The sequence below is a fragment of the Nyctereutes procyonoides genome, unplaced genomic scaffold (assembly GCF_905146905.1).
Source record: "Nyctereutes procyonoides isolate TBG_1078 unplaced genomic scaffold, NYPRO_anot_genome, whole genome shotgun sequence".
Classification (NCBI taxonomy): Eukaryota; Metazoa; Chordata; class Mammalia; order Carnivora; family Canidae; genus Nyctereutes; species Nyctereutes procyonoides.
Window position 1 is genome coordinate 4123410 of NW_026575044.1, and position 56112 is coordinate 4179521.

The following is a 56112-nucleotide window of genomic DNA, read 5'->3' on the forward strand; positions in this document are numbered from 1 at the left end:
GGAGGTTCTTAGGGAGAAATGAGGGAAAATGAGGGGTCCCAGGGGTATCCATCTCACCACTAGGCCCAGCAGTATGAGGAAGGTGGGAAAGAGCCAACCAGAAGTGGAGAGAACAGAGAAGCATGAAGAGAAAGGGAATGTTCTAACAAGAGGTGGTATATAATGGAGGATGCACCCACAACCTCCCTTGAGCTCCAAAGGTCCCAGTAGAAGGGTTTTATGAGATGGCACCAGAAAAGAAATGTGTAGAGCTGTATGGGGATCTTCATGTGGGGGAAAAAGGATGACTTAAGAGTCTGGTGCTTGGAAGCATGGGGTGGGGGTAGATGATGTAAACAAAAATAACTGGCCCAATGAGATTAGTCTCAAGTCTCAAAACAGGAAGTGGTGAAGCCACTTACGGTTGTTGGGTGTGAGGAAGCCATAGGGTCATAGGCCATGATAAATAACATTTATGTCAACCAGAGATAAGGAGGTTGAGGACTTGACATCTTATAAGAGCACTGAGACATCCCTGGAGGCTTAGGGAGAGGGGTGATGGCAAGGTTGTCTTACCTAGAATTTGCTTGGGGCCAGGAATATTCTAAGTATACTCATAACAACTCTAAAAGGTAGGTGTTACTATCATCACTTTTGGATGAGAAGCACAGAGAGGTTAGGTAATTTGTCCAAGGCCATACAGCGAGTAAGTGGTATAGCCCAGATTTGAATGGAGACTGTCTACGTCAGGGACCATGCTCTTGACCACTAACTCTACCAATATTTGACATCCACTGAACGTTGACGAGGTACCACCTGTGTGCCTACTTCTCTGTGAACTCTCTAAGAGTAGGGATTGCTGTTCTTTTTCTCTCCTGCGCTGGCATAATGCCAGGTATTTAGAAGCTGTTTAATAAATGTTTGAATAGTAAATAAATGGGTATATGAATTGAATGGATAAATAGATAAATGAAATAAACAAATTTAATCTTGCAGAACGGTAGGGATTGGGTTAAAAGTGAATGAAATCATTCCTTTGCCATACCAGATAATTACAGATATACAAGATACTTGTTGTAAAGCTATAAGTAAAACAGGGCAATAAGTAAATGAATAGAACAGAAAATCAGGAATTAGACCTAAATATACATAGGCATTTATTAAATGAAAAATCAGCATTTTGAAATTATTATGGAAACATGAATTTAATAAATGATCTGGGGAAATCAGTTAACCATCTAGAAAAAAAAATGCAGTCTGAATCTGTAACATTGCAACAGGATGCAATTTGGGATGGATCAAAAATTAAAATGTAAAAATGAAATTCAATAAGTCTGAAAAGCAAGGTTATATATATATAAAATATATTTTTTAACATATATAATATATATATGTTAAAAATATATTTATTACTTATTAAGTTATTTCATTTTTTTAAAGATTTTATTTATTTATTCATGAGAGACACAGAGAGAGAGAGAGAGGCAGAGACACAGGCAGAAGGAGAAGTAGGCTCTATGCGGGAGCCCAACATGGGACTTGATCCGGGTCTCCAGGATCAGGCCCTGGACTCAAGGCGGCGCTAAACCGCTGAGCCACCTGGGCTGCCCACATTTATTTATTTGAGAGAGAGACCACAACTGGGAGGGGCAGAGGGAGAAAAAGAATCTCCAGCAGACTCCAAGCTGAGTGCAGAGCCCAGCTCGGGACTCAATCTCATGACCCTGAGATCACGACCTGAGCTGAAACCAAGAGTTGTATGTTTAACCAATTGTACCACTTAAGTGCTCCAGAATGAATATATTTTTATCTAAACGTGTGGAAGGCATTTTATTAATGCAATATAAAGCCCCCAAACATAAAAGATTGATAAATCTGATCAACATAAAAATTTCAGCATGGCAAAAGCCACAGTTGATCAAGATAATAGATGTTTAATAGGATGGACTAAAGTATTTGCAACTCGTATCATAAAGGGCTTTTGAAAATCAAGTTTAAAAACAATTCAAAAATATAGTAGACAAAGAACAGGAATGCTTAATTAATAAAAAAGGAAATATACAGTTGCTTTTAAGCATATAAAGTATCCTCAGCCTCACTTATAAGAGAAATGGGATTTAAATTATACTGCATTACCATGTTTACCTATCACACTGGCAAAAAGCCAAGTTTGATAACATACTGTGTGGTGAGAGTATAGAGAAACAGGCACACTTATGTACTAACACATGTGCAAAATTACACATGTACAAAAATATTCATTGCAGCTTTTGTAACAGCAAAAGATAAGAAGTCATTAATGAAAATAAAAAGAAGCCATTAGTAGGGATATGCCACACCCACACAATGGTGTGTTGCTACATGCACATGTAAATACAATAAAAAGGAGGAAACTCTATAGAATGATGTGGAATGAGCTCGAAGATACAGCCAGTTTAAAAACAAAAAACAAGGTGCAGAACATTATGCTACCATTTCTAGTTTTTTTCTGAGAGGATAAAGAATATATGAATGTATACATGTTTGGTATGGTTCAATAGATGTAAAATCAAAAAAAAAAAAAAATAGATGTAAAATCCTGAGGATGGAATCCCAAGAAACTGGCAATATTGGCTGCCGCTGGGGAAGAAAATTTGAATACATGTCGAGCAGTGGTGTCATGCATGCCATGCATAGAGATTACTGCATATACCCTTTGTATCTTTTGAATTGTAGTGGTATTAAGAAGAATGTCTTTTTGTCCTCAAGTTGGGAAGACCAAATATACATGCACTGTTTTACCACAAGATGAAAAATGTTAGGTGTCCTGAGAGAGGCAGAGATGAAATTATGCTCTGGCGTGGCTAGGAAGACAGAGCTGGTAGGAATTTAGCAGGAGTATGCTTGTATTTTATTTAAATATACCCATGTGGAACTGGAATGAGTATGCTTATTTCTACGTTCAGGTCATGTTGAGCAGCACTTTGGCCTCCAACAAGTTTTTTTTTCTGGTGAAAAGCAGTCCCTGAACACTTGAAGAATTCCACAAGAGCACAGACAGCACGTGGTAAAAGTCAAGGGTCTGATGTTACTGAAGCCTTTTTAAGTGCTCGTCGCCCTGCTTTGTGACCTGTTCTGGCAGTAAAACAATGTGCTTAACATCATTGTGTGCCAGTGGGAGACAGAAGATGTATACTATTTTTAGCAAATTCTAGTAAAAATGGTAGATGCTCTTTGGACTCTGCTGGCAGATTTGCCTCTCAGCTCCTGGGAAGCCAAACTTAGTTAAATTGCCATCCTTGTCTGTCATCTCAAATGGAAAAATGGGCTTTTTAGGTTCCCCAAACTGTGTGATGGGTGAATAAATTCCCAAGGTGGCATCCAACTGGGGCTGACAGAAAGTTTTGGGTTTGTTTTTCTTCTTAAAGCCAAGGAAAGACGCAGAGTCTCAGCTTGGCAGCTGACACAGACACCTAGTTTGCTGATGTACCACATAAAGCACTTCTGCCTTTATCTTCTAAAGTAGAAGTTTCAGGTGACTCCTTAACTCTAGCCCTTTCCATATCAACTAGCAGAAACTGTCTTAAAGATTAAAATATTGTAACTTGAGAGAAAGAAACTTTTTATTTCACTATTTATTGCCTGAGTCATCAAAAAAGTCTCTATTAAAATTTGCTCTGTATTGTCCCTTTAAATGTAATATTTGACACATATATTTCTCTGCTTTCTCACTTTCATTCCCCAGAGGCAACCACTATCCTGACTCTGTGTTTATAATTTCCAGCCTGTGGATTATCTTTTCACAATCTTTGTCGTTTGTTTTTGTTTTAATGAACACAAGTTCTTTAATGTAGTCACACATATCAATAGTTTTTTATAGCAAGCTCTTTCTGTATTATGTGTTCAAAAAATTCTTATGACCTCAAAGTCAGATATTATATGTCTTCTAAAACTTAAAATTTCTTTTCACATTTAAATCCTTGGACCAAGTGGAATACTTTGTTGAAGAAAGTAGGGAAGGGGTCTAATTTTAGTTGTTTTCCCTTTATGCATTTGTCAATTTTTCTAAATAGGCAATTGTCTAAGTGGACGATTTTCTAAATAGTCCCATTGTCTGAAATGTCACTCCTGTCATATATCAGTTCCATAAATGGATGGGTCTTTTGACTCTTTTCCATTAATTTGTCTAACCTTACTGCAGGATCTCACAATCTTAATTATTATTATAATAAGCTCTATAATAAATTGAAGGTCTGGCAGAGCAAGTCCCATCTTCTTTACCACATTATTCTACAGGAGTGTCCTGGCTTTTCTTTGTCTCTATTCTTCCCAAAATTGGCTTATTAAGTCCACAAAAACAAGGTTGGAATTTTAACTGAAACTGCAATCTACAGATGAGTCCAAGGAAAATTGAAATCTTTATGATTTTTTTAATAGCTAGAAAATCTATCTATAGAAAGACAATATTAAAGAGATTTCTGTATAGGTCTTTATTAAGATTTGCCACTAAAGTTGTATAATTTTCCATATATGGGTCTTATAAGTCTTTGTCAGATTTATTATTTAGGTATCTCACAGTTTTTTGCTATTATAAATGCTGTCTTTTCATTCACTCATTCATTCATTCATTCATTTATTCATTCATGGGAGACGCAGAGAGAGAGAGATAGAGAGAGAGAGGCAGAGACACAGGCAGAGGGAGAAGCAGGCTCCACGCAGGGAGCTCGATGTGGGACTTGATCCCAGATCCCGGGATCAGGCCCTGAGCCAAAGGCAGGCGCCCAACAGCTGAGCCACCCAGGTGTCCCTATCTTTTCTTTTTAAAAATATTTTTTCAAAACTATGTTGATGTATAGAAATGATTTGATTTTTTATATTAATCTTATAGCCAGCCAAACTTACTATTTCTGCTCATTATCTGTAGATCTTTTGAGCTTTTATATAGACAACAGTATGTGAATAATGACAATTTATTCCTCTCCAAGTCTTTTCCCCTTCTTATATTGTGTATGCTTAGAAATTGCAGTACAATTTTTTTTTACAGTACAATGTTGAATAGAAATAAAACAGGGCATTTTGTCTTATTCCTGGTTTTAAAGGAGATGCTTTTAAAGTTTCTCTGATAACAATATTTGCTGTAGAATTTTTGTAAATATTATTCATCAGGCTAAGAAAGTTCCAATCCCATTTCTAGTTTGCATTGAAATTTTGACATTAATAGGTGAATTTAGTCAATGTTTCTTTCTTCATCCATTCTAATAATAACATGCTATTCACACTTGAATCCATTGGTATAATAATTGACATTTATAGGGTTTCTAATGTTAAATCACTTTTGCTTTCCTGAATAAACCCAGATTGGACATAGACTATTATTTTTTTTAATATTGGAATGATATATTCCTTGAAAATTTAGAATTCCAAGTTAAACCATGTGGCCCTCACATTTTATTCTTTTTGTAATTTTTTTTAATTTTTAAAACTTAATTAAAATTATTTAATTAATTTAATTCAATTAACTAACCAATAGTGTATTATTAGTTTCAGAAATAGAGTTTAGTGATTCATCTGATGCATATAACACCCATTGCTCATTACATTACATGCCCTCCTTAATGTCAATCACTCAGTTACCACATCCTCCCATCTACCTCCCCTCCAACAACCCTCAGTTTGTTTCTTACAGTTAAGACTCTCTTATGGTTGTGTCTTCCTCTCTGATTTCCTCTTATTTTATTTTTCTCTCCCTTTCCCTATGATATTTTCTTAAATTCCACAGAGGAGTGAGATAATATGATTGACTTATTTCACTTAGCATAATATCCTCTAGTTCCATCCACATCGTTGCAAATGTCAAGATTTCTTTTTTTATGGCTAAGTAGTATTCCATTGTGTATGTGTATATATAATGTATAAAGAAGATGTGTGTATATAGATACGTGTATATGATGTGTGTATAGATACACATCTTCTTTATCCATTCATCTATTGATGGACATCTGGCTCTTTCCATAGTTTGGCTATTATGGACACTGCTGCTATAACCATTGGGGCACAGATGCCCCTTTGGATCACTACATTTGTATCTTCTACATTTGTATCTCTGAAGGTAAATACCCATTTTCAACTTTTTGAGGAAGCTCAATACTGTTTTCCAGAATGGCTGCACCACTTTGGATTGCCACTAACAGTGTATGAGGGTTCCCCTTTCTTCAAATTCTCACCAACATCTGTCATTTCCTGACTTGTTAATTTTAGCCATTCTAACTGGTGTGAGGTGGTATTTCATTGTGGTTCTGATTTGTATTTCCCTGATGCCAAGTGATGTTGAGCATTTTTTCATGTGTCTGTTGGCCATTCGTATGTCTTCTTTGGGGAAATGTCCATGTCTTCTGCCCATTTCTTGATTGAATTATTTGCGTTTTGCTGTTGAGTTTGAGAGGTTCTCCCTGTATATGATAAGATATTTGCAAGTGTCTTCTCCCATTCCATATGTTGCATTTTAGTTTTGTTGACTGTTTCCTTCACTGTGCAAAAAAGCTTTTTATCTTAATGAAATTCCAATAGTTCACTTTTGTTTTTGTTTTCCTTGCCTCTGGATATGTGTCTAGCAAGATATTGCTGAGGCTGAGGTCAAAGATGTGCTGCCTGTGTTCTCCTCTAGGATTTGATGGATTCCTGTCTCACATTTAGGTCTTTCATCCATTTTGGGTTTATTTTTGTGTATGGAAAGAGAGTAGTCCAGTTTCTTTCTTTTGCATGCTGCTGTCCAGTGTTCCCAACACCACTTGTTGAAGAGACTTTTTTTCATTGGATATTCTTTCTTGTTTTGCCCAAGATTAGTTGACCATAGAGTTGAGAGTCTATTTCTGGGTTCCCTCTTCTGCTCCATTGATATATGTGTCTGTTTTTGTGCCAGTAATAATACTGTCTTGATGGTTACAGCTTTGTAATACAGCTTGAAGTCCAGAATTGTGATGCCTCCAGCTCGGGTTTTCAACATTCCTTTGGTTATGTGAGGTCTTTTCTGGTTCCATACAAATTTTAGGATTATTTGTTCCAGCTCTGTGAAAAATGCTGGTGGTATTTTTATAGAGATTGCATTGAATGCATAGATTGCTTTGGGTAGCATAGAAATTTCAACAATATTTGTTCTTTCAGTCATGAATATAGAATGTTTTTTCCATTTCTTTGTGTCTTCCTCAATTTCTTTCCTAAGTGTTCTATAGTATGCAGAGTACAGATCTTTTACCTCTTTGATTAAGTTATTCCTAGGTATCTTATGGTTTTTTGTGCAATTGTTTACATGATCAATTCCCTGATTTCTCTTTCTGCTACTTTACTGTTACTGTATAGAAATGCAACTGAATTCTGTGCATTGATTTTATATCTTTCCACTTTGCTGAATTCCTGTGAGTTACAATTTTTGGGTGGAATCTTTTGATATTTCAACATAGACTATCAAGTCATCTGAAGAGTGAGAGTCTGACTTCTTTGCTGGTCTGGATGCCTTTTATTTTTTTTTTTTGTTATCTGATTGCTGAGACTAGGACTTTCAATACAGTGTTGAACAACAGGGGGAGAGTAGGCATCCCTATTGTGTTCCTGACCTTGGAGAAAAAGTTCTCAGTTTTTCCCCATTGAGGATTATGTTAGCTTTGGTTTTTCATATATGGCTCTTATGATATTGAGGTATGTTGCCTCTATCCCTACACTAAAGACAGTTTTAATCAAGAAATGATGCCATAATTTGTCAAATGATTTTTCTGCATCTTTTGAGAGGATCCTATGGTTCTTGTCCTTTTCTTGATTAATGTGGTGTATCACATTGATTGATTTGTGGATGTTGAATCACCCTCGCAGCCCAGGAATAAGTCCCACGTGGTCATGGTGAATAATCCTTTTAATGTACTGTTGGATCCTATTGGCCAGTATCTTGGTGAGAATTGTTTCACCCATGTTCATTTAGGGATATTGGTCTGTAATTCTTTTTAGTGAGTTCTTTGTCTGGTTTTGGGATCATGGTAATCTCATAGGATGAGTTTGGAAGTTTTCCTTCCATTTCTATTTTTTGAAACAGCTTCAGAAGAATAGGTATTAATTCTTCTTTAAATGTTTGATAGCCTTCCACTGGGAGGCCATCCAGCCATAGATGGAAGATTTCTGATTATTGCCTTCAATTTCTTTGCTGGTTTCTTCTATTTCTTACGTTTCAGTTTTGGTAGTTTATACGTTTCTAGGAATGCATTCATTTCTTCCACATTGTCTAATTTGTTGGCATATAATTGCTCATAATATTCTCTTATAATTATTTGTGTTTCTTTGGTATTGGTTGTGATCTCTTTCATTTATGATTTTATTTATTTGGGTCCCCCCTCTTTCTTTTTTATAGGTCCTGCTAGGGGTTTATCAATCTCATTAATTCTTTCAAAAACCAGTTCCTGCTTTTGCTGATCTATTCTTTTGAATTCTATTTCATTGATTTCTGCTCTTTTATTTCTCTCCTGCTGGATTTATGTTTTATTCTGTTTCCAGCTGCATTAGGTATAAGGTTAGGTTGTATATTTGAGCCTTTTCTTATTTCTTGAGAGAGGCCTGTATTGCTATATACCTCCCTCTTAGGACCGTCTTTGCTGCATCTGAAAGGTTCTGAATAGTTGTGCTTTCATTTTCAATTGTTTCCATGAATTTCTTAAATTCTTTAATTTCTTGGTTGACCCATTTATTCTTTAGTAGGATGCTCTTTAACATCCATGTATTTGTGGTCCTTCCAAATTTTCTCTTGTGATTCAAGTTTTAAAGTATGAAAATATGCAGAAAATAATCCCAATCCTTTGATACCAGTTGAGTCCTGACTTGCAACCCAGTATATGATCTATTCTGGAGAATGTTCCATGTTCACTTGAGGAGAATGTGCATTCTGCCAATTTAGGATGAAATACTCTGAATAGATCTGTGAGGTCCATCTGGTCCAGTGTGTTATTCAAACCCCTTGTTTTCTTGTTGATCAGCCTAGATGGTCTGTCCACTGCTGTGAGTGGTGTGTTAAAGTCCCCTACTATTGTTATATTAACAATGTGTTTCTTTAATTTTGTTATTAATTGGTTTATATACTTGGCTGCTCCAGAGTTAGGGCATAAGTATTTATAATTATTAAATCTTCCTGTTGGATAGACCCTTTTTTTATGATACAATGTCCTTCTTCATCTCTTATTTCCAGTCCTTGGTTTAAAATTTAGTTTGTCTGATATAAGGATTGTTACCCCAGCTTTTTTTTTATGTCCACTAGCATGATAAAAGGTTCTCCGCCCCTTTACTTTCAATCTGGAGGTGTCTTTGGATCTAAAATGAGTCTCTTGTAGATAGCATATCGATGGGTCTTTTTTTTTTTTAATACACTCTGATTCCCCGTGTCTTTTGATTGGAGCATTTAACCCATTTATGTTCAGAATAATTACTTCAGTAATTATTTGAATTACTGAATTAATTGAATTATTGAATTAATATATGAATTTAATACCATTGTATTACCTGTAAAGTCACTGTTTCTGTTTATTGTCTCCGTCTGTTACTTTTGGGCTCTCTCTTCACTCAAAGCGTCCCCTCCTTTAGTATTTCTTGCAGGACTGATTTAATGATCACAAATTCTTTTAGTTTCTATATGTCCTAGAAGCTCTTTATCTCTCCCTCTATTCTGAATGACAGCCTTGCTGGATAAAGGATTCTTGGCTGTGTTATTTTTCTCATTTAGCACCTTGAATAATATGCCCGTCCTTTCCAGCCCGCCAGGTCTCTGTGGACAGGTTTGTATCAGACTTACTTGTCTATCCTTAGGTTAAGGACTTAATGTCCTGAGCTTCTTTCAGGATTTTCTCTTTATCTCTGAATTTTGCAAGCTTCATTATTATAAATCAAGGTGCTGACCTATTTTTATTGATTTTGAAGGTGGGGTTTTCTGTGCCTTCTGGACTTGAATGTCAGTTTCCTTCTCCAGATTAGGGTAGTTCTCTGCTCCAATTTGTTGAAATAGACCTTCTGCCTCTGTCTTTCCTCTTCCTCTGGGACCCCAATTATTCTAATATTGTTTTGCTTTATGGTATTGCTGATCTCTCAAATCCTCTTTGTGATCCAGTATTTATCTTTTTCTCTGTTTCTTTATTCTCCATCATTTGCTTTATATATCACTGACTCTTCTGCCTCATTTGTCCTAGCAGTTGGAGCCTCTATTTGATTGCATCTCAGTAATATCCTTTTTATTTCAGCCTGATTAGATTTTAGTTCTTCTATTTTTCCAGTAAGGGATTCTCTAGTGTCCTCTATGCCTTTTTAAAGCCTAGCTAGTAACTTTATAATCATTATTTTGAATTATACTTCCAACATCTTACTTATATCCATACTGATTAAATCCCGGGCAGTGAGTACTGCCTCTTGTTCATTCTTTTGCAGGTTTTCCGTCTCATCATTATGTCCAGAAAATATGAGAAAATATAACAACAGTAACAACAAAATACACTAGAAAAATACACACTAATCAGAACAGAAATGAGAGAGAGAGAGAGAGAGAGAGAGAGAGAGAGAGAGAGAGAGAACCAAACAAGAAGTAGAATAGCAGATGAATTCTGGGACCAGATGAAACTAAGGTCTCCTCCTCCTCTGCCATCTTGGATTCAAGAAGAAGTAGAATAGAACACATAAATAAAGTAGATAATGGATGTATTCTGATCTGTCAGAATAAACTAAATACCAAAATAGGAAAGAAAAACATATATATATGTACACAAAATTAAAATCGAATAAAAGGAAACAGAAAATGTAAAATATTTACAATGTAAATGTAAAAATAAAAATTAAAAAAGACTTAAAAAATAAGAAAACAGCTGAAAAGGAAAGAAATATATAAAATTGAAAGGCTAAAGAGTAACAAAAAACAACACATGCTATATACTGTTTTCCCCAAGAACTATAGGTTAACCATTCTGGTTTTTTTTATTATGAATTTTTTTCTTTTTAACATTTTTAAAAAATTTGAATTTGATTTGCCAACATATAGTGTAACACCCGGTGCTCATCCCATCAAGTGTCCTCCTCTCTCTGATGGGTAAACTTGGTATTAGCTGGTTCCTGTTGGTCTTCTGGGGGAGGGGCCTGTTACTCTGATTCTCAGGTGTCCTTGCTGTAGTGAAATTGCACCACCCTTGCCAGTGGGCAGGGCTCAGTATAAGCTGCTCCAAATTGCACTATGTGGCTGTTTTGCTGCCTGAAGGCTTTCAGCACTGATGGGGGGGGATGAAAGTGGTGGCACCCCATCTCTAGCCTGGGAGCTGAAAGTCTGTACCCTGCACTCCTCTGTGAGCCCCCAAAGAAAAGCAGTCAATCACTCTTGTCTCTCAGGTTTCCATCTGAACTCTGTGTTCACCCAGGTTGTGACTGTGCATTTTTATCTCACGATGTGACACAGCTTTGAGTCTCCAAACTTTATGGGACTCCTGTGGACCCTGGGGAAGGATGGGGGTCTCTCTGCAGTTTTGTCTCTCACTGGGTTCCTGCTCAGAGAGTGTGGTAGCCTGACCATGTGTGTAGTGGTTTGTGGTTCATGGCAACACCTAGCAGAAAGTGGGTGTCTAGACTTGCTGTTTGCAGCCAGCCTTCCTGCTCTGATGCTTTGTAACCCTGGAAATCCTGAGACCATGCTGTCCTACTTGGGATTCCACCCACTTTGCCCCCGAGCACCTTTCAGGCAGACTTTTAAAAGTTCTCATGTTGTACTCCACTGCTTGTAACACTTTCCGGTACCCAGCTTATGGAGGCTCCCTCCTTCGCAGTTTATCTTCTGATATATCGCCTCAGATTCACTTCTTTACACCTCCCACCCTGCAAAAGTGGCTGCTTTTCTGTTTGTAAATTGCAGTAATTCTTTTCTCAGATCTCTGGTTAATTTCACAGGCATTCAGAATGATTTGATAACTATCTAGCTGAATTCCAGGGGCCAGACAAAATTAGGGTACCGTACTCCTCTACCATCTTAAATCCCCTGAACATTTTATTCTTTTAAAAATGTTTTAAATGATTCAATTTCTCCATTACAGGAGATGTAGGCTTTCTCTGTCTTACGGCACTTCTAGTGAATTATATTTTTCTAGGTATTCGTTTCTAGTTCATCTAAGTTTTCAAATTTATTGGTATGAAATGGTCATGGTATTATTTCATCTCTTTAACTTCCACTGGCCTCTTAATTTTTTTAGCTCATTTACCATTTTTCATCTTAACAATATTTTTCAAAATTTAAATTCAATTTGCCAACATATAACACACTATGCTCATCCCATCTAGTGCCTGTCACCCAGTTACTTCATCCCCTGACCTTCCTCCCTTTCTACAACCCTTTGTTTCCCAGAGTTAGGAGTCTCTCATGGTTTGACTTCCTAATTTTTCCACACTCAGTTTCCCTCCTTTCCCTTACAGTCCCTTTCAAGATTTCTTATATTCCACATATGAGCAAAACCATATGATGATTGTCTTTCTCCGACTGACTTATTTCACTCAGCATAATACCCTCTGGTTCCATCCACGTCGAAGCAAACTGTATTCATCCTTTCTGATTGCTGAGTAATATTCCATTGTGTGTGTGTATCTTCTTTATATGACCTCTTTTATATTCCTAATATTGTATTCCTAATATTGCTTGTGCCTCTTTTTTGCTTGATTCATCTCATCAGAGTTTTTATCTATTTTAATAGTCTTTCAAAGAGCCATGCAGGGCTTTGCTGAATCTATTGTATTTTTTTTTTTTTGAGTGAATGTGGGAAGGGGGTAGGGGCAGAGGAAGAGGAAGCGAGAGAATCTTAAGCAGGCTCCATACCTACCATGGAGTCCAATGCAGGGATCAATTTCATGACCCTGAGATCATGACCTGAGCTCAAAATAAGAATTGGATACTTAACCAACTGAGCTACCCAGGTGCCCCTGTATCTTTGTTTTCTATTTCACTGATGTTGACTCATTTTCTTTCTTCTACTTTTCATGGGTTTATCGTTCATTCTAATTCTTAAATTGAGTATTTAGTTGCTTGTCAGCCTGTCTTTTCTTCCAGTGTATTTAAAGCTATATTTTCCTTTCTCTCAGTACTCCTAATATGTATTTATATTATTGTTCAACTGTTATGCAGAATCAAAACATCAGTTATTATGATTTAGTTCATTATCATTACTATCATTTAGTCACAGGGAAGTTTTTAGATTCCATTAGGACTACCAATTGTATGGGGTTTTTAAAAAGTTATTTTTAGAACTATATTGTTAATTGAATAGTGCAAAAAGAACAGGACTTATCAACTCCTTGAAATTTGAAACTTATTTTGTAGCTTGGTCTATTTTTTGGAAAAAATTCCATGTATATTTGAAATGAATATAGTCAACAAACTACTAATTCAAGTTTGTTATTAATATTTCTATTTTATATATTTATTGATTTCTAGTATGCTTATCAATAAAAGGCTTATATTTAAATCTTTCAGTGTGATAACACACTTGCCTATTTCTCCTTATGCTCTAAAACTTTGCAGTTTTCAAAACTATTAGGTGCATAAAAGGAAAAATCATTGAACCAAGAAATATTAATATTTGGGGACCTCTTGCCTCAGCTGTACAATTCTCTCCCATGGGCGTGATTTTGACCTAAGTGGTTGGACAAAACTTGGTGCTAAGAGAGTAAAGCTGTTCAGCACCAAGGCACGGAAGCTCTGTGTGTCCCCATAGCTGGGGCCAGCTTGTGCCCCCGGAGCCTAAAGCCTGCCAATGCTCCTAGGAGGTGGCATCAGAAAAAGACACCCCAAATTGAACCGGCCTGACACCCCGCCCCTGTCTCAGGGAAACCCTGTGAACCTGAGCCAAAGGGCTGATGTGCACTTGTTTACTATGTATGCAGGAGTAGAAGAATGTCTAATGTACAGTGGAACCTTGTACAGTATAAATAACAGCTTTGAGAAAAAAAAACCATGTTGATAATGAGTAAAGACATGTATGTGTGGGGGCAGGGGCCATACAGATCTCTGCAGCTTCCTTTACATTTTGCTATGAATCTAAAACTCTTCTAACAAATAAACTTTTAAAATCCTTTTAAAAAACTATTTCAGGGGCACCTGGGTGGCTCCGTGGTTGAGCATCTGCCTTTGCCTCAGGTCGTGACCTTGGGGTCCTGGTATCGAATCCTGCATCAGGCTACCTACAGGGAGCCTCTCCCTCTGCCTATGTCTCTGCCTCTCTGTCTTGCTCATGAATAAATAAAATCTAAAAAAAAATTATTTCCATTAGCAATGCCTAAAAATGAAACACTTAGGTATAAGTCTAACAAAATATGTATTAGATCTGTATGAGGAAAACTATAAAACTCTACTGAAAGATATCAAAGAAGAATTAAATTAATGGAGGGATATCCTATGTACTTGGATAGGAAGACTCAATATTGTCAAGATGTCAGTTCTTCCCAACTTCATCTACAGATTTGATATAATCAAAATCCCAGCAAGTTATTTTGTGAATATTAACAATCTGATTTTAAAGTATATATGGGAAGCTGAAAGATCCAGTACAACCAACTGAACATTGAAGAACAATGTCAAAGGACAGACTACTTCAAGACTTTCTATAAAGCGGGACACCTGGGTGGCTCAGTGGCTAATCATCTGCCTTCGGTTCAGGTTGTGATCCCGGGGTCCTGAGATCAAGTCCACATCTGGCTCCCTGTGAGGAGCCTGCTTCTCCCTCTGCCTGTGTCTCTGCCTCTCTATCATGAATAAAGTTTTTTTTTAAAGACTTTCTATAAAGCAACATTAATCAAGATAGTGTGTTACTGAAATAGACAAGAGACCAGTAGATTAGAACAGATCCACCTAAATATAGTTAACTGATTTTTGACAAAAAAGCAGACCTTAACCCTTCACAAAATTTAACTCAAGCTGATCATAAACTTAAATGTAAAACACAAAACTATGAAACTTCTGGAAGACAACAAAGAAAATCTAGATGACTTTGAATATGGAAACAACCTTTTAGATGTAACCCTATAGGTAAAATTCATGAAATAAATCAGTAAGCTGGACATCATTAAAAATTCTGTTCTGCAAAACACAATATAGCAATAATCACGCCTCAGATAAACCTCATTGGCTACGATACTGCCACTGCGCAAAGTTTGCAAAACACAATATAAAGAGACACCTGGGTGGCTCAGTGGTTGAGTGTTTGGTTCACGTTGTGATCCTGGGGTTCTGGGATTGAGTCCCGCATCAGGCTCCCCCACAGGGAGCCTGCTTCTCCCTCTGCCTATGTCTCCGCCTATCTCTGTGTTTCTCATGAATAAATAAAAAATCTTTAAGAAAAAAAACATAATATAAAGAAAATGAAAAGCCAAAGACAGAAAAATATTTGTAAAAGACACATGTGATATATAACTGTTATCCAATTGTATAAAGAACTCTTAAAATTTAATTTAAAAATGAACGACCCAATTAAAAAATGGACAAAAGAACTTAAAAGACACCATTCCCATTTTTAAATTAGGTTGACTTTTTACTGTTGCATCATAAGAGTTATTTATATATTCTGGATTCTAGACCCTTATCAGATAAATGATTTCCAAATACTTTCTCCCATTTCTGTGGGTTGTCTTTTGACTTTGATAGTATCTTTTAATGCACACAGACAACTTTTACTGGACTTTTGATGAAGTCCAATTTCTCTCTTTTGTTGTTGTTGCTTGTATGTTTGCTGTCCTATTAAGAAATCAATGCCTCATCTAAGGTCATGATTTACCCTTGTACTTTCTTCTAAGAGTTGTATAGTTTTAGTTCTTATATTTAAGTTTTTTAACCATTCTGAGCTAATTTTTATATATGGTAGGGTCCAAATTAGTTCTTTTGAATATGAATATCCAATTGTTCCAGCACCATTTGTTGAAAGACTATTATTCTTTTCCCTGTTGAATGGTTTTGGCACAAACAACAAATCAACTGACCATAGATAGTTTATTTCTAGAGTCTCAATTCTATTCCATTGACCCATGTATCTTAGCATTTTTAATAATACATTAATCACTTATTACACCTATGAAACAAAGTTCCTTGCAGGTGGGGGAAATATTTGTATTCACCTTAGTGTTTTTAACACATCACTTAGCAAATCCTCAAAACATGTTTACTGAACAAATAGTTTACTTTTGAGGCTCCCTGCATGGAGCCTGCTTCTCCCTCTGCCTCTCTGTCTCTCATGAATAAATAAAATCTTAAAAAAAAATAGAAAAAAATAGAAAGCTTCTGTGCAGCAAAGGAAATATTCAACAAAACTAGAAGGCAACCTACAGAATAGGAGAAAATATCGGGATTATTCAAACACTTACTGAACATTTTGTACAGAAATTTGGGCACCTCAAAGTTGGCAACTGAGGAAAAAATAGGTCATGAACTCAAACAGCAACAATTAAAGCTCTAAGTGTTGTCAGTTAACACAAAGAAAATGCTCCTGAAAATAGAACAAAAATCACTTTCAACCAGGACATCTAGGAGTGTCCCCCACACTAATAAAGTCTTCTTGAAGGGTAGGTTAATACCTCAAATTTCCTGTAATGAATTTTGAAAAAAAAAATAAGGAGACAGGAGTTTGAATTTCACTAATATGGTTTGGGAGTTTTGATTAGCTTTCAAGAGTAAGAACAGCTACTCTTCTTAAGTAAATTCCTGGGACCTATTCTTTTGGTTTATCTGACACATATACCTCAAAAGTACAACACGACCTATAAAATTTTAAAAATATAAGTTGATTAACACAGGATTAAATTTAGATGGCAGAATAGGACTTAGACACACACCTAAAGCCATGGATGTAAATTATAATTTTAGGCCTTCCCTTCAACTTATTCAAATTACTGTCATGATTTTTTTCCCCCACAGAGGGAGGGAGGGAGGGAGGGAGGAAGAGTCAAAGGGAGAGGCAGAGAAAGAGAATCTTTTTTTTTTTTAATTTTTTTTATTTTTATTTTTATTTTTTTAAATTTTAATTTATTCATGATAGTCACACAGAGACAGAGAGAGAGGGGCAGAGACACAGGCAGAGGGAGAAGCAGGCTCCATGCACCAGGAGCCCGACGTGGGATTCGATCCCGGTCTCCAGGATCGCGCCCTGAGCCAAAGGCAGGCGCCAAACCGCTGCGCCACCCAGGGATCCCAGAGAAAGAGAATCTTAAGCAAGCTCCACACTCCATGCACGAGCCCAGTGTAAGGCTTGATTTCACAATCCTAAGATTTTTGGCTTAGGTCAAAGAGTCAGACACTTAGCTGACCAAGCCACCCCTCTGTCATACTGATTTTGAAGAAACATATGCTTTCAAAGCTTGGATATAAAATTTTTTTAAAATCTGCTAGTAAGGGATCCCTGGGTGGCGCAGCGGTTTGGCGCCTGCCTTTGGCCCAGGGCGCGATCCTGGAGACCCGGGATCGAATCCCACGTCGGGCTCCCGGTGCATGGAGCCTGCTTCTCCCTCTGCCTGTGTCTCTGCGCCTCTCTCTCTGTGACTATCATAAATTAAAAAAAAAAAAAAAAAGTTTAAAAAAAAATCTGCTAGTAAAAAATGCAATATATAAACTTACATTGTGTGAGTTATTTCTTGTTCAAAGATCTGATACCAAAAACAGATGAAAAGAAAAGTAGAAGACAGTGTCATATATGAGAAACAGTCTTTGGAATCAGTTAACAGTTCCTCCAGAATATGACCTAAATCTCTGAGCTGTGTGTGTGTGTGTGTGTGTGTGTGTGTGTGTGTGTGTGTGTGAGAGAGAGAGAGACAGAGACAGAGAAATGAAAGTAATCTTTCTCTGCGTGGTTATAAGGATTTTACAAGATGATATATATGTTCATAAAGTAGATACTCAATAAGGTTCCAACATTTCATAATGGTAAGACAGATTAACTGTTTAAAAAGCCTTTCAAAACAGATATTCAATACCTTTATTGTAGAGGAAAAGATTATCAAAATATTCCCAAAAGCACAACTCTGAAATGCCAGTTTTGTTCTTAAAGGACTTAAAAACTTTAATGGTGTTCACACCATACAGTCAGGAAGTAGAACAACCCCACAAAAAAGCAAAAAGAAAAGCAAAAATGCCAAGATCTTCTCCAACCACAATTATTTTTACTATGAAACAGAATTTCCTTACAAATTAAGTAGTTTTTACAGTGGTGACATTTATCATTGATGTGATCTGTTTAATATGACTGTAGTCAAAAGGGAAGTTGGGCTTGTTATTTTTCCAGAAATTGAAAAAAGTACCATCATTAAGATAAGGAAGAGAAAGATTTGTATCCATCTTTTTGGGACATGTAAGGTGAGAGTGCAGTCTCACAGTTGGAGAATTTGTGGCTATTGCTGGAGGAACTGGAGATGCTCTCTAGTAAGCGGGTAATCCCTCTTCCCCGAACACTGCTGTTTTGGCCAGAAATTTTCACCCCAGATGGATAGTCACCTAAGGATATTGGAAATACAAGAAGAGAATATGTAGCAATTTCATGGCTTTATTATAGAGATCCCTCAATTGACTCTTATCCCACTGTAAGCCTTTCATGAATAGGACAGAGATTCTTAGTAAAGGAAAACATTCTCAGAGTAAAAGCTAAAAGGCTGAACAAGAATATTTTTGTTTTTAGCTCCAGAAACCTTAATTGAAGTTCTTCAGGCACTACTTGAAATTTCACATTCCTAAGCTTTTAAATTTTCCTATCTGCCCCAAAACATCACAAAACTATAAAACTATAGCTGCTACAAGAATATCAGACTTTAGTTTTTAAATGCCCTGAACAAAAGTCTGGAGGATAAGTTAAATTATATTAAAGTGATACAAAAATGTACATATTCTAATTGTTTAAGGTGCTAATAACGCCAAATAAAACTCCTAATTCAACAAGATCCTTGTAGCTTCAAACTAATTTAGAGCATCTTTAAGTACCATACCCTGGATCTGATTAAGCTTTAAGGTCCTATACTGTCTAAAGTACATTCTTAGGAAACAGAAGATACTTACCAGTGGGTGGGTTTGATCTTTGTTCCTGATTAGAAGAACTGAAATGAGAAAATCCTGAACTCTCAACCCTTAGCTTCTATAAGTAACAAAAATACAGGGAAAATAAGTTTTATTTTTTAATTATTGGATCTACTTCAATTTCAGATTATTTTTTATAAAATACTAACACCCATTTTTCCAACATCTAATCAACTTTTGAAGAGTATTGCTGAAAAGTGAAGCAGAAGGTAGTGTTTGGAGGGGAATTACAGGGTTAAGACAGGATTATTTTTAAAGATGAATAATAACATGTATCCTGATAAGAATGATTCAGTACTGAGAGAAATGGTAAAAATGCAGGAAAGAGAAGTAAATTGTTGGAGTCATATCTTTGAGGAGGTAAGAGAATAAGATCTCAAACATAAATTAGTTTGGATTGGTCTTAGCAGGAACACAGACAATTCATGCATTAAAAAGCAGAATGCAGTGGTAGGAATATGTAGAAAATCTGACTGTTTCTATTTTCTCGGTGAAGTAGGAGGCAAGGGTATCAGCTCAAATAAGGATGAGGGAAGAGGTGACTGAATCTGAAGTGAAAGAAGGTGAGAAATAACACTAGGACACTGGGAGAAATGGACAACTGACAGTGTTCCAGTAAGGGCTCACCTGAGATTGGTAATGCTGTTTAATAAAACTAGTCAGTATGGCAGTTTCCTTTCAGCCTCATTTAGCTTCATGAGTATGGGAACAGAGTAAGTGAAGAGCTAGGTTTAATCAGGGTATTTGTCAACCAAGTTTGATAAAAAACTTGATATTGCAAAAGTGAGTGGAAATAATAGAACAAGGAATCTAAGCTTCCTGGGAAGGAAAGAGGTGATGGGTGGTGGAAAGAGAGGGGTACAGAAGGAGACACAAGGCTGTTGCACTGCATATATGTCAGGGGTACCACTAGGGTCTAGGGCAGGATAGTGGGAATGAGTACCTGCTGTACACCAGGAAACAGGACCACTGGGGAACGGAAAGTCAAGGAACTAAGAAGTCAGGCAGTTGGAAGGATTACCCATGGGCAAACTGAAACCAAGAATTCAGACAGGAATATTGTTTGATCTCCTGGCTCAGCGTTGCTCTGGGAATGAGGACAACCAACTCAGGGACCTATTGATTCCAAGATGCAGTTATTAGGCACTACAGTCTTTATGGCATAAGATTTAAAGCCTAAAGATTTTAGGGGCACCTGAGTGGCTCAGAAGTTGAGCGTCTGCCTTCTGCTCAGGGCGTGACCTTGGAGTCCTAGGATCGAATCCCGTATCAGGCTCCTTGCATGGAGCCTGCTTCTCCCGTCTCTGCCTTTGTGTCTCTCATGAATAAATAAAATCTTAAAAAAAGGGGGGGGGCATAATGAGATTAATTCTGGGGTCTTAATACAATGATGACACGGCTAATGAGGCAGGGTTTTTCAACCTAGGCATTACTGACATCTTAGACTGGGTAACACTTGGTTGTGAGAGGCTGTCCTATGCATTGTAGGATGTGTGGCAGGATCTCTGGCCTCTACCCATTCGGTACCAGTAGCACCCCGTTCGTAGCTGACAACCAAAAATGTCTCCCAACATTGCCAAATGTCTCCCAGAGGACACAAAATAGGCCCTAGCTAATAACAACTGAGTTAAAAGGAGAAAGAAGAGTCTTGCTCAGAATATATGGACAGTCTGGGACATTTATTCTTTAAATTGTCATACATTAAGATGGACTTTTTGGTGTGTATATTCTACAAGTTTTAACACATGACGAGATTTGTGAAACCACTACTGCAATCAGGATATAGAGCCATTCTATCACCTCAAAAACTTTCTTCATGCTATCCCTTTACAGTTATACCCTCCCTCCAACTCCAAACCCCTGGGAACCACAGATAGGTTATCATTATTGTTTTTCTTTTCAAGAATGCCACATAATATTTTGAGAATGCTTCTTTTTTGCTAAGTATAATTAATACCTTTGAGAATGATCCTAATTACTGACTGTTATCAATAGTTTATCCTATTTTGGGGGTTCTCTTTTCACTGTTTTCTGAACCTCTTTTAACTAATATTTATTACCTACTATGCTCCAAGGTAGAGTTCTTGGCCATTTCATATTCAGTCGCATTTAATCCACAACTACTAGCCCTTATTACTATTCTTGTTTTATAGGTAAGGAATCAGCACAGAAAGTTCAAATAACTTGCATTAAGTCGCACAGCCCGTATGGAGTAGGTCTGAAATCCAATTCAGGAATTCTAACTCCAGAATCTATACTCTTAGCTGCTATGCTGTTAGTACCATATAGAGGTCTACTAGTAAATAAATTTCAAGGAGGAAATCTCAAGAAATTAATTCCCTTAATTTATTTAGGGAGATTAAATAGCTCTTAATCAAATCCTGAATCAGGTCTTATCCATTTCAAAGTAAATATTTTAAATATTTACATTATTTACATTCAGATATTTAATATTTGGAATGAATTTTGGATATGATTTGTTAAAGACTAACTGCTCATGTTAATTTTCTTATAACTTCATTAAATATAGTGGAAAAATATACCAGGAAGGAGAAAGATTTACGCAACTGGGTCCAAATGGATTAAGGGGTCTTTGACATACCAGGGGTGCCTGGGTGGCTGAGTCAGTTGAGTAACCAACAACTCTGATTTCGGCTCAGGTCACGATCTCAGAGTCCTGAGAAGTCCCCCATATCTAGATCTGTGCTCAGCAGGGTGTCTGCTCCCTCTCCTTCTGCCCCTCCCCCACATGCTCTCTTTCTCTCTCTCTTAAATAAATCTTCGGGGGGGGGGTGTCTGACATTCCATGAAAGACTTTTTAAAAAAAATGTTTTTGAAGAAAGAAAGAACCAAAGTCATGATCTTTAGCTGTTGCTGACCAGAGCCACAGCGAGTACCACATACAGAGTGATCAGTACCTCCTAAAAGTCAGTTCCTTACCTGGTAACGCCCTGCATCCAATACAACAATTTTGGGTGTCACACTATTGCTGGCCTCATAATCTTGAAGTGGTACATGAGTATCTGTGAGCTGGATTCCAAAGAGAGTGGCCAGAGAGTTACTGATACAGTACCTTCAAAAGGAGGTAAGAAAAGCTGGATATCAGAATCTAATTCATTCTAAAATGATTCATATTTTTAAAATTTTTTTTTTAATTTTTTTTTTTTTTATTTATTTATGATAGTCACAGAGAGAGAGGCGCAGAGACATAGGCAGAGGGAGAAGCAGGCTCCAGGCACCGGGAGCCCGACGTGGGATTCGATCCCGGGTCTCCAGGATCGCGCCCTGGGCCAAAGGCAGGCGCCAAACCGCTGCGCCACCCAGGGATCCCCATATTTTTAAAATTTCTAATATAAAGAAAAAGCATGTAAGATATACTGTTCTAAAAAAGAAAAAAAACTTAGAGATTTGGAGAAGAAATGGGTTCAGGGAGCAATACATCTTATAAACTGATCATTACTGGTAAGCAATACTCTGATACCAGATAAAATTTCAGGTTCATTTTAAGGGAATAGGATTGAGAGTAAAGGTTACCAGAATTCTCAAATGTTTAAGTCAGGCAGAGGGCAGCAACAGAAATTATACTACAACTTTAAAAATACTTATTTATCCTCAGAACCAACTAATCAGCCATGTAAAGGGACTACCAGAGCACCGAAAAATCTAAGGCTCCAGGTGCTTTCACTACAAAATAAGAAGAAAAGTGTCTATATTTTTGAGCATCTTAACAATGCTAATGTTAATGGTATTAGCGAATTTCATCTCCTACAAGGAGAACTTTCAGTAAGTGCTTCTGAAGGTTCACCGAAATGGCTCAAGTGATAACTATACCAACAAGTGAGACATGGACAGAATAATAAAAGTAACATGAAGCTTTTTTTGTTTGTTTCTTTTAAAGATTTATTAATTCATGAGAGACAGAGAGAGGCAGAGACACAGGCAGAGGGAGAAGCCCATTGCGGGACTTGATCCCAGGACTGCAGGATCATGACCTGAGCTGAAGGCAGACGCTCAACTGCTGAGCCACCCAGGCGTCCCAACATGAAGTTTTTTTTTTTTTTTTTTTTTAAAGAAAAAAAGAAAAAAAAAACCCAACCATTTGTTTTAGAAAAGAATTATGGAAATAGGTGAACAGTGTTTAACCCCAATTTGCAAAAGCAACAGCGAGCAAAATGGCAAAGAATTCAATGCAGAATACAGCATTATGAAGAAACTCTTTTCTCCGACTTACGCAATTTTCTTGCAAACAGCTAGAGCACAGAAGAGAATATCGTTTTCTTCATGCCACTTGCACCTGTACAAAGAAAGGACTTTAATATCCTTAATGGCAGTAGCACTGCTTACAGGTTTTTATATGCCAGATTTCTAAAATCATTTAAGAAAAACTGACACTATTACTCAAAGATTAAGGTTTCTTAGTTAACAAAAACCAGATTCTTTCAGAAAGACTTGTTTAAATGTTATCTCTTCTGATGTAAATTCATGATGCTATGCAAACCACACATAACTCTACCAGGTAAATTCTACCTTGAAATAAAATGAGTGTTACAGGGACACATTAGTGACTGTGGTTAACATGCACTTGTTCAACATTTGTTTACTAAGTGCATACTATTTACCAAGTATTGATCTTGGCTCTAGACAAACAGTATTGAATGAAACATGTTTAAAAAGAGAGATAGAAAGAAGAAAACACAGAAAGTCTTAATAATTACAAATGGAAATGATGAACAACATACTTTTACAATGGCATACTTTTACCATAAACCTGTATCTTTCCACTGAGCAATGTCTATTGAAACTCAGAACAGTACTAACTGCATAATTCACAGCTTGCCTGAACCCTAGGAAGAATCATTTAAAAGTTACAAACATGCTAAACACTAAATGTAAAAACTTAGTTATCTACACTTAATGAAAGTTACTTAACTGAATAGAAGACTATCTAAATATGAGATTAAGAATTTCTCCCATTGCTTTTCTAAAAAGTCACTCAGTAAATAGGATTCATAAAACTCTTAACTCTAAAATGAAGGCTCAAGTTGAAACTAAGCCTATGTTCTTACATATGCACACAGAATCAAGTAATTTTTAAATTCCTAGTTTTGCTCCTTTTCTGGAACTTAAAACCAAGTTTTAAGTGCCTCATATACACATTTCCATTATAGATCATATTTGAAATAAAAGCAATTGAAAAACCAACAATGTATTCTAGGATTAAAAACAAACCCAAGAACAAGCCTATGGAAATCTGACCCCAGGGGAAAAATGCCTCCAACCTACAGTTACATTGTTTAAAATGACGGTGTTTTCATCTCTTTTTACTTAAGTTTTCCTTTAAATTCCAGTTAGTTAACATACAGTGTAAATATTAGTTTTGGGTATACAATTCAGTAATTAAACACTTACATACATCATCCTATATTCATCAGAAGTGCACTCCCCAATCCCCATCACCTATTTAAGCCCCCCACCCCCACCCCATAACCATCACAGTTGAGAGTCTGTTTTTTGGTTGGCCTCCGTTCCCAACCCCTCCCCGTAATCTTTTGTTTCTTAAATTCCACATATGATGAAATCATATGGTACTGGTCTTTCTCTGACTTATTTCTTCTTGATTTTCTTCCTCAAAATCACCCCACCAATCCCCCTAAAAATATGAGTGTATTTTCTAGTAAAGGAAGATTCACTCTAAGTATCTGTCAAAATTCAGAACCGATTTGTATACTTTGTTAAGCTATTAACATTCACTTTGCAATATCAAATCTAGCCCTAGCTTTAACACCTCTTAGATGGGTTTCTTTGATGAAATTCTAAAGTTATGAGGTCACAAGTGAGTAAATCTATCCAACACTCTCTCATTCACTCAAACGACATGTAGCATAAAGACCTTGAGACTCCTCTTTTCCTATCTCCAAAGGTGGCAATAATCTCCTTTCCTCCTATTTCAGGAGGATTCCTCCTCCTTTTCAAGGATAGCCCAGCCTCTACCTTGCTAAGGAAGCACGATCACCTGGCAGCTACAGAGGCTCTACACTCTAGTCAAACCGAATCAGTAGTCTCTCTTCAACAGTTCATGTACTTTCCGCCCTTTGAGTCACTGTTCAGGTCGTTTTCTTCTCTTGGAAGGTCTTCCTTTCAACTCAAATCTCTGCTCAGAGAAATTCTATGCATCATTCCAGCAGAACCAAATAAAAAATTTACCTCATAAGGTAGTGCATACATTTTTAGCCCTTACACTGATGTAATTTCTTCCTGATGTATCATCTTCTGAAACACCAGTTATCAGAAATTATCACACACAACTCCAGCATCTTTACATGCTTTATTGCTTTTGTCAGCCAGGAGACACCGAGGCCAAAGAAAATCATGTTGCCCTTTCCCATATTTCCCACTGAATCCAGTTTCAGGCCTTATGTACAAGAGCCGCCCAAGGATTTGTTAAATCAAAAACTCAACAAATTGGGCTAAGAAAAAACTATTCTAAAGTGACATCAATATACAAAATTTCACCCCTTAAAAACTACTATTGCTGGGGCTTCTGGCTTAAAATAAACAAATCTATCTCCTCTTGATCCCAATACTATGAAAACAAAAGTCAAAGAATAAAAACAGTAGCAGTCCACAATAAAGGGAAAACAGAAGGAGGCCTCCATGGAAGAGAGTTTAACAAATGTGTGGGATATGGAAAGTAAATGCAGGAGTGGGAACTGAGGAGGAAGTAGTAACTAGACAAAGGAGGTCACAGCCTTCACTCCTCACAGAAACAGCTGCACAGAAGGAGATATGCCTCCCAGAAGTCAAGAGAGACTCTGAATCCATGCAGATATCCCTGGCCAGAAAGCAGAGTAAGACAGGAAGCTGGACTTCTTCTGTAGAAAGAATAGTCGAGTTCCCTGACCTTGTACAAAGAAGTCAACTGCTCTTGGAGAACCTCTGGCATTTAGGATTCTGTCTCAGTGTAACCTCTAGCTCCGTCATCTGCTTCCGCTATAGTAAAGTCCAACTAGTTGATAATACCCACTGAATACAGAGCACTTACTCAGCTATACAGCCTGATTTCTAAATATGGACATAACCAAGGACAATCAGACATTCAAAGAAAACATGCAACATGAAAAGATCAAGACAGGACACAACTCACAACCCCAAAGAATGAGATAATCCAGAAAACCAAAGCAAACATCTCCACTCCATCAACAAGTATCCCAATGAGATCTGTGAAATTATTGTATCTATGATCCTAGTTTTCTTCCTCTTATCTGCAACTCAAACCAACAATGACGGCAGCTATGGCAATACGTGTAACATGATAGTAACTGCAGGCTGAGAGCTACTGAGAGCTCCAAAAGTAGCCTCTGCCCAGTTCTAAAATGTCAGAACTTGTCAGGGCTCTATGCTGGGTCCTCTTCTGTTTATGCCCTCTCTCTGAGTGATCTCGTCAATATGCTGTAAGATCCATTACAGCAGAAGACTAGTCTCTCTTCATTGTATTTTCAGGGCCCAGAACAGTGCCTGGCACACAGTGAATGAGTGCTGGCATTACCCAAACCTCTCCAGAGTGCTAGGCCAGAACCAACAGCTGCCTCCTTGTTATTTCTAGATCTTACCTCACCAGGGCCTCAAAACATTCTAAACTTGCTCTTCTCTCTCTTCCCCATCTACCCTGAAGTATATACTACAAACCTAAGTATGGTCTTTATTTCTTTTCATTCTGTCTTCCTGTATCCAGTCCATCAGCAAGTTCCACTGGTTTTTACCAAGATGAAATCTACTTAATCCTCTCCATTTCTACTGTCACCTCCCTGCAAGCCATTTCTTGCCTGGACCAGAGAAATAGTCTAATAGTTTTAGACTATACTTCCCTTTTTGCCTCCTCTCAATATATCCATTAAAAGCTCAGGCCATCTTTTAGAAACCTAATCATTCTGTGAATTCCGTGCTTGATAAAATTCCTTCCTGAACCCCCCTAAATACAGAGAACTGATGGTTGCCAAGGGTGGGGGGATTCTTTTCTGTAGTGAAGAAGGTGTATGGTGTTTATAATCCTTATATCTTCAACCTCACCTTGTGTGTTCTCCCCTTTGCTCACTATCTTCCAGTCACACTGACAACAATTTCCAGTAAACACCAAGCTTTCACCTCCAGGCTTTTGCACCTCTCTTCCCAGAATGCTTTTCTTTACATTTTTCACATGTTTGCATTACTTTCTTGCTTCAGATCTCAGTTTTAAGGTTACATCCTCAAAAAAAAGTCTTGACTATTCTAGAAAGTAGTCTTTCTATACACTCTTCTAAAAGAGGAACAATATCCTGTTGATTTCCTTAGCACTGATCACAAAATTACCATTTTATTATTTACTGTATTGTTTCACTTTCCCACTAAAATGTTAACTTTATGAAGGCAGAACCCACATTGATCTTGTTCACCACTGTACCTTCAGCGCAGCACAGTGCCTGGGACAGAGAAGATCCTCAATAAATACTGGTTGATTAAATAAAAGCTGCCTTGTTTCATCCATAGGTCATACACAGTAAATTAAAGATAATTATGACAAAAAACCAGGAGAATGGGAGATTTATAAAATTATAAATATTCTAGCCTTCAAAATATAGCCTGCTTAATAAGATTCCAATACTTAGTCTAACTGAACTCAATTTCACCAATATCTACCCATTTCACTTACCCATTTCTCCAAAAGCTAGAGACATTTATCAAAAATTTATTAAAAACTTTAATGTAAAAGCAAAAGTTTAAGATAGTGTTTGAAATGAGCCCCATCTGCTTATATTAACTGATCCCAACAAGAGCTTCTGTTGGCTACTACAACCCAATCTCCCTCCTAAATACTACATATTGGAATCTTACATTAAGCAGCTCAGAAAAAGGTAGATTCATCCTGTTCAAAGCAGCTTATTACAAAGTGCTTACAGTACTGTGTAATAGTTTCATCGTTAACAAAACCCATGGAACAAGCCTCAGTGTCTTATAACAAATCTACCCTTGCTACAGCCTGTACTTATTCAACTGAGCTCAACCCTGTATTTCTTCAATTTTAAAACATGTTTTCTTTTTCCACATTTTAACTGAAGTTGGAATGCATCTTACAATTGAAGGTATTTTACAATTGCTATTGGTCAATCTAGAATTAGTTGTGTTGCCTGAACATGTACAAATTTGCTTGTTCTTGATGATAAGCAATTGCAACTCATTTTAGTCAATAAACCATTTGAAGATTATTTGAGAAAGTACTGGTTTGTGTCTGAATACTTTATGCTGACATCATCTGATAAAATCAAGAAAGAACCAGCATCAAACTCACAGAAAAGGTAGGTGTCAGTGGCAAAGAAGAATTTTAATACACCAGCATAAAAATACATATAACCATTATGTATGTTTCATTTTAATTCATATCATTCACTTTCTTTGTAGAATACTTGCTCAGCCTATTCTTTTTTCTTCTAGTAACCATATACACTTTATCCTTCCCCTAAAATTACTTTTCATTTTTTAATTGAAGTATAATTGACACACAAGTGCTACATTAGTTTCAGATGTACAATATAGTACTTCCATAAGTCTGTACATTACACTATGCTGACAAGGGTAGCTACCACCTGTCACCATACAACACTATTAAAATACCACTGACTATATTCCCTATACTATACTTTTCATCCCCAAAACATATTCATTCCATAACTGGAAGCCTATACCTCCTACTCCCCCCCCCCCTTTACTCATTTTGCCCATTTCTCCACCCTCCCCTCTGGCAACCATCAGTTTAGTTTGTTGTATGTATTTATGAACCTATTTTTGCTTTTTTTTGTTTTTTAGATTTCACATATAAGTAAAATCCTGTATTTGTCTTTCTCTTTGTTCATCCTAACACCCTCTAGGTCCATCCATGCTTTACAAAAGGTAAGCTCTTATTCTTTTTTATGGCTGAATATTATTCTATTTTGTGTGTGTGTGTGTGTGTGTGTGACTCTATACACACACATACAACATCCTTTTTATACATTCATCTATTGATGGACAGTTGGGTTGCTTTCATATTTTGGCTATTGTAAATAATGCAATAAATACACGGGTGCATATATATTTTCCAATTAGTTTTAATTTTCTATGGGTAAATACCCAGAAATGGAATTACTGGATCATATGGTATTTCTATTTTTAATTTTTTGAAGAACTTCAATACTGTTTTTCACAGTGGCTGCACCAATTTACACTCCCATCAAAAATGCACAAGGAAAAAAACCTGTTAATTTCCAACGGAGTAATTTCTCAAGTTCACACCTGACCCTTTATATGGCTTTATAGGGAGAGTAGAGTCCACAAAACACTGGGGGAGAGAAAGAAGGGAAATAGAGATCCTAAGATTAAGTCACAATCATTTCACAATGATAAGATCTATAAATATTCAGAATCTTGATAGAGCAGGGCACTGACTACAGCAAAGGAACTTAAAAGTGCCTGTGAGGTTTCAGGAGGCAGTCTGGAAGGGAGGGAAGGAAAAGAGTTATTTAGAAACTGTGTGGAGGGGAAAAAAAGGCAAAAGGGGAGAAATTGTTTTCTTTTGTCCTGAAAATTCCTAAAGAAAAACGGGAATCCCACAACCACACCCCTGCTACCCTGAAAGCATTCAAAGAAATTAGTTTGGTACACTGACAGAAGAGGGAGCACTTGAACTATGAATCTCCAAACCACCGGCCATGTCCAAGAAATACAAAGGAACAACATACCTTGATGTACAGAAAGCTACAAGGAAACTGAAAATGAGACTGAAAACACTCTTGCTGATAACCCTCTCTTTATCTTCCTTCCCTCCCCAGTCAAAAAATCATGAGAGGAAAACTATAACATAACACTGTGTTGAATTAAATATCTTCAAACAAGAATTTTAAGATATGATAACATGCCCTGAATGAGAAATTTCAAAACTAAGAACACAAATAAGTAAGAGCTGACAAAACTCTGGAAATAAAATTACATCGGAAAAGAAGTAAATTACAAACATATGCTGGACTCCCTTCAGAAAAGAAATTAAATAGAACAGAACCAATAAACTACAACTGAATAAAAATCTCCAGGAATAAGACCTGATTCTGCATACTGAATGGGCTCACCAAACAACTGAGAAATTTGGAAACATAAAATGTAAAATCTCTGGAAGAAGTACAGATTACCAAAACAGATCCTATTAAAGTCAAAAAGCCTAATCAAACCGATTTTCATAGAACAGGGAAAGTTATCAAAGAACTGCCCCACAAAAATTTGCCAGTCCTAGATATGCACAACTTGTAGGAGAAACTTTTAAAGGTCTTGAAAGACCCAAAAGTAGATTTGAGAAATGGAAAGACAAATCTCTTGTCTTTGGATAGAATTCAACATTATAAACATTTCAGTTCTCCCCAAGTTAATTTATAAATATAATGCAATCCAAGGAGTTTCATGGAGCTAGACAGAAGTGAAGTGATACTTCTGAATATACTTTTTTGTTTAAACACATTAAAAAGGTAAGAGAATCAATAAGGATGGGGAAAAACAAATGGAATAAAACAAGCAAATGGACGCAATTATATTTCAAAGGAATATTTTAACCATGCTGAAAAAGGGGGGGGGGGGAACCAACCCAGATAACTTTTGAGCGAAGTATTTTGACTATATGCCTTCAGACTAAAAAACAACTGAAAGCAAATTCTGAACTATTAATTTTTTACAGTAATATCACTCAATTTTTAAACAATTGACTTTTAGTTCATGTATTCTAGGACTGAACAAACAAGTAAGAATATTGAACACCAGGTTTTTTACTCAGAGGAAAAATACAAAAATAGAAAAGTGGAAAACTAGAAAACAGTATGTGTTGAACTGGAATTATAGGTATTCAGTATGAACTCATGGTGAGATAGACATAAAAATGTATGCAGAGGCTGTACATATATGTAGCTCTCTCCACTACAGGGAATAATCAGTGATGCTTTAGAAGGAATGAGCATACCCGTAACCCACATTCTATCTCCTAATCGCTGTCCTCCATTTAAAGGAACCAGGGATCCTTGGAGAAATGGGTAATCCAAAGCTGAAGCAGGGAAAGCACAAAGATAAGCCTGCAACACTAAGTCAGAAAGCAAAGCACTCAAAGAATTATGAAGAAATGTCAAAAGGACAAACCACTGCTTTGAAGGGCTTCCCATTGGCCATAAATCAAACTGAGCATAAAAACTAAGTTGATAGTAACAGATTGCAGCCCATTTGATAAAACAGGAATCCATGATTCTATACTCCTAAATTATTTTTTAAAAATAAAAGCTCTTAGGGCATCTGGGTGGCTCAGTCAGTTGAGCAGCTGACTCTTGGTTTCAGCTTGGGTTATCTTCCCGGAGTCCTGGGATCAAGCCTCATGTCAGGTTGCTGCTAAGATGGAACTCTGTTTGAGGATTCTCTCTCCCTCTCCTTTCCCCCTGACAAATAAATAAATAAATCTTAAAAAAATATATATAAAAGCAAAGCTCTTCCTTACAGAATGTCAACTAATAAACGTAAAAGGAACAGCTGGATTAGAAAACTCACCATTTAGAAACATAATAATTACTGATTCAGGCAAAAGTCATCAGTGGATGTGAAAACCATGAGGCAGACTAAAGTTTGATATTATCTACCAAATCTCAAAATATCTCCCTACAAAATAATTCCAAGGTGAAAACCAGTAACTTTTCAAGGGAGAAATCTGGCAAGGACTATTTTAAGTTATCAAAGTTATCATCAGTGATGGAACTAGATATCATATGCATCCAGATAAGACCTAATTTTTGTGGTATTCCTGTCTAAAATATATTACCTCAAACTAATCATGAAGAAATACAGGCAAACTAAAACTAAAACATTCTATAAAGCAACTGGCCTGTAATCTTAAAAAAAGTTAAGATCATGAAACTCAAAGTCAGTCATTTGCAACTACCTTCTCCCATTCTGAAGGTTGCCTATTAGTTTTTATTTTTTCCTTCACCGTGCAGAAACTTTTTATATGTTGATGATGTCCCAATAGTTTAATTTTTGCTTTTGTTTCCTTTGCCTCAGGAGATACACCTAGTAAGAAGTTGCTATGGCCAATGTCGAAGAGGTTACTGCCTGTGTTCTCCTCTAGGATTTTGATGATTTCAGGTTTCACGTTTAGGTCTTTCATCCATTTTGAATTTATTTTTGTGTATGGTGTAAGAAAGTGGTCCAGTTTCATTCTTTTGCATGTGGCTGTCTAGTTTTCCCAATGCTATTTGTACATATAGAAAGAACTTCTAAAACTGAACATCCAAAAAACAAATAATCCAATTAAAAGGTGAGAAGATATGAATAGACATTTCTCTGAAGAAGGCATACAGATGGCTAACTTGAAAAGATGCTCAAAATCACTCAGAGAAACACAAATTAAAACTACAATGAGACATTACCTCATACCTGTCAGAATGGCTAAAATTAACAGCACAGGAAACAACAGGTGTTGGTGAGGATGTGGGGAAAGGGAACCCTGTTGGTGGAAATGCAAGGTGGTACAGCCACTCTAGAAAACAGTATGGAGGTTCCTAAAGTTAAAAACAGAGCTACCCTTCAATCCAGCAATTACACTACTAGGTACTTACTCAAAAGTTACAAAAATACTAATCCAAAGGCATACATGCAACCTAATGTTTATATAGCATTATCAACAATATCCAAACTATGGAAAGAGCATTTCCCAATGTCTACCAACTGATGAATGGATAAAGAATATGTGGTATACACACACACACACTGGAATATCACTTAGCCATAAAGAGAATGATATCATGCTATTTGCAACATCGTGAATAGACCTAGAGAGTATTATGCTAAGTAAAATAAGTTAGTCAGAGAAAGACAAATACCATATGATTTCACTCCTAACTGGAATTTAAGAAACAGAACAGATGAACACAGGTGGGGAAGAAAAGACACAAATCAGGAGACTCTTAACTACAGAGAACAAACTGAGGATTTCTGGAGGGAGGAAGGTACGGGAATGGGTTAAACAGGTGATGGGCATTAAGGAGTGCATTTGGTGTTGTATGTAAGTGATGAATCATTGTATCCTATACCCGAAACACTATATGTTGACACAAATTTAAATAAAAACTTGATAAAAGACAAAACAGTCAAAGTAAGACTTCAGTCTAACTATTTCAGAGTAAAGGAGTCTAAAGAAACCTGATAACTAAATGCAACAGGTGATCTTGGATTGAATTTAATTTGTGTTAATATACAATAAAATTATCAAAACAAGAAATTGCCATTGGCACAATATTATGTCAAATCAGAAGGCCATATTCATATTTTGCTAGTGTTCCAATAATGTCTTTTATAGTGAAAGAAAAAAAATCTAGTCTAGATTTCTGCCCAGGACCACATGCTCCATTTAGTTATCAGGTTTCTTTAGACTCCTTTAACTGAAATAGTTTCTCAGTCTTACTTTGACTCAAAATTTTCAAGTTTTTATTTAAATTTCTGTACTATTCCTTTTTTCTTCTCTGTACTATTCTTGCAAACTTTTCTGTAAACCTGAAATTATCTCAAAATAAAAAATATTTTCAATTTATTTCACTGCCATACTTCTTATAGGTAAGTAGTATAAAGATTCCATGTAATAAAACATCTGTTTAAATAAATGTATTCTTTCATCAGTACAAAAATTCTAAGTGATAAAGCACCATCTCAGTTACTTGGTAATGTGTTTTGCTTTTAGCTGTAGACAACATGACAATGTATGGGACAATCGATGGAATCGTCTTATTCAAGGAAATAATGATTCCAAGGTTTCATAGGAAAATAGTGCCTGCTGACGAAAAAAAGAAAAGACTAACCCTGTCATATTTTGTCAGTTCACAAATTCAAAACCACTATCACAAAATCACTTATAAATACCTTGTGTTGCTAGAATAATCCCACATGGCCACATCTAGGAGGCTCCGAACCCAGGTTTTAGAGGGCTCCTTAAGAAATTTTTGCTGGTAGATTCCCACTACAAGATCTTCTACAGTGAGAAGTTCTAGATCTTGTCTGATTTCTTCCATTGGTAAACAGAAAAAGGTAAACAATTACTGAATTTAGGTACACAGAACATATATACCAAAATGGAAATAACAGATGTTACAATGCACTTAAACAGTGACCTAGTTTTACTTACCTGATGCCTTTGCCATATGCTTCAAACACCAGTTGACTCTGGCTCTGTCATCAGACTGGAGAAGGGAAAAAATTTACTTGTATTTTCTCCTACACTGAGTTAATTTTAATCAATTGCTGTCCTTTCAAACTGGGGAGGTGGGGGTGGCAGGAAGGGAAAGACTGAAGAGTTTGTGACAACTAAATGAGAACCATAAAAAAGAGCAACATACATTTTAAAAAAGACTACTGCTTTTAATAACCAGTAACATTTATAAAGCGATGCTAAGAGACTCTGTGAAAAGGGAGATCTAGGGTAGGCACATGAAGAAACCAATGTTCAGAAAAAGATAAGGTAATCTGTTCATGGTTACACTAAAATAGTAATGTTAAAATCCAGTTCTTCAACTCCTAGCCTAAAAGAATTAGACAAAATAAAGAATAAAGGCTCTCTAAAGATTACAAAAGAGGATCAAGAGATTGTTACAAAGTTTTTAAAAAACAGTGATCTTACTTAGGACAGGTGTACAGATTAGAGCACCCTTTCTTCAGAGTAAAAAAGGGATTTCAGCAGGAGAAACTAAAAACATGAGATCTGCCAAATTAGAAATAACATTCAGCTTTTGCAGTCTTCAAAATCCCTTCAATACCACAGAAATTATTATACCTAATCACATTCAAAACAATTCAGAATGAACATGTTTTACCACACACAGATAACACACAAGCAAACATTCTTTCTTTGGGTACCTTTCATGGGTCTTTTAGTATCTCAGTACATGCCTTAAAAAAAATTCTTAAAAAAAAATTCTTAAAATGAAATTACCTTGCAGTAGATAAGTGGCCAGTTTCCTGGGTTTGGGTGAATAAACCTATAAAGGTTTTGTAACACAGTTGCTTGGTCATACCCAGATTCGAAGTTTGAAATAGGAATCTTGTGACTAGAATCACCTGAAGGGAATACAAAGGAGTAAGGAGTTCAAAATTTGATCAAAATAAGTATTATGAAATGGGTAAGGAAGAAGGGTTACAGGAACAAGGTACTGGGTAACTCATATTTAAGCACTTGTACCAAGCCTAATTATAGTTAGATACTTTTTATTACCCCATAATCTTATAAGAAGGGCATACACACATATTATAGAAGACACAACTGAGAATCACAAAAGTTAGCAGAGGTCAATAGTTGGCAAACAATGGAGTCAGGACTCAAGCCTGGTTTAAGTGACTGAGCCTATGTGTGTTCACTATTCCCATCTGCCATTCATGAATCTGTTTTATATATAAGGCTGAAGAACTTAATAGCAAGGACTGCTTTTTCAAAGGTTGTAGGATTCAGGTTTCACTTCCAGTAAAAAAAATGGGCCAAGTAATTCAGACCAACTGCTCACAAAAATTTAAACTACCTGAGGATATCAAGAGCACATACAGAGGGACGCCTAGGTGGCTCAGTGGTTGAGCACCTGCCTTTGGCTCAGGATGTGATCCTGGATGCAGGGATCGAGTCCCACATCAGGCTCCCTACAAAGAGCCTGCTTCTCCCTCTGCCTGTGTCTCTGCCTCTCTCTCTGGATCTCTCATGAATAAAGAAATAAAATCTTAAAAAGAAAATCTTTTTCTGTCTAGCAAACATAAATCCTCTCTGGATGAGGGGAACATCATTATTAGCTTTCAATTACTTTAAAATCATTTCTTCAGCATGGCAGGGAAAATGGCGGATGGGAAGGTGGGAGAAGAGAAGCCTGAGAAGCCATGGTAAACTGAAGCCTCCAGAATAATGGAGGAGAAAGTTCCAGTTGCTGCACTGAGAAGTGAGCAGCTGAAGCAGCAGCCTGCAGACCTCCCAAAAAAGTCTACAAAAATATCCAAGTCTGGATTTGCCACAGGTAGTTAGATGACAAAGAAAGCCTCAGCCATATCCATCAAACTCAGATCAAGTAAGCCTTAAAAAAACTGTTCCAATTCTTGTTTCAAAACCCTTTTCAGCAGCAGCAGCTTTTAATGAAGACGACGACAGTAAACCAAAGGAAATGCCTCCAGAAGCAAAGATAAAGATGAAAAATACTGGAAGGAATACACCAACATTAGCAGGACCAAAACTCCTTCAATAAAGTAAAGCATGGTTTCTCTGATAACCAGAAGCTACGGGAGCAAAATATAAAATCTCATCTTGGAAATGTCCATGACCAAGACAAATCATGTGTTTTGAAACTGGAGTGTGGAGTGTCAAGTTAAAAGGAATAGTTTCCTTTTTTAAAGAATGGTTATTAAGATTACCCTTGGAGCCGCCTTTTTTAAGATTGAGTGGCGGAACACAAATAAGTTTGAAATCAGAATTACTTTATGTTATAAATGCAGATTTCAAGACCTTCGCTTAAAAAAAAATCAGAAATGGTACTTTTCTATTTTTTTAAACACAACTATTAGCACATTAAAAGGGAGGTATAAAGTTATTGTCTATTTAAACTGCAAACAATTACTCTTAACTCCCTGAACCTAACTGTCTGGCTCCCGGGAACAGCTTTATGAGAGAGGGAGTATTGTATTGTGAGGAAAAGGTTATGGAACTATATACTGAAAGTATATTAGAGAATCAAAATACAGCTTTTGTCCTCATAGGCATTTGTTTTGTTTCAAGTCATCATAAACAAGGTATTGCACTGCTAGCAGTTGGTACAAATACTTAGCTCCTTAGAAAAAAATTTAAAAATTGTATATAAATTATTGAGTATTCTAAATAGCCCACTTCAACCATTTCAGTGGGTCTACCTATTTATCCGTCTTCAAAGACCATTTGCTACAAAAGTAAGTATTTTGAATGTGCTTCCCTTGGTTTTTGTTATTAGTCAGTTCCTGTAAGCATTTCCATCAAATCCTGAGGCAAATCACAAGGAAGTGGTTTCTTTTCAAATAACAAACTACCAAAAACTTAAATATATAATATTAAATCTTTGGCTATTTTTTTTAAAGGTAGAAACACCGAAAAAGCAACATCGCATGAAAATGAAGAGGAGAATAATGTATTTTCTATAACTCGGTTAAAGCTTAAGTTACTAACTTGTGAAAGTGAATTTGATTTGGACTTAATAAAAAAATTATTTTAGTACAGTAATATAATTCGATGTATATATATGTTAATATATAACATACAGGTTTATAAATATATATATATGTTTATATACATATATAAACAGCCTTTCAAAAGCACAATTCAGGTACCAAAGATAAAAAGAAAGAAAATGCATCTTTACACACATCTTATGGGATCTTTGACCACATATACATTGTTCGATCTATGTATTACAGGGTTTCAAAAGGATTTTTGTGATAGTTAATGTGATAAACACATATTTAAAAGCATAGTCACAGATAAAAGAAATAGTCTAATGATTTCCTTGAAAACAACTACAGTGTTTAATCTGGAGGCAGCTTCAGATGATTTTATTGGTAATCACTACTCGCTGAGCTCTTTTAATAGGTAACAGAGAAGTAACCTGTATATGTTCCCAACACTTTGTTAATTTGCATTCAAGTTTAGAGTAAAACCCCAAACAATGGAAATGTATATAGAACTATTAGTTCATACATGATTTAATTATGTCACGATACATGAACTCAACTTGCTTTGAGTAAGCAAACTTTCCACTTTTGTAATTTTACTGTTTGTTAAAATAACATGCTTCTCTTATGTATGTATTCTTTTCTTGCCTTAAGTGAAATATTAGCCTAAGGTCAAGATGGGAGAGAAACAACTGAAATGAAGGTCTTCATTAAAATACCAATAAATTTGGGGTGCCTGCATGATTCAGTTGGTTAAGTGTCTGACTCTTGATTGCTTTGATCATAATCACAGGGTCCTGGGACTGAAGCCCAAGTTGGTCTCCAAGCTCAGTGGGGAGTCTGCTCAAGATTCTCTCTCTCCCTCTTTCCTCTTCCCTGCCCCACATGCTCTAAAATACATTTTAATAAGTACCAATAAAAAATACCAATAAATTTGCCGTTCTCAAAAAAGATTTTTTTAGTCTACATGAATAACCAGGTACATGAAAAAAGAAGGAAAACCAAACCAAAACTGATACAAGGAGATCCAAAGGTATTTCAGCTACTGAAATTATTCAGCACAGATTTTAAATCATTCTTGTATCTGAGGAGATCAAATTATGAATTTCAGCATAAAGTTATATAAAAGGATAGAGTTCAATTTCTGATAATGACAGTGAGAAACTGAACAAATGAAACACCTGCTTGAAAGCACTGTAGAGGGATCCCTGGGTGGCGCAGCGGTTTGGCGCCTGCCTTTGGCCCAGGGCGCGATCCTGGAGACCGGGATCGAGTCCCACATCGGGCTCCCGGTGCATGGAGCCTGCTTCTCCCTCTGCCTGTGTCTCTGCCTCTCTCTCTCTCAATCTGTGACTATCATAAATAAATAAAAATTAAAAAAAAAAGCACTGTAGAGATAAAACTGCAGTGAGAATCAGGAGTCCAAAGTCTTGGAGAGGAAGGAAATCCTAGAAAGCTTGATTCTGGCATTTGGGTTCATTGGTAATTTGAGCACTTCATCAATTCTAGAATAGGAGGTTTAGAGTGTGAGAAAATTAGTAGTTTTCAACAGACCTAGACTTGTAAGAATTAAAAATATTATACCAGGGGCACCTGGCTGGCTTTGTTGGTGGAGAAAGTGACTCTTGGTTTTTGGGCTGTGAGTTCAAACCCTATGTTGACTGTAGAGATTATCTAAAAATAATTTCAAGATTTTATTTATTTATTCATGAGAGACATGAGAGAGAAAAAGAGAGGCAGAGACACAGGTAGAGGGAGAAGCAGACTCCATGCAGGGAGCCCGACGTGGGACTCAATCCTGGGTCTCCAGGATCACGCCCCAGGCTGAAGGCAACGCTAAACCACTGAGCCACCCAGGCTGCCCATCTAAAAATAATTTTTAAGAAAATTTATTTATTCATCTGCGACAGAGAGAGAGAGGGAGAGAAAGAATGCATGTGAGCAGGGGCAGAGGGAGAGGGAGAAGCAGACTCCCCGCAGAGTAGGGAGACCTATGCAGGGCTTGATCCCAGGATCGAGAGAGACCTGAGCCGAAGGCAGATGCTTAACCGTGACCCACCCAGGCACCCCCAAAATAAAAATCTTTAAAAAAATATTACTCCAGTATTACTTGCATATGTTAAATATGTAGTTAGAAAATATTCAACTGTCTTCTGGCTTCCACGGTTTATGCTATGAAGTCAATTACAAATTTCACAAGTGGTCCTTCAGTGGTAATGTGCTTTTCCTTTTTTAGAGATCACCTAGAAATAGATGGGACTCTTAAAATATCTGAACCCATTTTGTATTAGCTCAATCCCTGAAATTGAATTAAGGTGCTCTGAGATGGCTAGTGACAGAAGCTTTCTGCCAAAAGCAATCACATTTTTTTTTTTGGGGGGGGGGGAGAGGAGTAACAAGTTTTCCCATCTACTGTTTGGCACTCAAAAAAATGATCAGACATATGAAGAAATCTGGTACCTTGACTGAGCATGAAGATAAACAGACCCAAAAAGATCTCTACAATAGGGTTATCAGACATAAGACTTTAAATGTTCAGGGAAATCAATATTAATAATTTCACCAAAACCATAAAAAAGAACCAAAGGTAAATTAAAAAAAAAAACTAAAGACATATTCTCTAACCCATTTTAGGAGGGCAAAGCAACCTTGGTAACAAAATTAGGTAAAATTATCCTCAGTCTTTAACATGAATGCACAAATCCTAAAACAAAATATTAACAAACCAAATCCAGCAGTTTCTTTAACAGCGATGTAGTGACTTTGTTGGGTTTACTGCTAGAATGGAAGGTTGGTTATTAGCAAATTACCAGATGAACAAAAGATCACAAATCATGTGAGACAGAAGTACTGTTCATTAAAATGTGCAACTGGTACCTCCAACCGAACTGGGAATAGAACTTTACTGTGATCAAGAATGCATACAAAAAAAAAAATGCATGAAGAAAAAAAGAAACAAAATATAAAGCAAACAGCATAGTTGTTGGTGAAACATTAGAAACTAGAATTCCTACCTAGTACCCTACGACAAATTTTTAAGTTTTAAATAAAAGAAACATAGATTAGAAAAATGTCATCCCACAGACAGGACTATATAAGGAATTTTAAGAACTCAAGTTACAGTTTAGCAATGGCTGGATAAAACTAAAATACAAAAGCAAATAAAAATATAATTTCAAGAGATATCACTTAAAAATAACAAAGTTTATAAGCTATAAATTTAACAAGATATTAAGATCCTTGTGAAGAAGACTGTGTTGTAAGGCTTACAGATCTCAAAAATAAAAGAGTCACCCCCTGATTACAGATAGAATATCATGAAGCTTCAGTTTTCTCCAAAATGATCTGAAGATTTAAAGGTAATTCTAATCTAAATTTCAACAAAGGTATTTGTAAAGCAGGATACTCCAACTCTGAATCGTATGAACAGCAAAGGGTCAAGAATAATGAGGATATTCCAAAATTAAGTCAAGGAACTTGTTTAAGTACTATTAAAATCTTGTGTTTAACAATATGGATACCAAACAAGCAGACCCATAGAACAAAATAAAGATATCAGAAAGACTCAAGCATCAAACAGAAATGTGGCACTACATACTGAGAACAAACTGATTAATAAATAATGCTGAGACAACGGATTATCCACATGGGAAAAGAATGAATCAGAATCTCTACATCACACCAAACATAAGTCAATGCCAGGAGAATTAAGAACTTTGGCATGAAAAACAAAACTTAATAAAAACTATCCTTTATGGCCTTCTGGTAGAAGAAGATTCTTAAATAAGATACTAAACCCCCTCAAAATGTAAGAGAAAAAACTGATACATCCACTAAGTCAAAAATAAAAACTTTCGTTCATTAAAAGACATTGTACTGACAATAAAAAAAATAGAAGGTACAAACTGAAAATTGGGATCTGCAATTATATCAATAAGCAGATATGTAGTAAAATTCCACAAGTCAATATAAAAGACAATCCCATAGAAAAATTAGGAAAAGGTAATGCTGAGTTAGAAAAAATACAGGTACATAAAGCAGCATACAATGTTAATTTATGTAAAAGTTTGAAAAACAAAAATTAAATTCATAACTTAAATATTCACAGGGTGCCTGGGTGGCTCAGTTGGTTAAGCATCCAACTCCTGATTTCAGCTCAGGTCACAATCTCAGGGTCATGAGACTGAGCCCTGAGTCGGGCTCTGCACTGGGCATGGAGCCTGCTTAGGATTCTGTCTTGCTCTCACCCTTGCCCTCTGCCCCTCCCCCACCACTCCCAAGCCCTTGTGTGCACTTGTCTCCTTAAAAAAAAAAAAAAGTATTAACAAAACTATTCAGAAAAGAAAGGGAATGATTAGTACAAAATTCTAAATAGGGTCTCTCTTATAAAGAGGGAGGTGGATGCAGTCAAGGAGAGATTTAGGGACCTTCGATGACAGCACACTGCTCTTATTTCTTCAGCTGACTGGGGAATGCACTACCGTTCGTTAATTAATATCCTTTATGCCTTAAGTCAATGTTAAATTTCTGTGTATGAAGATTAATATTAAAAGCTGATGGAACTTCCGTATAGGAAGCTAAAAGGAGTTTTCAAAGCTTTGCTTATTTTAAAGCAGAACTTCCCTCAAGAAAATTAACCAATAAAATGGAATCAGAGCTCCTCTGGTTAAAGTGGGGGAGGAGGAGAAGGGCCAGAAACTTCCTGCCTCCATGCACTCATAAGAACCCTAAGTACCCCTTCAGAGAAGAACATGGCAGTGGGGGTGGGAAAAAAAAAAGAATCAATAGATTCCATATCAATATCTCTTCCAATCCTGACATTCCTTGACTCTAATGTGCTAAACCATAAACATCCATCCATCAAGTATTCACTTAATTATATTTACATGTATTTCATAAAAGGCCAGATAGCACAGGAGCATTTGAAAAAATCTACACACACATTCCTTAGCTACTACCCAAACTTGCTTCAGTGTGTTCCTCTATGAAATATGATATTTTCCTAAGCACCAGGTTGATTACACCACCATAAGCATTTTTAGTTATGTCAACATAGCCGTCTAATATAGTCATTTATCTTCTTTAACTGGCACATTACCCAGGGTTATCAAATTGGCAATTTAAGACCTGTTTAAATTGGTGAGCTTTCCTGAACAAATTGTGTTCAATTTCAATTAGTTTGAATACTAAATTAAGAAGACATTCCTAGTGTCTTTAATAGGTTTATGTTAATCTGGTTAACTTGAAAAGGTTGTAAAAATAAGCCTCAAAAACTTTTTAAAAATCAAGTATATATCAGAACCAAAATAATAAACAGTAAGGCCAGTGGCACTCCCATCTGGCACTCAATAGATGAACAAACCAAAAACAGCTTAAGTAAAAATGAAGTTAACTCACTAGCTAAGTTTCTATTTTTGTCTTACCACCACCTATTTAGTGAATACCTCAGGTGATGTAACTTGTGGGGAGATTAGCTAGGTTCACACTTCAAAATCTGTATTATAAATTTTTTTCATTCAAAGCTACATAAAGGGACCAACTAAAAAAATTTCCCTTACCTGTTTCAATCTATGGCCCTGATCCCAGTCAAACACAAAAAGGACTACTATATACTTTTTGCTAAGACTGGAAAAAACTCAAAGCTCATAAGCAAAGGGGACTGTAAAATATTCTCTTCATTTATGAAGAACAGTATTATAAATATTACAAATAGCTGCTTGTTATGGCAGATTTGAAAAACTTATTTGTAATTTCAAACACTAACAGGCTAGTTGTCTACGTTAAGTAAAAAAAAAACTTTTTGAATATAAATTAAAAATAAATCTATTACCATGATTTTCATTCTAATCATAGGAAACTGGTTAAAACCTAGTTTCTAGACGAATTTAGTTCAGAGCTTATTAGGTATATGGTCATATCCTTTAGTATCCCACAAGTCTATTCAATTTTAAAGTTTTTAAGGATCACATATATCATCTACCATTTCTATGATGATTCTCCAACAATTTCTTCCCCCAACTTAATGTTTTATGTGCCCATGTAAAGCAGTAAATCTTAACCAGATACATATCCATTCAATGCCTATGATTCTACCCCATTCCTTTATACTTACTTGCAGCCTGACAATGAAACCGAAATCCTCGTGGAATTTCACCTGTTAATACAAAATATTTTGTTGGGAGAAGCTCTCTGGTTTTCCCATAGCCGTATGCCATAGGATGACCAATTGGTAGGTAATAGTATTGCTATATGAAAATACAAAAAAAAATTAAACCTTCATAAGAGTTCTTTTAAACCAAAGGAATGAGGATTATTAAAGAATTTCGGTATACTGTCTAAACTACTTTAAAAAGGAAGTCACTTCTTTATAAAAAAGAAATAGTAGGTAAAGCAAAGTTGTGCTAAAAGGAGTCTTAGCTAGGGGTCCATGAGGCCCTATTAAAGGCCTCATGTATGTATTTCTCAACAAAAGTTTCCAAATTCTATCTTTTTAATGTTTTACAATCATATGAACAAAAGTAGCTGTTTAATTTATCCTAAGCAGCAACTCTTACAAGTGTGAGTAGGATGATTAGTTGCTCTGTCATCGAAACACAAGAAAAAGTGCTGGCTTGTTCTAATGAATTTTAAATCAACTGGCAAAACTAAAGATGAAGATCTTCTTTCCCCAACCTTTTCTCCTTTACTCTTCCCCCTATACGTTTCTCCTACTTGCCTTTAAAAGTATACTGGTCCTTTAACTATCTTCTTGGGAACTGAACTGAATCCTAGGTCTTCATTACTACTTGCTTTTGCTAGAGTGGAATAGCCAGAAGAGACACTAAAAACATTGGAGAGACTATTAAATATTAGGCTATTTCCATATCTTCTCTTGTATTCCTTAGAGCAGCCAATAATAGGTATTATTCCCACTTCACAGATAAGCTAGTAAGTTCAGAAAGATTAATAACTTTCTTCAAGGTTACAAAACAACATCAAATTAAAATCTAGTAATCACTATGGTGAAGGATGGGTCAAAGAAATGAAAGAGCAAAAGGCATAAAAAGCCTTTAGAAAATTCCAAGATGTAAGGCTACAGGTAAGCAAATGACAGGCTACACATTTTTTTAGGCATACTATCCCACTCAACTCTAATGCTTTCTTCAGGTTAAAAGCTTAAACTGAAAAACTCTGTAAACACCTAGTTCTTAGCAATTTTTCAACCAATTATGATGAAGTCTTGTATACTTTAAGAACTCAACTATGCATCAGCCTTTAAGAAAACAAATACTGTTAAATAAAGTCAAGATAAAATGTATACTGTTTAGATCTAGCATCTTTCACTCTACTTACCAGGATTTATAAATCTGTGGAACTCTGCCATTATACCTTCTTGGAGAGAGTATTTAACACACCCTATTTCACAAGGGAGGAAGCGCTGCTCACAATGAGGAGGGAGCTCACCATGGCTAAAAATGTTCAAAAAATAAAAAATGCCTCCAAGGAGAGCTAAAAAAGAAAAAGAAAGTAAGAAAACACAAACAGATGAGAGTTTACCCCTCTACAAAACCAAGTTTGAAAACTATTTTCCTTGTGTTCCTATCATCAATCCTATGTGAGCTGGAAAAGAGAAAACTAATCTGTACCAATTAAGTGAATAAAAATTTTTATAATTACACTTATCAAGAATTACAGTGGTAACCATTCTGCATGAAGCAACAAAATTATTCAAACTTGCAGCCAGTTCTACATAATTTAGCTAAACATAAGCCCTGAATTTCAGGAATGACTTAAAAAGCTGTGACCTGTACTCAACAAATACAAGAGGTTTGGGAAATAAAGCTAAGTAGAATCAGCACTGAAAAACTCTGAATATAAACCATGGACAATTTAGTTCACTCTTTACTTTTTACCAATATACACAAGAATACTGATAAATTCTCTAAAGAAAGAAATGTGAGAAAGTGTGAAGGCTCTTATTTACCAGGATTAGCCACATTTAAGACTATTAAAAGTTTATTAATCTTCAGTAAATTCAGGACACAATGAAAAAGCCAGAGGAAATAACAAGGACTTTTATTAGCTAAGCTCTTTTCTAGGCTAGATCTTTATACTTTAAATGTTTCTAAAAATCTAGCTATAAACACTTAAATCTAAGAAGTATATTTAGTAACCTATGAAGTGGTTATTAATCAAGAGACCGGATTTTTGTATAAAACAAAATCTTCTCTTGTATCTTTCTCGTGTTATTTCAACAAATGCAAATTACCCAATCTTTTACAACTTTAGCACCATATTTGAATACTTGGTAGTCAATTATTCTGAAATGCAGGATCAAAATAAACAGAACACGTAATTACTGATCAACATATCATAGTGTTCTGAGCAACCACATTTATCTAAGCACAAAATTTTAGGATTACTCTACCTTGATCACTTTTTAGAGACAAATTTGACATATCCGGGGGTGAAACATTCTGCTTCGGTACAAGCATGCCTGGCTGCCGCAGTGGAGTGGAAACAGGTTTCTAAAGAGGAAGAAAATAATTGATCACATAATCAAACTCTTACTGAGCACTTTATACAAATACTTAAGTTTAGCAAAACACCTGGAAAACAACTCACTGACTACTTCAGTAACCTCTCTAGGCCAATGAACCCAATGAGTAAAGAAGCACACATCTGTCAGTGACATCAACACCCAAAGGCAGACAAGGGCAAAATCTATACATATTCTGAATCAAAAAGTGAGTGGCAAACAACCAATTCAACCATTGCTGAAAACCATTTGCCCACTACTGATAATCTAAAGTAATCCCACTGAATCCCATAATACATACCAGCCCAGTGTCCAAAAGAACATCATTCAACAAAGTACTCCAATTATGCTGACTTCAAGTCTCAATGAGATATGCATACTTCGAGAATGTCTTATAAGACATCATAGTTTAAAAAAAAGGTTTATCTGTATAAACTAAGTACCAATTCTACTGAAACACACATCCACAGATTTAAAATCACTCAAACCTAAAGCAAGCAAAGTGCTCTTGAATTTCTATCCAATGTTGCCAGTTTAAAATAAGAATGGAACTTTACTATGTCAGAATGAAAACACAGAGAGGGTAAAAGTCCACAATTACCTTGAATTTTCCTGATACAAACCAACAAGAAAAAGTTTATTCAATACTTTATCATTCTACTACACATAAATTTACCCAAATAAACTTTATTCAACTCTTACCTATAAGGCATACTAATATTCACTAGCATGTGCAAGTTTTGTTGTTTCAATATTTTAAACACAACCGCTTGCTGGTTCTGGGTGTCACTTAAAAAGAATAGAATGGCCCAAGCTACTTTAAAATTAGAAAGGGGGGGAGGGGTCTTCAATCATAAAGGGGTTGGAAGGAACCCTCAGCGTTCATCTGGTACCAACCCTAAAACCCAATAATCTCCTCGCAGATCAAAGTTTATTGGTTGCAGGTTTCCTAATAGGGATTCCCCTGGCCTTTCACTACCAAGTAGCAACATGTCTCCTAGTTAAGGGAACCTGTTGGGTTTTTCACAGGCATTCTGACGCCAGAAAAAAAAGAAAAGAAAAGAAAAATTCTTTGCACTAACCTAAGTCACCCACTCACCCATCCAGCATTTACTGAACACGCCCATGTGCCAGGCAGGTAGCGCTCTTCTCAGGCTAACTTTACCTGCTTCTCTGAAGGCCCAAAGTCCCTTCCCTGGGCTGCTCTCCACTCTCGAGCCATTTCTGCGTATTTCTCCTTTTCTTCCTCCTTCAGAAGCTTGGGGACATTTAAGGAGGAGAGAAAGGAGAGAAGCAGCAATGAGGACCCAGTGCCCCGGGCCCCAGAGGCAGAAGCCAGGGCTTCACGGGGCGGTCCCTGCGTCGGTTTGCCCTAGGGCGGGAACAGGGGCCTTCCTTTCACGCCAGCTGGAGCCAAGGAGTCATTAGCCTCCTCGAGGCCTCCTTCCTTGCCGCCTCGCCCTCCCACTTGCCCAACTGCCTGGTCCGCCCCCCGCAGCCTCCCTACCCCCCCACCCCCACCGCCACCGCCACCCCCACCCCACTACCTCCAGCCTCACCGCCCAGTCAGCAGAGCAGTAGGGGATGGCATCAGCTATGCGAGCCACAGGCAGGCCTCGCCGCCGTAGTTCGGGGATCTTCTCCTGCACAAAGAAATAGTAGGCATTACGGCTGGCCCTGCGGTTTGGCATGGCGAGCGAGGCCAGGATTCGACACCCTGCGCCAGAGACAGCACAAGCCGCCGGCGCCCTCGCCGGGCTCCCGCCCTTAGTAACCGAGGCTGGCGCCTGCGCGCCAAGGCCCACAGCGCTGGACCAATCAGGGCGCGGTGCGCAGCCGCATTGGCCTTGCTCCGAGAAAAACAGTCTGAGACTGACTCGCGGGGCAGTGGGGGTGGGGGGCGGGGGAGCCTGGTCACAGGTGCGAAGCATTCTGATTGGCTGAGATGAGGCGTTGATGGGCGTGCTGTCACGCGGAGGGCTTGGCGCAATTCCTGTACATTATTGCGTAATATGTGTCAAAGTAGGTGGAGAAAAAGCGGTCCAGAGAGTGGTTCAAGTTCTTTCATGTTTTGTAACTGTAAAAGGCCTACTCTGTGCCAGGCACTGTGAAACGTGTTGGGTGGCGGCGGCAGAGTGAGGACTATGACAAACAATATCCTGTCCCTGAAGAAGTTTACAATCTAGTGGGGGGCGTTTGAGGGGAAGATGACAAGTCAAGGGCATCAACCCAGGTGGGGTGGGGGGGGGTTGTGACTGCTTTTCTGTCTTTCCCCCATTCTTAAATGACACTTGTTAGAGTTGCAAAGAATATGTTTTTGAAATCAATTTTTTAAAATTTTTATTTATTTATGATAGTCACAGAGAGAGGGGCGGGGGCAGAGACACAGGCAGAGGGAGAAGCAGGCTCCATGCACCGGGAGCCCGACGTGGGATTCGATCCCTGGTCTCCAGGATCGCGCCCTGGGCCAAAGGCAGGCGCTAAACTGCTGCGCCACCCAGGGATCCCTTGAAATCAATTTTTAACGTGTCAGAAAGCACAATAAGGAACAGAGGTTTAAAATAATGTCCTTCAATACAATTTTATAGATTTCCTCAAAAAGGTGATGTCATTTTGTTGTTGTTAGTTTTATTCCTGGAATATATTTGGAGCTACTATGAAAGCTTTTTTTCCCCCACATTATTTTCTTTTTTAAAATTCTCTATTTGAATTCAATTTAGTTAATATATACTATATTATTACTCATGGGTAGAATCCGTTACATACAACATCCAGTGCTCATTGTAACAAGTGCCCTCCTTAATGCCTGTCATCCAATTATCTCCCCCCCCCCTCCACCTCCCCTCCAAACCCTTGGTGTATTTCCCAGAGTTTAGCCTCTGGTATGGTTTGCCTCCCTCTCTGTTTTCATCTTGTTTTATTTTCCCTTCCCTTCGCCTATGTTCATCTGTTTGGTTTCTTAAACTCCACACGCGTGAAATCATATGGTATTTATCGGTCTCTGACTAATTTATTTCACTTGGCATAATACCCTCTAGTTTTATCCACATCATTGCAAATGGCAAGATTTCATTCTTTTTGATGGCTGAGTAATTTCCATTTTTTTTGTGTGTGTGACATTTTCTTTCTTTATTCATCTGTTAATGGACACCTGGGCTCTTTCCAAATTTTGGCTATTTAAGACATGTTGCCATAAACATTAGGGTGCATGTGCCCCTTTGGGTTTTTTTTTTAATTTTTTTTATTGGAGTTCAATTTGCCAACATATAGCATAACACCCAGTGCTCATCCGTCAAGTGCCCCCGTCAAGTGCCCCCCTTAGTGCCCATCACCCAGTCACCCCAATGCATGTCCCCCTTTGAATCACTATGAATGAATGGATCAACCAGGACATTAACGAAGAATTTTAAAAATTCACAGAAACAGAGGATGATGAAAAAATAACTGTTCAAAACCCTTCAGATGCAGCAAAGGCAGTCCTAAGAGGGAAATATATAGCAATACAAGACTTTCTTAAAAAACAAGAACAGTCTCAAATATACAATCTAACCTAACCCCTAAGGAGCTGGAGAAAGAAGAGCAAATAGAGCCTAAATCCAGCAGGAGAAGAGAATTAATAAAGATTAGAGCAGAAATCAATAAAATAGAAGCCAAAAGAACAGTAGGACAGATCAATGAACTAGGAGCTGGTTTTTGGATAAGATCACTCAACCTCTAGCCAGACTTATTGAGAAGAAAGGAGAAAGAACCCAAATAAAAAAATCCAGAAACAGGAGGAATCACAACCAACATCCAAGAAATACAAACAATTATAGGAACATATTATGAGCAACTATATGCTAACAAATAAGGTGATCTGGAAGAAATGGATGCATTCCTAGAAACATAAACTATCAAAACTGAAACAGGAAGAAATAGAAAACCTTAACAGAGCCATAACCAGCAGAGAAATTGAAGCAGTAATCAAAAATCTCCCGGCAAACAAGAGCCCAGGGCCAGATGGCTTCTACCAAATATTCTACCAAATATTTAAAGAAGAAATAATAACAATTCTACTGAAGCTGTTTCAAAAGATGGGAACGGAAGAAAAATTTCCAAACTCGTTCTATTAAGCCAACATTACCTTGATCCCCAAACCAGACAAAGACCCCACCAAAAAAGAGAATTACAGAGTATGAATGCAAAAATTCATAGGGTCCAACAATAGGTTCAACAGTACATTAAAAGGATTACTCACCATGACCAAGTGGGATATATTCCTGGACTGTAAGGGTAGTTCAACATCCACAAATCAATCAGTGTGATAAACTACATTAATAAAGGAAAGGACAAGAACCATAGGATCTTCTCAATAGATGCAGAAAAAGTATTTGATGAAATACAGCACGCTTTCTTGATTAAATAACTCCATAGTGTAGGGATAGAGAGAACATACTTCAAAATCACAAAAGCTATATATGAAAAGCCCACAGTGAATTTCATTCTCAGCAGAGGAAAAACTGAGAGCTTTTCCCTTAAGGTCAGGGACAAGAAGGGGATGTCCACTCTCATCACTGTTGAAAGTACTAACATAGTACTAGAAGTCCCAGCCTCAGCAATCAGACAGCAAAAAGAAATAAAAGGCATCCAAATTGGCAAAGAAAAAAAAAAAAAGAATAACTCTTAAATGACTTTGCTCATTCCATCATCTGTGTCATTTCTGGGTCTGTTTCTACTGATTGATTTTTCTCCTTATTGTAGGTTGTATTGTCTTGCTTCTTGCAAGCTTGGTAACATATGATTTGATGACAACTTTAAATTTTATCTTTTGAATGCTTCATGTTTGTATTCTTATAAATATTCTTATGCTTCTTCTGGGACAGAGTTATATTATTTACAAACAGTTCAAATGTAGTTTTTCCTACTTTTGAGGCTTGCTTTTATGCTTTGTTATTTGAAATCAGAGCAACCTTTAGGGCTAATTTTCTCCTCTGCTGATATGATACCCTTTTAGTACTCTGCCTGACACCCATGAATTTGGAAGTTTTTCCATTTTGGCTGATGGAAGCACAAGCTATTTCTAGCCCTGTGTGAATTTCAAGGATTGTTCTTTCTAATCCTTTCAGGTTGTTCTTTCCCTGGCACTGTGTAGTTTCCTCCCACACATACACAGATCAGTATTCAGCTGGAGCTTCAAGGGAGATCCTTAGCAGATTTCCAGAGCTCTTTCTTTGTGCTGTTCTTTCTTTTCTGGCACTCTGCCCTGCAAACTATAGTCACTGTGGCCTACCTAGATACCAACTCCATCTCCTCAACTCAGGGAGACCACAGGGCTTGGTCTGGGTTACCCCTCTTGCTGCATTCTGGATACTCTCTCCAGGAATCTGGGGCAATCATAGAGATCACTTTGTTTGTTTCTGTTCTTTCAGGGATTACTCACCCTGCCCTTGATGTCCAGTGTCTGAAACCATTGCTTTTGATATTTATTTTTGAAATATGTAGTTGTTTAAGACTGATGGATAAATTCATTCACTGTTATTCCACCTTGGTCAAGATTGCTTTACCTTATTTTGACATTTTAAAACAATATGTAGATTTAACTGCTAAATTTTTATTTTTATTTTTTTAAAGATTTTATTTATTTATTCATGAGAGACACAGAGAGAGAGAGAGGCAGAGATACAGGCAGAGAGAAGCAGGCTCCATGCAGGGAGCCTGACCTGCGACTTGATCCGGGGTCTCCAGGATCACACCCTGGGCTGAAGGCGGCACTAAACCGCTGAACCACGCGGGCTGCCCAACTGCTAAATTTTTAGATATGTAATCAGGACAATCTCTCTGAGGAGAGCCATTTAAAATGAGAATGGATGCTAAAGAACAGAGCTAATCATGTGAAGAATCAAAAGAAGAGCATTCTAGATAGAGGGAACAGCATGTGTACTGGTCTCAGACAATAGTTTGGTGTATCATCAGAATAGACAGAAAACTGATTGATGTTACAGTTGTGTGTCCACTCAGGTGGAGAAGGTGATTGCTGAGGTTGGGATTTGAGCATAGCAGTGTCAAGTGTTCAAGTATTACTAAGTACGTGGGTGGTCATTGAAAGATTTTTTTTTTTTAAGTGTCATGACATGGCTTACAGTTGAAGAAGATCAGTCTTGTTGCTATTTTGGGAATAGGTTCAAAGCAGCAAGAATGGGCATGGGGAGACTAGTTAGGAGGTCCCTTCAGAAGTCTATGTGAGAGATGATGGTGACCTAGAACAGAAAAGAAACAGGAGAAATGAAAGGGAGAGGATGGCTTCAAATTGTACTTTGGGGAAAAAAGAAATAACTGATGGATTGGATGCAGAAGTGAGAGAAAGGGAGAATTCCTAGGGTTTTGGCTTGAGTAACCCAGTGGCAACTCATGTGTTTTTCTAAGTAGCAAGAACTGGGGGAATGAGGACAGTGCTGGTACCACAGAGGGTCCACTGCTCCTCATATTTTCTATTACCTGCTCCTCTCCTTCTTTGGCACACCTGATTTTTTTCAGTCTTAGTTAAGTAAAGTCCTATGTAAATGGATCAGTTTTTTCCCTCTTTTCAACCAGATTGATCTTCCTATTCAGAAATTCTAGAGGGTGGTAGGTTTTGGTTGAGGGTGTGCATGGCAGGGGGATCAAGAATTCTGTTGCATATGTTAATTTTGAAATGCCTCTTCTACATCCAAGGGGAGATGTCAAGTAGGTAGTTGGCTGTGTACGTCTGGTGTTCTGGGCTAGAGACAGAATTTGGAAGCAATTTGGACATAAAGATGGTATTTAAATTCATAGAAATGGCTTAGATCACCTAGGCAGAGAGTGAAGAGAGGAAAAAAAGTTTCTAGGATGGAGTCCTGAAATACCAGCAAGAACAGGAAAACCTAGCAAAGGTGACTAAAAAAGAATGTCTGAAGATGCAAGGAGAAAACCAGGGAAAGTAAGACACGAGAGTATTTACAAGGGAAAGCACTTCATTCATTTAATAGATATATATGGACAGTCTGTGGACTACCAAGCTCAGTTTTAGGCCCAAGAACACATTACAAAGTGTGTAACATAGTGAGGAATGCAGACCATAAAGAAATAAACAATCATGAATATAATAAGTTGTCCGAATATATTATTAGACAATAACTCCAATGAAGAAAAATAATGCAGGATAAGGGATAGGAACCAATTGAAGGTGCAATTTAGGTCAGAAAAGGCCCTTTTGAGGAAATGAAATTTAAGCAAACAGTGGAAGGAAGTGAAGAAGCAAACCATGAAGATGTCAGGCAAAGGGTAGTCCAAGCAGAAGGAAGAGCAAGCAGGTACAAAGACCCCAAGGGATACATGTCAAGTACGTGTGAAGAACAGCAAAGCAAGTCTGTGGATGCAGTGCAGCAAGAAAAGTAGGAAAACAGAGCGTATTGGAGAAGGAGTTTGGGCCAAACCATCCAGGGCTTACAAGGCCATCATAAGAATCTTAGATCTCACCTAAATGGGTGGGAAGCACCCATTAGAGATTTGGAGGACTTCTACTCTTTTTTTTTAAATATGAAGTATAAACTGATTTTTAACTGAGTGTTACAAAACCACCAGGAACACATGGCATTTCAGGAAAATATTTTTCCTAATGCTAGTGTTTTCCCGATGCTAGTTTAAGTTAAGGCCCTGACATTGTTCAATGTGCATTCTGTGCTGGTAATAATAGTAATAGTAATGTTCACTTGTGAAACAATTATAGAATCATCCCCATTTTGCAGAACAGGAAATCGAGGCTTAGAGTAGTAAAGTGACATCCCCAGCCCACACAGCCCATGAGTGCCTCTGACCTCTATGAAATTCCTGCTTCTTTAGAGCTCTTACTGCAAGCTATTCATTATCAATACTCGAGGATGTTTATTATATAATTGTTTGCCAAAGCAAAAGGGGATTTCCAAGTTGCCTGTCATCTCTAGATGTTGCCCAAATGCACAACCACCCTTGAGTAACTCAGCCTGAGGCCTAGTTGATTCTTCTGCTTGCTCAGTCAGGTCACGCAGATTCTACCTTGTGTCTCCCTGCGATGTCTCTCCCACTTATTGTTTGCTTCCCATTTCTGCTACCCTGTAGCCTAGTTTTGGTTCTTGTTCCTTTTTGGGCTTTTGTAATGAGCTCTCACATGGAAGAGGTTGTCTCTCTTCCCATCAACCCATCCTACATCCTGTGGCCAGAATAGCTTGGCTGAAACTAATCTTGTTCTTCTGCTGAGAAATCCTGGTGTCGTCCATAGCCCACAGAATTAAGGTCAGACCTGGGAGCCTGGTCCCCTTGGTCTGCCCTTGGCCTCCAACTCTGGCCCTCTTGCTATCTCTGCCCATGTTCCAGACAGCAGACTCCACTCTGTTCTCTGCCTGTTGCTTGAGTCTGTTCTACCTCCTGCTCCATTTCTGCTTTTAGAAATTCTGCCCAGATAATGTTTAAAACTTAGCTCAGGGATTACCTTTTCTTGAAGAGATAATCTCTGACCCACACTCCTTAATGAGTGATTGACCCCCTTCCCTTTTTCTACCACCGTACCTGGCATTTGTCCTAGTATAGATCCTGTCGCACCATCACAGTTCAAGACCATATGTCTGTCTCTTCCCCACCCCAACACACACACATGGCTACATCTCAACAGTAAACTCTTTGACATAAGGGACTGTGACTCATTCGTCTTTAAATTCCTTTCATCTTAAATCTCTAGACAGGATTGTGTTTAAAATATAGTAAGGGCTCAATACATGTATATGGACTAAATGAATGAATTCATGGAAGAGAGAAGATGAGGAAAAGGGAAGAAGACCCTAAAAAGTTTGTAATTAATTAAACAAAAATCCACATCGATCATCTCTGTGTCTAAAGCACCCACTCAGAATTGGGGTAGAAGTACAAAACCAGCAATTCTATGAGAGAGCCCCACCTCTCTCCACAACTCCCAACACAAAGGTCAAAGCTGTTGTTTTTAAAACTAGCTTTTGAGAGCCTACTAATGACCCCTCATTTGTTTGAGCTGTTTCCTTTTATGCTCAGTGTCCAGGCTCTCTTATTCTAGCTCCCGTTCCTGCCTGTTTTCTGGGGGTGAGGTCATTGGATGACATACTTGTTCTGGCTCACTTCCCTTTCTTAGGTCCCATCTTTGACCTGTGCCAGGGAAGAAGGCCTCTAGAAGGATGCTTACAGCTGAGAAGCAATCTTCTGGCTTAATCATCAAGACCTAGTGCCCAAGGCCTTGATAAAATATGGGAAGACAGGACCTCTTTAATCTTTCTTTTGGGCTGAAGGATACGGCTCCAGCACTGAAATCTGCTCTGCTGCTGATGTGGGGGTTGTTAATGTTGTTCAGGTCTCCAGGACACTAACATTGAAACAAAAAGAAACAAAAGGGGGGACTGGGTGGTGCAATTTGGTGCAATTCGCTGAGAGTCCAACTCTTGGTTTTGGCTCAGGGGGTGATCTTGGGGTCCTGGGATCAGGTTGTGGTGGGTTCTGCACTCAGAGTTTTCTTAAAAAGACTCTCTCTCCCTCTGCCTCTCACCCTACCCCCCTCACATGCTCTCTATCTCTCAAATAAATAAATACATCTTTTAAAAAAAGAAAGAAACGAAAGCAAAAATCAGAGAAAGAGCTCATGAAAGAGAAGCAAGCTGACTTCATCTTTGGCTCCGTAACTCTCAAAGAAATTATAGTTGAACCATCAGTTAGTAAGGGCTCCCAGGGCTTCAATTGCTCATAATTAACTTGAATAACTGCTCAGGATTGAGACAGAATGAGAGCAGGTGTACATTTGGGAGCTTTGTATCTGGCTAAAGATACAGGCCTGACAAAACATCTGTCACTTTTTCTTTGTGCCTCTTTCCTTCCTCCAGTGATGTCCCAGAAACAGTAAATTGTGGCACAGTTGTATCTTTTGTCCAGCAACTTTCTCTATGTTGTATAAATATTAGAGGATATAGAAAATTATTCAGAAGATACAAATGAATGACAATCCTACCCAGAGATAACCATTCTCAGTCTTTTGTTGTTTCCATTGACTCTTTTACCTGTATTTCCTATATTTCGGACCATCCTGTTTTACAGTTTTATGTTCTGCTCTTTTTTCTGTACATTGTCCTTGGATGGACCTTTGCAGGCAAATTGTCATTAGAAAGGTAACTCAGGTAGAGGCTGCCCACTTTTGGTGAGGTCTGGGCTCAGGATGGGGCAGGTAGTCACCATCCAATTCAGCATCCTACACCACTGTAGTTTGATTGGAAGCCTGAAATAGCAGACTTTTGGGTTAAATCTGCTTCAAGTACATGGAATTTTC

At 37.3% G+C, this 56112-nt stretch overlaps 1 protein-coding gene and 1 non-coding gene across 4 annotated transcripts; both read right to left on the minus strand.

Annotated features, from left to right (window-relative positions):
• Positions 1-15006: 15006 nt before the first annotated feature.
• LOC129509173 (U4 spliceosomal RNA) lies at positions 15007-15148 on the minus strand. Its single transcript, XR_008664287.1, has one exon. It is a non-coding gene; the product is annotated as a U4 spliceosomal RNA (small nuclear RNA).
• A 2866-nt stretch (positions 15149-18014) lies between these two features.
• Positions 18015-47557, minus strand: MAEL (maelstrom spermatogenic transposon silencer). Of its 3 annotated transcripts, XM_055324346.1 has the most exons (12): positions 47360-47557; positions 46966-47058; positions 45690-45789; positions 44615-44770; positions 43395-43436; positions 35049-35173; positions 34245-34299; positions 33983-34124; positions 23274-23336; positions 21983-22115; positions 19025-19100; positions 18015-18469 (listed from the first exon to the last, which is right to left on the minus strand). In XM_055324346.1, exons 1-12 carry the CDS (start codon positions 47489-47491, stop codon positions 18282-18284), a joined length of 1305 nt encoding a protein of 434 aa, XP_055180321.1. In that variant the 5' UTR covers positions 47492-47557; the 3' UTR covers positions 18015-18281. The 3 variants fall into 3 exon arrangements, with proteins under 3 accessions (XP_055180321.1, XP_055180322.1, XP_055180323.1); XM_055324347.1 differs by lacking the exon at positions 43395-43436; XM_055324348.1 differs by lacking the exon at positions 19025-19100 and having other exon boundaries at positions 18314-18469.
• Between the last annotated feature and the right edge of the window lie 8555 nt (positions 47558-56112).

Coding starts and splice junctions, on each gene's coding strand:
- MAEL (XM_055324346.1), bottom strand. CDS start 47,491: ATGCCAAACCGCAGGGCCAGCCGTAATGCCTACTATTTCTTTGTGCAG. Junction 43,437..44,614: donor CCACAGATTTATAAATCCTG/GTAAGTAGAGTG, acceptor TTGTATTAACAG/GTGAAATTCCACGAGGATTT. Junction 22,116..23,273: donor GCTGTTTGCAAGAAAATTGC/GTAAGTCGGAGA, acceptor CTCCTTTTGAAG/GTACTGTATCAGTAACTCTC.